Raw genomic sequence first — 71,216 nt, 5'->3', positions numbered from 1 at the left:
ATTCAAACTTCCCCCGAAAACGGACCTGGGTCCCGCAGGCACCAGCCTTTCGTTTGGGGAGAAAGAGGTACAGCGGCTAAAAACTGAGGTTTGATGGCCGAGGGTGGCGATTTGCGTCCCCCCGGGCGGAGCTTCTTAGCGCTGGGGACCTGCCCGGGATGGGGCGGGCTCCGGTTGTGCTTCTCCGGGTTTGAGGATCTCCCGGCCTCTCCTTGCACCCTTGTCCCGGCTCCCCACCTGCGAGTTAGCGGTCTTCATATGGTATCGCATTGGTTGGGTTACTTAATTCTTCTGTGTCTTGGTTTGCTGTTCTGTAAAAGGGAAGTAAAAATACTTTCCTAATCCAGCGTTGTGAGGAAAGAAATGAGATAGTACAAGTAAAAGGTTTAGAACTGCCTGGCCGGAGACTATCATTAATACTACTGCAATTATCCGAGAAGCGCCCATTTCTCAGGGAGGTTCTGTGAGTTCAGGAAGCTCAGTTGTCCTGGACTCCTGACCTCTTTTTGCAAGGAGAGAGTTGCTTCTAGCTGGTACTGGAGAATGTGATTTCTTGGGAATGGAAACACAAACCTGGTATTTCACCACCTCCTTTCCTCCCCAGCCCTGACTTCTCAAAAAAGCACTGCACGGAGGAGGAGGCATCAGAGCTCCGCGTGAGTAGGACTTGGCATTACTAAGATAGTCACATAAATTGGAGAATGTGTGGGATACGCCCTTGAGAAACGATTATAGCTGAGCCTTAGTTGCTAAGTTCCATTCTTTTTTTTTAAATAATATTTATTTTGTTATATTAGTCACCATACAGTACGTCCCCAGTTCTTGATGCAATGTTCCATGGCTAAGTTCCATTCTAAAAGCTTTACACAAATGAACACACTTCCATCACACAGTGGCTCTGTTAAGTGGTACTGCCGCTTTTCCTACTTTATTTTATCTTTTAAAAGATTTATTTTATTTAGAGAGAGAGAGCACGAGGTGGGGAGGGGCAGAAGCAGAGGGAGAGGAAGAGAATCTCAAGCAGACTCCCCACTGTGGAGTCCTACACAGGCCTGGATCCCATGACCCGGAAATCATGACCCAAGTGGAAACCAAGAGTCTGATGCTTAACTGACTGACCCACCAAGGCACCCGTTTTTCCTACTTTAAAGTAGCTTTCTGATCTATGTCATTCGTTTCAAATAATATTTATATCATAGAAGTAACCTACTAATATTTATGGAAAATACAGAAATATATAAATAAAAACGTTGATTTACCCATAACCTTGGAATGTAACGATAACATTTTAGCCTTTTTGTCTGGTTACTCTTTGTATTTCTGTTTAGTTGAGGCTGCTTTCTTTGGGCCCGATGGTACCACTGCAGTGCTGTTTAAATTGTGGTCCTCAAACCAGTGGCATTGGCATCACTCCGGTAGAAATGCTCATCCTTGAGCCCCCTCTGAGACATTCTGATTCAGACTTTCTGCTCGTGGGGCCCAGGAATCTGCATTCCAGCAAGATCATAGGGAGATTCCTGTGAACGTGAAAATTCGAGAGCCTCGGGAAGGTCTCTTGTCTGGAAACTGAGACCTAGAAAATTGACTTTGCTGGGTGTCACAGATAAAACTGAGCTGGGCATATTTTTTCCCCTCAGGGGAATCTCAGGGTCCTGGGATCAAGCCCTGCATCGGGCTCCGCACTCAGTGGGGCATCTGCTTGAGGATTCTCTCTCTCCCTCTGCCCTTTCCTCTGTGCATGCACACTTGCTCTCTTTCTCAAATCTAAAAAAAAAAAGAGTCAGATGCTTAACCAACTGAGCTACCCTAGTGCCCATTAGTTACTTATGTTTGGCCTGTTTGCTCTGTTAGTGACTATCTGCCAAAGCCCACCGGGAACATACCTGTAATCAAAGAGTTAAGTTTGTTTTAGCTTGCTGAAGCAAAGCCCACACACCCAGGTGTCTTAGAGGCTTTAGGTGGGGCTGCTTATAGGGTTTTGGCTTGCGTTAGCTGAGTTGGGGAGTTTTAAGCAGTGAGGGTTTGTTCTGGTTTGCATGCTGTCCAGAAGCCAGTTGATGACTATTGTAATAATTTTTATCTAGCAGGTGGGAGAAACAAAATGAGACTTCAGTTGTCACTTTTAATAAAGTAGTCACTCATGTTGGGTGGGTGGGGGGCAGTTCTTGGCTTTTTTTGGGGGGGGGTCATTGTGGAATGTCATTGTCTCTGTGTTACAGAGTATCTTGTCCTTTCTTTTTCATTCTTTTTTTTTTTTTAAGGATATTATTTATTTGACACAAAGAGAGAGACAGCAAGCGAGAGAGGGAACACAAGCAGGGGGAGTGGGAGAGGAAGAAGCAGGCTCCCAGCGGGTCAGGGAGCCCGATGTGGGGTTCGATCCCAGGACCCCAGGATCACGCCCTGTGCCGAAGGCAGACATTTAACGACTGAGCCACCCAGGCGCCCCTGTCTTGTCCTTTTCTTGTTCATCGCCATCACTGAGACTGAGTGGCCCTGTCAGATTCTCGCTGATGAGAGGGAAACACCAAGTTCTAGCTGTTGCTGCTGCTAGCTTCCAGAGCCGTTTTTTGGGGTCTCTTTCACAGCTTTATCATACTTGTATATTGTTTTTGTTTTTTTACTGAACCATTTGAGAGCAAGCGAGAGACTGACCAAATGGAATTAATTATAGTGATAACACACTGTTACCTAATCCATAGCCCATATTCAGTTTTTCCAGTTTCCCCAATAAAGCCTCTGAGAGCAGTTTTCTTTTTCTAGTTCGGGGTTCAGTCCTGTGATATGCATTGAGCTTAGTTTTTATTTCGTTAATCTCCTTTAATCTAGAATGATTCCGGAGCACTTGGCCGGTCCATTTGGTAGACCATGCAACTCTTGATCTCCGGGTCATGAGTTTGAGCTCCCATTGGATATAAAGATGACTTAAAACAAAACAAAACAAAAAAACAGAATGATTCCTCAGACTTTATTTATGTAGCTCATGATTTTGTGAAGAATATTGGCAAATTAGTTTGTAGAATGTCCCTCTTGTTTTGGTTTATCTGATATTTGTTTATGACTAGGCTCAGGCTATGCATTAGCAGCAGGGACACTGCAGAAGGAAGTGGTAAGGCCACCTTCTTGGTGCATGATGGGAAGCACATGTCTATTTGTGGGTTCCAGTTGCTGGTTTCAACTTTGTTTTCTTGGGTAAGGTGTCTGCCAGGTTCTTGTTTTTCCTTTTGCAGTTAATATTTGAGACTATGTGACTACCTTATTTCTTCCTGAACTTGTGCCATATTTTATTTTATTTTTTTTTTTAGCATCCATTGATGATTTTCTGACTCTCTCTCATTCTACATTTTTTTGTTTGCCTTCTGCCATCGGGGGAACTTTCTCTTCTCACCTGTTTCTTATATGTTCCTTTATTTATAACAAGTTTACAACTCGGATGCCTGTCTTTTTTATTTAACTGAGGTACGGACTGTCAGCATATTGTTTTGTTGTTGCAGAATCTTGGGTTTGCTTAGTTTTCTTTACCTCCGTGCCTACCTGTCAAGAGTGCACTTCCTGCTTAAAAAGAAACTTCACTTATTTTTAATGCCTTTTTATAAAAAGTTGGCCATGTCAATTTAGATATTGTTGTTGAGGTAACAAATTATCAGGAAGACAACCAGAGATCTTGAGAAGTCACTGAGACCCTCACACGGTAGGGCAACAGCCTGTGAACTCCGTGGATTCTAACAATATTCTCTTGGTAGAAAGCACACTTACAGCGATACTTGCAAACTATAGGATATCGTTGTGCAGACTATATTTCTGCAGTTGGAAAGAAACAGGAAACTGACAGTGCTCTGATAGCTTCCTGCCTTAACAGCAGTTGCATAAGGTCGATACCATTATTCTCCCCGACTTGCAGATGACAGAACTGAGGCAAAGAGACGCTAATCATCTGCCTGGGATGGCACTGCTAGTGAACAGCCTAGCCAGGATTTCAGTCCACACAGATTGACTCCAAAGCCTTGTCTTAACTGCCGTTGGCTCATTTATACCCTGCCCGGAAGAATTAGTACTGCAGAAACTACAGGCACACTGGGATGGGGCCATTTATGTTTTTGGGCAGGTTGTTCTTTGAACTCCTACTGAAAGGGGTCAGAGTGGGTATCTGGTATCATGCCGAGTTCTGCTCATCAGGCCATGTTCAAGGGCACCGGCCCATGGGTTAATGACGTACTTGACCAGTTTCCATTGACTTCTTTCTCCTTTCTCTGTCTTTCTAGGATTCTGTTTCCCCAGAAGGAAAGAATATGAGCATGTTCAAGGTGAGTAAGGCTTGCCTTTCCTGCTGTTAAAAATATCATTTTAGGGGCACCTGGGGGGCTCAGTCAGTTAAGCATCTGTTTGGCTCGGGTCGTGATCTGTGGGTCCTGATCTCCGGGTCCTGAGTTTTAGCCCCATGTCAGGCCCCCTGCTCAGCAGGGAGTCTGCTTCTCTCTGTCTCTCTCTTCCTCTGTCCCTCCCTGCTTGTTCTCTCTCTCTCTTCCAAATAAATAAATAAAATTTTTAAAAAATGTCATTTTAGTCTTCAGAGACTAGACACAAGTCTCAATTTTATTATGTTGTGTTAGTCACCATACAGGACCTCATTAGTTTTTGATGTAGTGTTCCATGAGTCATTGTTTGTGTATAACACCCAGTGCTCCATGCAGTTCGTGTTCTCCTTAAATCATTTTTTAATCTCACAAGTAAAAGGAGAAAAATTAATAGAAGTGAAAATATCTTGCACTTTACTACTTCCCCTCCAAATAGATGCTCTATTTCCATAATCTCTTCATCACATGTATTCATAGCTGTGTATTTGTATTCATAACACAGATACAGCTTTATTTCTTTTAAGATTTTTTAAAAAAATCTTTCATACCTTTATTTTGGTTTTTTTAACTTATTTTTTATTTTTTAATTTTGTTCCATTTTTTTACATGGAAGCGTAGTTGACATACTAGTTTTGGGCATACAACATCGTGATTTGACAATTAGATATGTTGCAAAATGCTCACCATGGTAAGTGTGGTTACAGTCTGTCACTGCACAAAGTTACTGTGAGATTATTGGTTATATTCCCTATGCTGTACTTTCCATCCCCGTGATTTATTTTATAACTGGAAGTTTGTACTTTTTTTTCCTTTTCACCTGTTTTGTCGATTCCCCGACCTCATTACATACAATTTAAATCTTTTCTTTTCATTTAATACTATGCAACAATTTTTCTTAAGGTTTTATTTATTTTTTTAAAAGTAATCTCTACACCCAACATGGGACTCAAACTTAGAACCCTGAGATCAAGAGTCACATGTTCAACTGACTGAGCCAGCCAGGTGCCCCATCACTGTGTCACAGTTTTTAATTGCTGTATCATATTCTCTTTAAATTTGTATACCTATTTTTAAAACTGTTTTCTATTCATAGACGTTTAGTTTAGGAGTTTTACTATTTTAGGAACACTACAGTGATAGTTTTCCTGATTTAACCTATTTCTCAAAAAACAGTTCTGAAAATTACTGCCCTTTTTTGTCCTTAATGTATTAGGTACTCAAAATTGAAGAGGTATGTTTTATATTTGGTGCACTGGATGTTTTTTGGTAGGATATCAAATATGATACAGTGCGTCAGGATCAGACTTCAGCGTCACAAGAAAAGGTATTGTTAGAAGCTTTCTAATTACAAGAGCTAGGTTCTGTCTCCTCCATACCTCAGTCACAAACCCTATGTGTATCTTATTTACTGTTTTTTTTCCTTTGTGCATTTTTAAAATTATTTATTTCTTAAAGATTTTCTTTATTTATTTGCAAGAGAGAGAGAGAAAGCACAAGCAGGGGGAGGGGCAGAGGGAGAGGGAGAAGCAGGCTCCCTGCTGAGCAGGGAGCCCGACACGGGGCTCGATCCCAGGACCCTGAGATCATGACCTGAGCCGAAGGCAGACACTTACCCAACTGAGCCACCCAGGCGCCCTTATCTTTATTTTAAATATAAACACAAGGGGTTGTGAAAAAGACATCTGCTTAAATTCACACAGAAAACCGGAGATCTAGAGTCAGAGTATGGTATTCAAGTGAAGACAGATACAGGAGGAGAGAGAGTTTCTCATTCAGTGACCTGCCACCCTTTGGTTTATTTCCAGATAAAACGCTACTCCTGACCTGGTTCCCACTTCATCGGGAAGGCAGGTGTTATCAAATTCTGCTGGGGCTAAAGTGTTCACTGTTTCTGGGGTAATTGGCAGGGTTAATTAAAAAGTAAAACCTTTTTAGGTTAAGATGCAGCTGTTAGAATTCTAGGGAGTTTACTTATTACAGAGAGGGCCAGGTAGATAGACAAAGCTTTCCTTTCCATAGCAGCACTTTTGATGAGACTGAGGAAAATCAGTGCGTGGCATCAGCAGGAGACAAGGAGAAGGGCTGGGAAATCTGCACATTGCTCAGGGGCCAGAGCACCTTCCCACCCATCCTCTTGCCTCTCGCAGTGGACCTTGGGTATACGATTTTGGTTGTATGTGTTTGTTGTAGGAGGCAGTGACGTTCAAGGATGTGGCGGTGGCCTTCACGGAGGAGGAGCTGGGGCTGCTGGACTCCTCCCAGAGGAAGCTGTACCAGGATGTCATGTTAGAAAACTTCAGGAACCTGGTCTCTGTGGGTGAGGACAGCCTCCCTGTGGAGGATCTTTGTCACCTTGGGGTTTTAAGCCTTTAGGGCTTTTGAAATGGTTCCCTGAGTTTGGGGATTGGACTTTGCTAATGCCGGTGGAACACAGGATGTTTCTGGTCTTTCTGAACAGGATCTTCAGGTCTTTTTCATTTGGGTTTTTGTAAAGGACTATAAATGGACTGTATACTGCTATACTCTGTCTATTTGAGTTCAGATTTCACGCCTGTCGCATTAGTGAATTATAAAACTGATTGAGTTCTGTGAGTGGTTTGGAATGAAATCAACAGGGGAGAGAATATCAGAGCTGCTTAGGACGCATTGCAGCCAAAACCTGGTTGACTGCGTGAGTACGTGAGGGCCACTGGGAGGAGATTTAGTGAAAACAGACATGGGTTAGAAATAGGTTATTGAAACTTTGTTTAGATAATACATATCTCTGTGTATGTAGTTCCATCATGAAATAAATGCTATTTCTTCAATTCGTCATGATTAAAAAAAGGTTTGAAAAAACAGACTTTTGATATCTTGAATATGCAGTTGGAACTCAGGTTTCCAGTAAATTTCAACTCTAACATGTTCATTTTGTTTATTTATTTTTTAACATACCTACTTGCAATTTTAATTAATGGTTGTAATTCAAAAACAGATTTATATACTTGTTGAGGCCCCTGTGAAACTATAAGTACAGATCTTGAGGATACATTTTTTGAAGTTGGCTTCACTTTATAGACTGATAAAGAGTCACGGGGTTGTTTTTACTCCTAATCCATCCGTATAATTAAATCAACATGGAGGAAACACCTACTTTTTTGGGTGAAAGCGAATGTTTTGTTAACAGTGCAACAAGAATATCATCTTTCATTACATTGGTATAAAAGCTGGTAAGCTCGTGTATCCCCAAAGCTTGGTTTCCATCATACGGGTCTTTAGACACTAAACACAGGATGAAGAAACCTCCAACGACGTCTGTCCATCCATTCCCCAAAGCTTTACTTACAATGAAAATACAGGAATTGTTTGTATGAAGAACATACAAAGAGAATTGGAGAAGGTTTGGCTGGAGGGAAGACAGCCTCTTCAGAGACTGTTGTTTGCAGTTCGCAGAATAGGATAATCTTCCCGAGGAAGTAGCACGTTCATTTTAACTTGTGACTTTGCATGTTCTCAGGACATCAGCCCTTTAAACGAGATAAATGGCACATAGAAAGAGAAGAGAGGCTCTGGTTGATGAAGACAGCAACCCAGATAGAGAGAAATGTGGGTAAGAACGAAGTGACTGTGCGTTGTTGCAGTTACCTGCCCATCTGTCTTGTTTTTCGCCACCCGCGTGCTGTCGCCTGTGTCCAAGTGCCGAGCCTCTTTCCTGGATTATTGCGACAGTCTTTGCAGTGGTGCCCACTCCCACCCTTCTGCAGTCTGTTCTTTAAGTAGCAGCCCAAGGGATCCTTTAAAACGTTAAGTCCGATTATGTTGGTCTTCTGTTCAAAATTCTCTTATGGCTTCTTTTACTTAGAATAAAAATCACGTAAAGCAGCTTTTAGAGAGTCCTGTGTGGTCTGCTGTTCATCCCCCGTGGCCTGTCTGAATACACCTGTCCTCCTCTTGCTCCGTCTTTTCTGCCTACATTGTTCTCAGACCTGCAGAGGAAGCTTCTGCCTCAGAGCCCTTCACCTGTTCTCTGCCTGGAACAGTCTCTTGCCTATAACCCTTCAGGCCCCTTCTTTACTTCTTTCAGGTCACTCAGTTCTAATCTCATGTGAGGGCTCTGACGACCCTGTTGAAAATGCCATTCTCTCTTGACTCTCTGTGCACTGCCTTATTTTGTGTGATCATCGCCTCACATATTTTTATTTGTTTGTTTATTTTATCTTCGTTTCCTCACTGCAGTGTCATCTTCAAGATTGGGGGAATTTTGTCTGTTTCATTTATTATTCATTATCCCCAGTGCTTAGAATAGTTCCGGGGGCGCCTGGGTGGCACAGCGGTTAAGCATCTGCCTTCGGCTCAGGGCGTGATCCCGGCGTTGTGGGATCGAGCCCCACATCAGGCTCTTCTGCTATGAGCCTGCTTCTCCCTCTCCCACTCCCCCTGCTTGTGTTCCCTCTCTCGCTCGCTGTCTCTATCTCTGTCAAATAAATAAATAAAATCTTTAAAAAAAAAAAAAAAAAGAATAGTTCTGGTACATGGCAGGGGCTCTGTAAATATTTGTTGAAGAAATGAATGAGTTAGGGACGCCTGGGTGGCTCAGTTGGTTAAGCATCTGCCTTCAGCTCAGGTCATGATCCACAGGTCCTGGGCCCACATTGGGCTCCCTGCTCAGTGGGGAGCCCGCTTCTCCCTCTCCCTCTGCTGCTTGTGCTCTTTCTCTCACTCTTTCTGTATCTCAAATAAATAAATAAAATCTTGAAAAAAAGTGAATGACTTAACAGGAAAACCTGCCCTCCACGGAAATAGCTAAGAGGTGGTGAACAGATCCATGTGAAGAAGGGATACTGCAAAATATTTTTTGTCTTTAAATGAATTCTTAACCTAATTCTAATTTCTCAGCTGCCTTTGGTATATGTGCGTGTGTTTGCCTTTCTGTACAAGTTGACCCGCACCAGCGCGTACAGAGACCTGTACAGAATGTGTAGCACTGTCGTCATAACCAAATCGAACACCCTTCTTTCCCTGTGACTTTGCCTTAGTAGCAGAGCGTATTCATTTGGGGAGGAGATTTTTTTTTATTATTTATGTATTAGAGAGAGAGAGAGACAGCCAGTGAGAGAGGGAACACAGGCAGGGGGAGTGGGAGAGGAAGACGCAGGCTCCCAGCGGAGGAGCCTGATGTGGGGCTCGATCCTAGGACTCTGGGATCATGCCCTGAGCCGAAGGCAGTCGCTTAACGACTGAGCCACCCAGGCGCCCCCCCCTTTTTTTTTGATGGAGGATTCTTCTGTCCACTTCTTCGGCAGCTCCCCCAGAGGAGGGAAAAATTCAACTTCCATATCTCTTATATCAGGGAGTGGAAGGTCTCAGAAAATACCCAGCTTGTGAGTTAGCCTTTCCCTTAAAAGATTCGCCCAGCAGCATCCCATTTGCTTCTTCCAGAATGCACGGATATAATCATAAATGGATCTTCCATCGTTACCTCAGACACAGTGTTTGCATATAGATTTAAATACATGACTTTCAAAGGCATTTCATATAATGACAGCTTTCCTGCTTGTGATGATTCCTAATAGTTTCTAGTCTGCTTCTTCTAAATATCATAGGCGATGGAATTTATTTCCCAGCTCACTAATAAATTGCATTCTGCACTTTGAACCCACCATTCTTGTTGAAGGCCAATATATCTGTATCCAGAAATTTTCCACACTATTTTCAGGGAGACAGCATTCTTCCCTGGCCTCTATATTTGACTCCTTTTGAGGCAGGGGCGGAGGGGTGAGGTGGACTGCATTTAGACAGTACAAAAGCCTCAGAAGGATCTAGTGTATAGGTCCTCATGCTTTTCTTTCTTTAGCACCCTTAATTTTCTCCTCAATACCCCCTTAGTATACTGCTGTCTCTGGTGCAGCCTTTCAGCTTCTTAGCATTTTCCCATCCTTGCCCTATTTCACATACCTTATTTGTAAAAGCTCTTTTGTTACTCTGACTTGTTTACACTTAAACTGGGATTTAGAATTCTCGATAATCTCAGACATCAGATTGGGATCCGTCTGTGCATGCATTTCTTGAACACCTACTAACTGCTAGGCACTGTTAAAAGCCGTCAACACTGCAAAATGCTTGTCTTTATTGATACTGTACTGTGGTGGGAAAGACATGTAATTTTTGAAAAATGACGTAAATCGTGTGTCAGATGGCAGTGATTTTTTTAAGATGGATTTCATTCATGCTAAGTGGTTGGTTTCAATCAGTATATAAGCCACGGTATTTCATATATGGTGAAAAAGATAAGCTGAACATCCTGAAGTTCATTCATGTCTCCTACTATGTCCTAAGTGTGAAATCTTGACTCTGCGAACAAAGTTTTCACTTGTCTGCATCTCTGAATTCTGTCCTGTAGGAGGGAACAATCAAAGTGAGCTGAGGACCGTTCAAGACAGAGGACCACATGAAGAGCTTTCCTGCTGGCAAATCTGGCAGCACATTGCCGATGACCTATCCAGGTGTCAGAACTCCATGATAAATAGTTCTCAGCTTCACAAACAAGGTGATTCCCCCTGCCAGCTTGGGGCAGGACTCGCTCTTCAAATTTCTGAAGATGAGAACTGTATACTAAATTGTAAAGTGGATGGTTCTAATAGTACTGAAAACTCAGACTTTGTAATTTTGAGAGCCCAGGACTCGTGGAAGAGAACTTCTTTGACCGAGTCACAGACTTATCGGAACAGATACCAGCAAATTTCTGTGAAAAATCACCTGTGTCAGTGTAAACAGGATGTTGATATCATCAGTTGGATTTCACAGCACCTAGATCGTGGAATACACAGAAGTGACCAGTCTTACAGCGACGATGATCATGAGAAAGACAGCGTGAAGATTTCAACACTGGACCAGGAGAGCATGACTCACTCAGGACAAAAACCTTACCGATGTAATGAATGTGAAAAAACCTTCAGTGATCTCTCCACCTTTGATCTTCATCAGCGGTTACACTCAAAAGCAAAGTCTCATACCTGTAGTGAGTGTGGAAAAGGCTTCCGTTATAGCTCAGTTCTTCGTATTCATCAGAGAGCTCACGTGGGAGAGAAAGGCCATAATTGTGGTGAGTGTGGTAAGGAATTCGGTCAGAGCTCACTTCTGCAAACCCATCAGAAAGTCCACACGGTAGAGAAGCCATTTAAATGTGAGGAGTGTGGGAAAAGCTTTGGTCGTAGATCAGCACTTACTGTTCACTGCAAAGTCCACACAGGAGAGAAACCCTACCATTGTGAGGCGTGTGGGAGGGCCTTCAGTCAGGCCTCTCATCTCCAGGACCATCAGAGGGTCCACACTGGGGAGAAACCATTCAGATGTGATGCATGTGGTAAAAGCTTCAGTCGGAATTCACATCTTCAATCCCATCAGAGAGTCCACACAGGGGAGAAGCCGTACAAATGTGAGGAGTGTGGGAAGGGCTTCATTTGTAGCTCAAATCTATACATTCATCAGAGGGTCCACACAGGAGAAAAACCCTACAAATGTGAGGAATGTGGTAAAGGCTTTAGTCGGCCTTCAAGTCTTCAGGCCCATCAGGGTGTTCACACTGGAGAGAAATCCTACATATGTAATGTGTGTGGTAAAGGCTTTACTCTGAGTTCAAATCTCCAAGCACATCAGAGAGTCCACACAGGAGAGAAGCCATACAAATGTGATGAGTGTGGGAAGAGCTTCAGGAGGAACTCCCATTATCAAGTTCATCTGGTGGTCCACACAGGGGAGAAACCCTATAAATGTGAGGTATGCGGAAAGGGCTTCAGTCAGAGTTCGTATCTTCAAATCCATCTGAAGGCACACAGCGTAGAGAAACCTTACAAGTGTGAGGAGTGTGGGCAGGGCTTCAATCAGAGTTCCCGGCTTCAGATTCACCAGCTGATCCATACAGGTGAGAAGCCATACAAATGTGAAGAGTGTGGGAAGGGATTCAGTCGTAGAGCCGATCTCAAAATTCACTGCAGAATCCACACAGGAGAGAAACCGTATAATTGTGAGGAGTGTGGGAAAGTATTCAGGCAGGCGTCAAATCTTCTGGCACACCAGAGAGTCCACAGTGGAGAGAAACCATTCAAATGTGAGGAGTGTGGGAAGAGTTTCGGTCGCAGTTCACACCTCCAAGCCCATCAGAAAGTCCACACTGGAGAAAAGCCGTACAAATGTGAGGAGTGTGGGAAGGGCTTCAAGTGGAGCTTGAATCTTGACATGCATCAGAGGGTCCACACAGGAGAGAAACCCTACAAGTGTGGGGAGTGTGGGAAGCACTTCAGTCAGGCCTCAAGTCTTCAGCTTCATCAGAGTGTCCACACTGGAGAGAAACCGTACAAATGTGATGTGTGTGGCAAGGTCTTCAGTCGCTCTTCACAGCTGCAGTCTCATCAGAGAGTTCACACGGGGGAGAAACCGTACAAGTGTGAGACGTGTGGTAAGAGCTTCAGCTGGCGATCAAATCTTACCATTCATCACAGAATCCATGCTGGTGATAAATCCTATAAAAGTAGTAGGAGTGGGAAGAACATCAGAGAGTCCACACAGGAAAAGGGTTGTATAAAATGATTTTTTAAAAGAAAACCCAAGTGTCGTGTGAATTCTTCCAATCATGAAGTTCAAAAGCAAAAAATCATTTGTTTCACGAAAGTCAAATGTTTGAGCCACAGCTTAACATATCCCAATAGCCAGGAGGCCACACAAAAGAGAACACTTGTAAGTGGCGTAGTAAGGTACAGTTTGAACTTTGACCTTTGTTAAATACTACTTAGGGGAGAGGCTTTGGAAAGGATGAGTTTTATCAGGCCTTGTATAAAAGTATGACAGACACACTAAAATTAATGCTCATTAGAATGGAAGCTCTGTAAATGCAGAGACTTGTTCTGAATCTACATAGTCTGAACATTGCCAGGTACTCGGGAGGTACTCAATATTTGCTAAATTAAGAAATGGGGGAAATGTATATTTGAAAATGGTGTTGAGATCACCTCCAGAATTTTGTAAAAATATGTATTCAGAACAGGTAGCCTAAACGTGGCCTTAATAAAATGAATTCAGGGAGAGAGTTGAAATGCCAGAAAACTACTCAGTACTGCCATCTGTCCTAGGAATTTGGCATTGCCTTGTGATGAGCTCCTATCTTTCCCAGCCTCCTAGCAAGTTGGGGCTTGGTTATCTTTTGTGACAGCACAGACTGAAGAATTGATTGCTAATCCAACAATAAGCCATTACACTGTTTATTTTTATTCTCAAGAATGTCATGGCAGGGGTTTAAGTGTCAAAGTTCTACTGATGACAAACTTTTTTTTTTTTTTAAGATTTTATTTATTTATTTATTTGACAGAGAGAGAGCCAGCAAGAGAGAGAACACAAGCAGAGGGAGTCAGAGAGGAAGAAGCAGGCTCCCAGCAGAGGAGCCTGATGCGGGGCTCGATCCCAGAACGCTGGGATCACGCCCTGAGCCAAAGGCAGACGCTTAACGACTGGGCCACCCAGGCGCCCCCAGATGACAAACATTTCTTAGTATATGTTGAATTGATCATTGGTTTCTTATTCTCCACATTGCCATCCAGACTTCAATGTGATTGCCTTCTAAATAAGGGTTTTAGCATTACTTTTATCAAAACTTCTTAGGTAGGGACGCCTGGGTGGCTCAGTCGGTTAAGCATCTGCCTTCACCTCAGGTCATGATCCTGGGGTCCTGGGATCAAGCCCCGCATCAGGCTCCTTGCTAAGTGTGGAGCCTGCTTCTCCCTCTGCCTGCCGCTCCCCGTGCTTGTGTTCTCTCTCTGACAAGTAAATGAATAAAATCTTAAAAAATAAAAACAAAACCTTCTTAGGTAGAGAGCCCATTTGAATAGATTGTTTTTGTCAAGTTCTCTACCCTATTACTCCTTCCTCTCCCCAGCCTGAGAAAGAAGAAAAAATTATTTGTTGGAATGTGCTAATTTTATCAAACACATTGATTAGTGGGGCTGGACTGACTTCCACCCTTTTTTCTAGTAGTGGATTGAATAATGGCTTTTTAGTTTTGTTTGTTTGTTGAGAGAGAGGATCCCAAGCAGGCTCCACCCTCAGTGCGAAGCCCGACACTGGGTTTGATCCCACAACCCTGAGATCATGACCAGAGCTGACATCAAGAGTTGGACGCTTAACTAACCCAGGTGCCCCGAATAATTGCTCTTTGAAGTTGGTCAGTATATATCAAAATAGAGAATGTGGAATCCCTTTGATCTGGAGATGATAGAATAAGCATTTATGATTTTCAAATAGAAAAGAAGAGGTCAGTAGCACATCAGTGCTGTTAACTCAGTTTTTAGAAGTGGAAGTAAATGTTCATCTGTAGGAATTTATATAAATATATTTTGATAAATTTATGCAATAACAGATTCATTAAAATGATGGCCAAGACTTAAGATAGAAGACTTTAACAATTTAAAGTAGTTTAGAGACATCAAATACCTTAAGTATGTGTGTGTTTATGAATGTGTTAATGCATCCAGTCATGTGAAGGGATATTTACCCTATATAAAGTGACAAGATTTTCAGGGATTTTTCAATATTTTACTCAGATTTTTTTTATTAAACATCAGTTTTATAGTAAAATACTGTTATTTTATAGCAACAGTAAACTATAATTTTAAAAATTTATAAGAACATACCCTTACAGTAAGAAATTCTATCATCATGGGGTATATAAGACCAAAACTAAGGAATGGAACTTTGGAAATCAGTCGTTAAAAAAAATTTCTATGGTCATTCAGAGACAGATATATTAGTGAATGTAACCATGTATATGTAATTAATGTATTTGAAATTTAGGCATAAATCCATGTGATTAGAAGATTCTAGTGTAATTCCAAGGGTGGAAATTTATACATCCTCATTCTTGTCAGACTTCCCTGCTGGGTGCATGGGTATCCCAGAGTGCTCACAGTCCTTTCCGGTGCTTGGTCTGATCAGAGAAGTAGCTGGGTCTTTCCAGACACCATGGCACAGAGAAGGTTGAGCTATGGGAAAAAAGGAATGATGAGAAAATTGTTTACAGAGCAACCAAGTGGGAAAATCATGAAGATGGAGTATGAAAGTACATATGTTTTGAGGTAAAATTTAACAAAGATTCCCTAAGGAAACGATATGCATAGGGGAGTATCTAGCAAGGTAGGAACAAGCTGTTGAGTGGGTTTGAATACCATTTCCTACTGAATATCATTTCACTGATACTTAACGCTTATTTGGTTAAAGGGCTCTACTCAGCAAAGGATATATATAACCTTTATATATATAATGTATATTATATATATAATAATTATTTAATGTATATATTATATAATGTGAAAGGCAGGTTTCCAAGGTTGATGTCTTGGACGACACTTCCAATGCTGTGTAAAGTCCGTGCTTCCTCAAATTGCATTAGATATGAGAAATCCTAGGCCTTCCATGTTTAATTTTGTTTAGTAGATACCAGGATAGCCCATCAACTCTCAAAGTAATTTATAGTTTAGTGTGTGAAACCAAAGGTTGACAAGCGATGTCCTGTGGGCCAAATGTGGTCCGCTGCTTTCAAAGCTTTATTGGAACATAGCAGCGCCCGTTCATTTATGTATCTATGGCTGTTTTCTCATTGCAGTGACAGAGTTTAGTAGTTGTGACAAACACTGGCCCACAAAACCCCAAATACTTTCTGGCCCTTTACAGGAAACACCTGTTGATCCCTGTGTTAAACCAAAAAGATTTGTCTCCCATAACTGGAAAGACCACAAGTAGAGCAGAACTTAAACCTGGTTCAGTCAGGATGTCAGAATGGTTTCCTTCTGATTCTTGTACCTGCCCTTCTGATGGATCTTGTTCTTTAGGTTGGCCCAAAGATGGTGGTAACTATAGGGACTACCTGTTTCTTCACAGCCAGTGGAAGAGAACTAGTCTTTCATTTGTAATATTGGGTAGTTTACCACTCTCTCCCAGTGTGCATGGCTCCTCTGACCTTGACCTCCATCTACATGAAAGATTAAACCTCTAACTCTGTATCCAGTTCCATTGGCCTTTGCAGGCTGTTCAGTTTCAACTCCCACTTGACACCGTCGCCTCACACTTTCTCTCTCAAATGCACTTTCCTAACTTCTATCACCACTGACTACTTTTCCTTCTTTTTCTTTACATAAATGGAATTATATTGTATATATTCTTTGGTGTCCTACTTGTTTCGCTCAGTATTGTGTTTGTGAGATTGAACCGTATTGCTGTTTATAAGCAGTCATTTATTGATTTTGTTACTGCAGAGCAGCGATAGGCAAACTACATCCTATGAGCCCAATATTATATATATTTTGGGATGTGTGCCTACGTAGTGTTTATTTTTCTGCTTGCTGGAAGTGGAATTCCTATGGCATGGAGGATGCGTATATTTAATTCTAGCAGACACTACCAAGCATTCTCCAAGTGACTGAACTAATTTATACTCTCACAAGCAAAGTGATAGAGTTACAGTTGCTCCATGTCCTTGTCAACACTTCGTAGTGTCAGATGTTCTAATTTTTTAATTAAGTTGTTTTAGTCACATTGGTATGGGAGAGTGGCGTCTCGTTGAGGTTTCCATGATTACTCTGATGACTAACGCAGTTGAGCAAATTGAGGACCTGTTCAAAGGCTTATTGTACATTTGTATATCCTCCTTTATGCAGTGCTTGTTCAAGTGATTTGTGGATTATTCTGTTGGGCTATCAGTCTTATGTTTAATTTACAGAATTTCTTTATATTCTGCTAAGAATCTTTCAATAGTTGTGCATATTGTGATTTTTTTTCAATGCTGTGGCTCACATTTTCACTTTCCTTATGGTACCTTTCAGTGAACAAACGTGCTTTAAGTTTTTCAATAGTTTTTTTTTTAGTGATTTTTAGAAATCTTTGCCTATCACAAACTCATGAAGATATTTTTTTATGAAGATTTTTTAGTAACTCTTTTTAAATCTTTTAAGATCCACATTCCATCTCATATTGATGTTTGTATATAGGGTGAGGTAAAGATCAAGATTATTTTTCCATATGACTATGCAAAAGACCTAGCCTCACTTCTTGAAAAGACTATCCTTTCCTTGTTATACTTGAGTGTCATCTTTGTCATGTATCGAGTGACTGGACATGTGTGAATCTGTTTCTGAATTTTCTTTTGTCTTCTGCTAGTCTATTCATATATCCTTGCATATGTATCATACTGTTTTATTATTGTAAACTCATAAATATCTTGATATCTTGTAGTATAAATCCACCCCTTTCTCTTTTCTTTTAGATGGTCTTGGTTATTATTGACTATTGCTGTTCCCTATAATTTTAGAATCATGGGCCACCTGATTGGCTCAGTCAGTAGAGTGTGTGACTCTTGACCTTGGGGTTGTGAATTCAAGCCCCACGTTGGTTGTAGCGATTACTTTAAAATTAAAAAAAATTAGAATCAGCTTGTTAGTTTACACACACACACACAATCTGCTCGGACTTTTGCTAAATAGATCATTCTGGGGAGCACTGATATCTCCACAGTATTGAGTTTTCTCATATATTAATAGCACTACATATTTTAAAATTTTCCATTGAAGTATAAATACATGTAACAAAATGTACATCATAGGTTAATTTTCAACAGTCAAATCAACAGAACCGAGATAAAGGAACCAAACAAAACCAGCACCTGTGACAGCATGAGAGTGCACTTCACAAATACCCTAATGCAAGTGGCCAAGGGCTTCCGGCTGCTGTGTTTGCACTAAGGCCAAACACCCCACGTGCCACTCCAGTCAGTAACTAAGTGCAGCAAGGATTCAAATTCAGGCCCATTCCTGGGAACGTGGGACTCCTCTGTCAAGCAGATGAGATTGTCTCTAGGACCCTTCAGTGAACTTGCCTAACTTTCCAAAGATGACCTAGATAGAAATCTAGAGCCATTCCACCCCATCTTCTTTCCCATGTCCTTTACTCAGTCTTAGACTTACATCATAGTCTGGCAGTTCTTCCAGCCGCTTCTGTTCACCTTCCATTTTCTCTCACAGTGATTTCCCCTAGTAAAATTCTTGCGCATTTGCAGACCTGCTCTAATCTATCACCTTAGAAGCTCCCCTCATGCCTCATTCAAATCACTACGCTCCCCCTCAAAGTAGCCACTATTTTGATTTATAATACCACAGCTTTGTTTTGCTGTTTTTATACTTGATACAGTATCATAAGATACGTACGGTTTTGTGTTGGCTTCATGTGCTCAACATTATGTCCATGACATTCATCCATATGCTGGGAGTGAAAGTAATTGATTCACTCTCACTGCTGCGTATTATTTTAATGTATAAATATGCCAAAATTATTTATCCATTAGATTGTAGATGAGTACTATGCAGTTTCCTGTCCTTGGCTATTACAAGTACTGCTGGTATGAGCGTAAAAGGACATGTATGTTGCTGAATATATGGATCTATTTCTTTTGGGAATATGTCTACCTAAGGGGTTACAGGGCAATCTTAGTAGTTACTTTAGTAGTAGAACGAAAGCTACTCACCTTTAGTAGTTACTGCAAAACCATATTTCAGAGTGGTTGTATCAGACTACCTTCCTATCTGTAGGATACAAGCATTTACATCTTTGTCAACCTTTCTTTTATTCTTTCTTTTTCATTTTAGCCCTTCTGGTTGGAATGTACAATTTCAAAATAGTTTAGCTTGCGTTTCTTTAATAACTAATGAAGTTGAATGTGTTTTCATATGATTATTGGGTATTTTGATATCCTCTTTCCTGAACCTCCTGTTCAATTTTGTTTTTTTTTTTTTTTTTACATTTTTCTATCTGTTTGCCTGGCTTTTTCTTATTGATTCAAGGTTGTGTCTATTCTTTATATATTCTGTATCTAAGTCTTTTGTCAGATATATGGATTACAAAGTCTCCCAAACTGAGGATTACCTTTTCACTATCTCAATGGTGCTTTGGTGAAGAAGTTCTTAATTTAAAAATAGTCCAATTTATCTATTTATTTTAGCAATGGGTGCTTTTTTGGTCTTATTTAAGAATTTTCCCCCCTCTTTTGTGGTAACAAACATGTTCTCTTAGGCTTTATTTTTAAAGGCTTCGTTGTTTTACTTCTTAAAATTAGATCTGCAGTCATTATGAAAGTTATATTTGTAGATTCTATGAAGTAGAAATAAACATACTTTTTCCCCATACAGATATCCACTTGATGGAAAAACATATATAAAAATACCCCTTTCTCACTCTCTCTATTGCAGTGTCTCCTTTTCACAAATCAAATGAGAGTTTCTGCTTTGATGTGCACTCTATTCTCCCTTATTTATCTATCTTTAAGCAAACACCACACTTTCTTAGATATTTTAGTTTTATAATATGATTTAATATGTGATAAAGTAAGCCCTCTATTTTGTTATCCTCACATTATCTTGACTATTCTTAGGCCTTTGTTTCTTTACAAAATTTTTATAATCATGCATCCAGAAAATTTCCAGACAAAAAGCTAGTGTTTATTGAGTTTGCACTGACATTGTAAATCACTATGGTAGTTGACATTTAAATTATGGAATTTTCTACCCATAAATACCACTATTCTATTTCTTTTGTATATGCAGAAGAATAAAGTGGATCCTCCCCTAATAACATATACATAGGTTGACTCCAAAAGGATCAAAGGATCTAAATATAAGGGATAAATTAGAAAGTTAATTTTTATTTAAAAATTTTAAAGAAAACATTGCAGGGGAGGGGCAGAAAGAGAGGGGGAGAATCTTTTTTTTAAAGGTATTTATTTATTTATTTATTTATTTATTTATTTATTTAAGAGAGAGAGCGTGAACAGGGGGAGGAGCAGAGGGAGGGGATAAGCAGACTCCATGCTGAGTGTGGAGCCCGAGATCACAACCTGAGCCACAATCCTGTTGGTCACTTAAATGACTGAGCCACCCAGGTGCCCAGAGAGAGAGAATCTTAAGCAGCCTCCACCCTCAGCATGGAGCCCAACACAGGGCTCGATCTCATGACCCTGAGATCATGACCTAAGCCAAAATCAAGAGCCAGACACTCAACTGACTGAACCACCCAGGTGCCCCAAGAAAGTTAATTTTTTTTTAAAGATTTTATTTATTTATTCGACAGAGATAGAGACAGCCATCGAGAGAGGGAACACAAGGCAGGGGGAGTGGGAGAGGAAGAAGCAGGCTCATAGCGGAAGAGCCTGATGTGGGGCTCGATCCCATAACGCCGGGATCACGCCCTGAGCCGAAGGCAGACGCTTAACCGCTGTGCCACCCAGGCGCCCCAAGAAAGTTAATTTTTAAGATGCAAGATAATATTGTTGAAACTTGGGAGTTTCAAAAGCACAGAAATTAAAACAAATTTTGTTAAATTAATTTCTTCATAATTAAGGATGTTTATTAAATGTAGGACACAATAAATGAATTTAAAAATCCAGTTCAGGTCTCAAGACAATTCAGTGGCAAAAGAACAGTGTCTTCAACAAATGGTGCTGAGACAACTGGATGTGCACGTGCAAAAGATGAAGTTGCAGCCCTACTTCACACAACAGACAAAAACTAGAATCCAGAACCTAAATGTAAGAACTAAAAATCAAACTTTTAGATGAAAACATAGACATCAACAGTCATGACTTTGGATTAGGCAATGGTTTCTTTCTTTTTCTTTAAAAATAAAGATTTATTTATTTTAGAGAGTGAGAGAGGGGGGAGGGGTGGAGGGAGAGAGAGTCTCAAGCAGACTCTATGCCAAGCACGGAGCCCCACACAGGGCTTGATCTCACAACTCCAAGGTCACAACCCAAGCTGAAACCAAGAGTCAAATGCTCAACCAACTGCACCACCCAGGCACCCCAGGCAATGGTTTCTTGATGTGACATGAAAGCGTAAGAACAACAATAAAAAAAACAGATTTATTGGACTTCATCAAGATTAGAAACGTTTGTGTATCAAATAATACCATCAGGAGAGTGAAAAGACATCTACAGAATGGAAAACCATATTTGTCTTCATATATGTGAAATCATATGTCTGATAAGGAAGTTGTAAGAGAATATATAAAGAACTTGAAATTCAGTAATAGAAAGACAAATAGCACAATTAAACAATGGGCCAAAGGATTTGAATAGACATTTCTTCAAAGAAGTTATAGAAATGGCCAATAAGCACATGAAAAGATGGCCAATATCATTAGTTGTTAGGAAAATGTAAATCAAAACTATAATGAGCTAGCACTTCACATTCACCAGACCGGCTATATCCAAAACAAAACAACTAGATAATAAAAGGATCGGAAGTGGAGAAATCAGAACCGTCATACGCTGTGAGTGGGAATGTACAATGGCGCGAAGTCTTTGAAAAACAGTCCAGCACTTTCTCAAAAGGTTAAACCAACTATTATTTGTAAATGTAAGCATATGAATATGCTGTGAACCAATAAATGCACTTCTTATATATGTGTCGTAAATAAATTCTCGTACATTTGTATAGGACTATGGAGACATATCACATCATTATTGCCAATGGAAAATTGAGTGTCTGTCATGGAATAGTAAATAGATAAGATGTTGTAGGTGAGTTCCATAAAATAGATCTGATGCATGCTAAAAACATGGATGAATCTTAAAGACATACTACTAAATGAGGAAAGTAAAAAATCAACTTAGTTTTATAGCACAGTACCACATATAAATTAAAAATGTGTACACAGAAAACCACACCACACATATTTTGCAGAAGAATACACACAAAAAAGAAATAGTTGACCCTAGAACAACACAGGGATTAGGGACACTGACCCACCCAATTGAAAATCTGTATATAAATTTTGACTTCTCAAAACTTAATAGTCTACCATTGACCAAAGCATTACTGATAAATGGTCAGCACATATTTTGTATGTTACATGTATTATATATTGTATTCTTACAATACGGTAAGCTAGGGAGAAGAAAATGTTATTGAGAAAATCATAAGGAAGAGAAAATATAGTACTGTACTGTATTTATTGAAAAAGAATCCATGTATGAGTGGACCTGCATGGTTCAAACCTGCGTTGTTCAAGAGTCAGTTGTACATCAAATAAATAATATCCTATGGGATAGAGGAATGAATGAAAGTATTCATGGGCAAAATAAAGGAATAAATACAAAATTATTTTACCATATTTTATCACATTTGTCCTGGATTTCAATTGTACTGAAAAGAAGTTCTGAAATTTGCTTTAAAATATTCCAGCAAGAATCTTTTTGAAAAGTGTGAATGGGCTAAAAGGAACAAGAGTTTTTGTCATAGCACAAAAGAAAGAAAAATAGATAAAAGATATAAAGATTGAAATAGAAGAAACAAAACTGTTATTATTTACCAGTGACATGGTTATGTATTTAGGAAATCTAAAATAACTTACAACTAAGTTATTGGAATTGACAAATAAGCTTGACCAGTTTGCTGGCTACCAGGCCAAGTACAATTTCATTAAAAGGGTAGTATTCAGCATTGTCTTCTGATTCCTGTCCTCAGAGATATAATTTTCAACATTTTATCACTAAATATTACATGTAATTGTGTAAATTTATTTTAGTTTTCAGGTGGATTTTTCTAGGAGTTTATAACCATTTCACATGTATTTTCAAATTTATCATTGTAATATTTCCCCTAATGTCTCAATATCTTTACTGATGTTTCCATTTTTATCACTGAAATTGGTAACGTGTCCTTTCTTTTTTTCCTTGGGTCGCTCTTATTGAACTTTGTTAATTCTATTGTTTTATTCATAGAACGGTCCTCTGGCCTTTAGAAAAATTCAGTCTATTTTGTTTTCCATTTCATGAATTTCTTATCTTCATCATTTCCTTCTATCTACTTACTGTAGTTTTTGTTTTCTGTTTGTTAAATTCCTGAGATGGATGTTTCCATTTTTATTTTCAGCTTTTCTTCTGTTTTAGTAAATCCTTTTTAAGACTCTACAGTTCTTCCTAGATATTAAAACTTCCCATTCTGATTGTGAATGTTTTTCTCCTTGTAATTCTGTCAGTTTTGGTTTTTTGCTGGGAGGGGGGGAGGGCAGAGGGAGAGGGTGAGAGAGAATCGCAAGCAGGCTCCACACACAGCTGGGAGTCCTACCTGGGTCCTGCCTGGGGCGGATCCCACAACCCCGGGGTTCATGACCTGAGCCAAAATCGAGGCAGTAGCTTAACTGACTGAGCCACCCAGGTGGCTCTTAATTTTGCTTTTTCAAGTTTGCTTTATATTATGTTGAAGCTGTTATTCTTGATAATTTGAAACTTATGAAGTGTTTCTTTGTATACCTCATAATGCTTTTATCTTCAAGGACTATTTTGTCCAGTATTAATACATTTTAAAATTATAGCAATAATTTGAAGCCTAGGATGATGCTCTCTTTCTCTAGAGAGATTTTCATTTGTTTCTCCGCTAGGTGCCTGAAGAGTGTAACAAAGAAGGTTCGCTCTTATCCAATTTCAAGTAGTGAGGTGATCTGGAGTTTGTCTTCAGTCTCTACCACCGACAGTCCACCTCCCTTCTGTTTTTACTCCTACAGGGCCGCTCTTTGGGATTACTCACCACCCTACCCCGACCTCCTCCTGAGTGGCTAAAGTGCTGCTCAGGTTTTTGTTTGTTTGTTTGTTTTATGTTCAGTTAGCCAGCATATAGTACATCACGAGTTTCTGGTAACAGATTGGGCAGGAGCCACCAAGGAAGACGCTCGCAGCCTAAAATGCCACAATTTGGTCAAGCTTCACTCTGGCATTCTAGGAGTTAATGTACACAGCTCGTGGCACCTGCAAGTATTTTCGCTTGGGGAGGGGTGGAGCTGAGGGCGTCATTTTTCTCGGGCATTCTGGGAGTTGTAGTCTGGGGGCGGGGGGGTGTCCGTGTGGCCTGGAGCACTTCCCTTTCTGGATGTCAGTGCGCGGGAATTGTGGGAAGTGGGCCAGGAGCTCCCTCTAGTCGGAAGGAGACTCGGTGTAGGAGGGCTACGCCGCTGCTTACCTTCCTGTCAAGTAGATGTGACAGCTGTGTCCCATCCCAGCGACCCTTCCAAGCCTGGAACTGCCCAAGTCTGGGCGGGGAGCCAGCGGGGCCCCTGTTCTCGGGGAAAGTAAGAGAAGCCGCGGCCATCAGAGGAGAGTGGAGTTGGGAGAGACTTGCTTTCCCCTCTGCTAAGCCTCCCTCATGGAGCACCCGGTGCTTCTCGGTTTTGGGGCGGCCCGGGTCTCGTGTCGCCTGGTCTGAAGGTCTCCTGGCACTCTAGCCAGCTTTCCTCACCTACCAGTCAGCTCTGCCACTTCCTGGCAGAGCAACGTAATGCGACTTACTTATTCTCTCTTGGTCTCGTTATTCTCATCTTTCAGGTAGTGTCATTGGTAGTGGTCCCCTATAATTATATACGAATTAATTCATGAAATGACCTCAACAGCTTTGTGAGGTAGGTAATACTATTATTATTATTTTTTTTAAGCAGAGGTAGTTGGAAGTAAAACATTGTACTAACACGGAAAGTCCTGTCTACATAATGTAGAAAAGTAAGCTATCTTATTACTGAGTACTCATATTCAGAATACAGTACTGTAGGTAATTTGGGGGAAGAGATTACAAAGAATGAAGTTTCACCCTATTTATACAGCCAAGCAGTTACAACCTTTGTATATCACACTGTATTTTTAAACACTAGATTCATGCATTCTCAAGATTAACGATATCTTGTTTTCCTGTAAGAGGACTTGACTGCACCATTTGCTACAAATTCTTTGGTAAATTTATGCTAAATTTACTTGGGAATCATGTCTTAGTTAATTGATTTTATCCAAGGGAATAATGGAATGTATCTTATCTCCCTTGCTACCAGATCTACAGTTCAGAGTAAAGCACCTTGGTTCAACTCCCACAGTGATAGGGACACTAGATTATTTTCTTGGACGTTTACATTTTGACGTTTTATTTTATTTTTTAAATTTTTTATTTAAAGCCCAGACCTTTGAAAAACACTTCTGGGGGCGCCTGGGTGGCATGGCGGTTAAGCGTCTGCCTTCGGCTCAGGGCGTGATCCCGGCGTTATGGGATCGAGCCCCATATCAGGCTCCTCCGCTATGAGCCTGCTTCTTCCTCTCCCACTCCCCCTGCTTGTGTTCCCTCTCTCGCTGGCTGTCTCTATCTCTGTCGCATAAATAAATTAAATCTTTAAAAAAAGAAAAGAAAAACACTTCTGGATTTTAAACTTGGTAAGAAGCTTATTTAGCCTCTAACAAGATTTACATGTGTCAGAGAAAAGATCCAAAAAGCACTGGGTTTTCTATGGTATTGCTCTAAGAAAAGGGGCAGGGAGAATGCATCATTTGGACAAGGAAAATTCTTTTTTTTCTTTTTCATTTACTCTTGGTGAGTTTGCATTGTTTGCCCAAAACTTACAACTAGTAAGAGACAACTGCTTTTGAACCCAAAGTGTTAGAGTCTCAAGTCTGTTTTTAATCTCAATGTTGTACAGTAAAAAAAAAATAATAATAACATAGGAAATAGTTCTGTATATGGTTTGAGGAAGTCTTTTTCTATCAGGTTTGGAAGATGGTTTGGGACTTTATATTCTCATTATAGAAAGAATGCATGTTCATTATAGAGATATTAAGACAAACAATATAAAAAAGGGCGGACACCTAGGTGGCTCAGTTGGTTAAGCATCTGCCTTTGGCTAAGGTCATGATCTCACAGTCCTGGGATTGAGCTCCGCATGAGGCTTCCTGCTCAGCAGCGAGTCTGCTTCTCACTCTCCCTCTGCTGCCCTCTGTGCTTGTGTGCTCGCTCTCTCTCTCTCTCTCTCTCTCTCTCTCTCTCTACCCAATAAGAAAATGAAATCTTGGGGCACCTGGGTGGCACAGCGGTTAAGTGTCTGCCTTCGGCTCAGGGCGTGATCCCGGCGTTATGGGATCCAGCCCCACATCAGGCTTCTCTGCTGTGAGCCTGCTTCTTCCTCTCCCACTCCCCCTGCTTGTGCTCCCTCTCTCGCTGGCTATCTCTATCTCTGTCGAATAAATAAATAAAATCTTTAAAAAAAAAAGAAAATGAAATCTTAAAAAAAAACCCACAAAAATATAAAAAGGAAGGAATAGGAATCACCCATAATCTCAGGATTTAGAGATAACCACTGTTAACATTTGTAGTGCATTTATGCATTGGTGCTGTACCATGCATGGTATTTTCCTTAAACTTTTTTTAAAGATTTTATTTTTATTTATTCGACAGAGATAGAGACAGCCAGCAAGAGAGGGAACACAAGCAGGGGGAGTGGGAGAGGAAGCAGCAGGCTCACAGCAGAGAAGCCTGATGTGGGGCTGGATCCCATAACGCCGGGATCACGCCCTGAGCCGAAGGCAGACACTTAACCACTGTGCCACCCAGGCGCCCCTTCCTTAAACTTTTATTATGGAAAAACCCAAATGTACACAAGCAGAGAAAAAAATGTAATGCACCCCCCATCAGTCATCTGCAACCCCTGTCAACGTTTTTCCCATCTTATTTCATCCATTTCACTTCTCACACAAAATACTTTTGGGGGGGTTTGGGGGAAGGAGGAGGTTACATATCTCCTTTCAGGAGGCTCCATGCCCAGCGTGGAGCCCAATTCAGGGCTTGAACTCATGACCCTGAGATCAAGGCCTGAACAAGAGTTGGACACTTAATCGACTGAGCCACGCAGGCACCTCAGAGCTGGTGTATTTTAAACCAAAACCAAGTCCCAGTCATGGCGTCAGTAGAGTTCAAACTCCGTGAACATAAATTGATTGTATATGGAGAGCAAAGGAAAGTAAATGTTAGGTTCAGGGTTTTCATTCCTGGCAACAAGTAGGATGGTAGGAAGCTAGGAGGAATAGAAGGAGGCTAGGATATACAGAAACGTTGAAGTTTGGAGAAGAATAATTATGAGTTAGGTTTCTTTAGTTGGAGTTTGACTTGACACAGTCATCTAGATCTTCATCTTTGATTTGTTTCTCCTTTGGGCACATGCTACTTTGTTGCAGGGCGTGTGTCCCATTCTTTACAGTGTGCTCCTCGCCCAGCCAGAGACTTGGCAGAAGTCCTTTAGTGTTTGTGGTCAGTGTAGCCGCCCAACATCCAGAAACACGGGTCTGCCACTCAGTTAGATTTTACTCAGAATTCCTGAAATGGATTTAGGAAATAATAAAAGGGAATGATATAGATTTTAGTGATTCTTTATCTCACTTTCCACGGGATGCAGGCTACCAGTTTTTTCCACAGCATTCAAAAATGGACATACAATTATTGATAAAATGTTNGGATTTAGGAAATAATAAAAGGGAATGATATAGATTTTAGTGATTCTTTATCTCACTTTCCACGGGATGCAGACTACCAGTTTTTTCCACAGCATTCAAAAATGGACATACAATTATTGATAAAATGTTCATAAAGCAGAGTTACTAAACCAACCATCCCTCATTCATGTTTCCCATCATCTGAGGATAATACTTACTTTTTACAGGGTGGTCATGTGTCAGGTCGAGTTTCCAGAGCCCTTACATGTATTTATCAAGATGTTCCTCATCTCAATCCTATTGTCTTCTCCATTTTTGCAAGTGAAGAAAAAAGGGACAGAGTTCACAGAGTAAGTGGCAGGATTAGTATTTTAACCTAGGCAGCCTGATTCCAAGTATGTAGTCTTTGTTTTTACGCACTGCTTTTATTAGTGTACAAGACAAAAACCCACAAGAAGTCCAGTTGGACTGGAGCAGGGGGTATTTAAGCCGTAGATGAAGACTACACCCTGGAATGAAGAGCAGCTGGGTATGACGTAATGAACAGTAGATGCAAAGAGGCGTTTTGCAGGAGCACAAGTTATTCACCATGGCTGGGCATGAATAGACAGTGGGTTTGAAGAGGAAACAAATTCGGAAGGTTCCTGTTTGTGTGACTTGCTAAAGCATTTGGAACTTCTCTTGAGGGCACTGGATGGAAATGCAGGTGAAAATACTGAATTTCCATGTCATGCTATATCTCTCTAGCATCAGGGAGGGAAGAAATGATTCAAATGAAGTATCTGTTCATGTTGATTATTCAAGATGCGGCTAATGAGTGGTTAGCACTCAGGCTCTGGTTGTCAAATGCCAAATTTTGTAACCTGGACTTAGTACTTGCTAATTTAGTAACACGGGCAAATTACTTAATCTTTCTCTACCTCGGGCTCCTAAACTGTAAAATGAAGGAAATAATAGTATTTACCTAAAAAAAAAAAAACGTTGTGACAAGAGAATTTCAGAGTCTGAAGATTGGGATAGTCCCTAGCACACACCAAGTACTTCATGAGAGAGAGTTGGATGTAACAGAAGGAATACATGTTTATTATTGAAAGTTAGATGGAGAAGGAAAGAAGCCTCAGTTGTTTTCGCTGCCACAGTTAAGAATTACAGGACAGTGAAATGAAAGTAAAGCAGAGCAAAGTTGTATTCAAGTACACCAAGGGAGGAGAAGACCAATCCATAGAGACAATGCATCCCCTGAACCCCAACAAACTCCTGGGTGTGGGCTTATATGAATTTTTTTCTTTTGGGCTTGTCCTAGGGTCACAACATTTGAGTGACAGGCCTGGATTATGTAATAATTAGTCACTACACATGTCCTTTTCCAAAATGTATTGGAAATGCCTGCACAGGGTAGGAAACGGCAACATTCTCTTCCGGAGACCAGTCAATTAAGGACAAGAGGCTGCTTTCTGCACAAGTGCAAGGAGCACAACAAATTTACCTCTGCCAGGATGTTGTAACCACAAATCTGCTACAGGATGGAACAGGGTGGTCCCTGGGCGATCCTTGTTTGGGGCTCTCCATCAGGACATCTAAGGTCCATCCTCTTGTCGCTCATGCCTAGCTTCCTGCCTAACATGTTCAGTAAGTAAGAAATGCAAACATATATTGTAGTGGCTACATGGTATTTTTAGGTATTCCTCTCTGCTCCCCATCTTTATTTCTTTGAAACACCAGTGTGTCATGTATTTGAGCAAATAATAATAGTTTTTAGTAACCATTTCATAAAAATCTAATAATAATGTATTCGTCCTTCAAATTCAAAAGCCTCTCTGAGGAATGATTACAAACGCCCCGGTTGGGAAATTGATCACACAAGTATGCTGAAGCTTCTCTTTTTACTCTGAGTATGTCTAATTGTCCTCAAAAGCCAAGTTTTGAATTATTTGTGCTACTCACAAAAGTTGACATCTACAATCAATACATTGTGCCTCCATTGCATTTGGGGGGGCTCTCATTCTTTTTTTATATCTAAAAAGTGTCTGAAACTGCAAAATAAAGGCTATCATTTTATCCTTTCTTTGCCTAGTAGTAGTGGGTACACTTTCATTAGTAAAGGATCACGTGATCTGCGTTTGTTACTAATTTTTTTTCTTTTAAGGCTCTGTTCAGATATTTGCTAAGTACGTTTTGTTTGTTTTTCAATGGGAAAAAACTCAACTTCACTGGCATCAGAGGACTGCCTTACGTCCGCCAAACGGGAAACCATAAAGCGGATTCTTGGAAGTTGCAGTCCTCAAGCTACCAATGGGGAGATTTGCTGGGGGTAAGGAGGTGTTTTAAGGGGGCGGATATAGTTCTTCCCCCTTTTGACGGTTCTGGGAAATGTAGTCCTCAACTCTGTCCGGAAACAAGGAGCCGCTGAGGCGCTTGTTCCCCCCTCGGGACTTCTGGGAAGTGTAGTTCCGGGACACCGTGTAGTCAGAGGCACTTCCGCCCCGGAAATCAAGGCCGCCACCGTGTTTTCGGTCTGGAGGTGAGTCAGCCTTGCACCCCCACGACCCCTCCGAGCCTTGTCCTGAGCGTGGGACTAGTCGCTACCTAGCCGGCCGTCTTAGGATGGAGAAGTCGCGGCCGCCGGCGGAGGCTGAGAGACGGAGGGCGGAAGTTTGGATTCCCTCAGCTCTCCTCCCCCACTTACCAAGCAGCGCTGCTCCTTCTATCGGTACAATATCTGGCGACTTGTTGTCTGCGCTCTACTTTCCTCCGCCGTCAAGTAGCGAGCGAGAGAGAAACTACTGGGTAGAACTGTGATTCGCAATAAGCGAGACAATACGTGTCCCAAGCTTTGAAAGGTGGCGACACGGGATAACGGGTTGGCTCTTGCTCTCGATGATAACAGTAGTTCTGTCCCCAGCGCCCTTTTGCCTGGACGTCCCAGTGCAGGGAGGGAGGCTCTGGGAGCAAAGGCATGTCCCCGCTATCATCCTCCCGGACAGCGAGCTCTTGCCGAGCTTCCCTTTCTCTCCTTTAGGACGCCCCGAGTCGCCCGCGCTAGCGCCTGGGGATGTCCGCTGCAGTTTATCCGCGAGGCGGACGCGGTCGTGCTGTCCCACCAAGTCCTGGTCTACACCGCCCCTGACTTTGGAAAGGGGAGGAAGGACGACTTCCCGGCTCCTCCGGGCATAGCCCCGGGTGCGTACTAACGAAAGTACTTTCTTGATATGTGGTCTCCGGTTTCAGTTCATCAGGTTTCCTTCACTCGGTAAATGACTTACTAGGGAGGGAAATGTTCCAATATTTGTTGCATCCACCTGCGAATGTGTCATCTCCGTGTTAATATGTGTGAGTGTGTATGTGAGTTTTTACCACACGCACGTGTATTTATTTTTGAATTTACCACGTTTTACATTTCTTCCTTTTGTTCTCCTTTCTTGTCTTCAGTTTGGTTTCCTTTCATTTGCTCTCAACTGGTTTGGAATAAAAACGGTCGTCTGTCTCAGATACTAAATTTAGCCAGCATGTATTCTCATTCTGAGAAACGTGGAGACTAAACATATACTTGGTGTTTGATGATGACACCTCACCACCACCACCTTTTTTAAACTGGAGGGCAGGTTATAAGCCTATATTTTGTTATAACCACCCTCAAAATTGGTCCTATCGGTCTTGGACTTTTATTTTTATTTTTTTTAAATAACAAAGACGTTACCAGCATATTCGCAAGCGTTCTCTTACCGTTGCTTATTTCTGGATTTGTATTGTTAGGATTGTTCTTTCTCTTTGTTCAACTGAATTGACCTTTTTTCTCCCTCGTGTCAATCATTCAGTTGAGCATAGAATTCAAGTTTGACAATTTTCTTTCTTCCTTTTGGAGATAACATTCAGTTGTTTGAGATCTCCATTCCCTTTCCTTGATTCTGTAAATCAAATTGTCATTTCTGTTAGGTAAACCGTATTTTTTTTTTTCTGGGAGCTTTAAGGATTTTTGTTGTTGTTTTTAGTTCTTCTTATTTACTTCCTGAGCTTCAGCATGATTTGATTAGGATGTATTTATTTTTAAAAAATTTTTAGAGGTGGAGGAGGGGCACAGGGAGTAGGAGAGAGAATCCCAAGTAGGCTCCATGCCCAGTGCAGAGCTCAAAGTGGGGCTGGGTCTCACAACCCTGAGATTGTGACCTGAGCCAAAAGGAAGAGTCCCACGCTTAACCGACTGAGCCACCCAGGCGCCCCAGGAGTGTATTTATTTTTATTTATACTGTTCAGAATTGCTGTCTATGAACTCAGCAATTATCTTTTGACATAAGACCTCTCTGCCATTTCTTCTGGTCTCTTTTCCTCATACTCCTATTGGACAGATGTTGGAGCCTCTCAATCTGTCTTCTGTGCCTTGATTTTTATTTTGTATCCTTCTTTATCTCCATGCACATAGGATAAAAGGCTTTTACCAATAAGCCTTTTGACTTCATGAGGTAAATTGACTCAAAATGATGCTTTTTTAGAAAACTAATGCCAGTGTGGATAAAATGTTATTAGGTGGGCAACAAATTATTAAGTAAGAAGAAATTTATTTATTTATTTATTTTTAGTTAGATAAGTAAGAAGAAATTTTAAGTCGGAATTAGGATTTTCAGAGAATGAAGGTGACTTTCATAGGAGAATGATAATATATGAAGTCCAGATACCTTTCAGGTCTTTTTTGCTGTTGTTGGAAAAGACCTCTCCAGATACAGTTTGTGATGCAGAGTACCGTCTGCTTTTTTGCAGCTGCAAGAAAAAGGGACTTCTGGTTCTTTGGACTTTCCATCTACTCATTTAAGCCGTGGAACAACCTTATGAGGTAGGTATGACTTCGCAATTCTTATCTTCATGTGCAGATGATCCCAGTGAGGTGCAGACAGTTTTGTCTTTAACACCCCCAATGTTATATAGATGGTAAGTATCATTTCTAGAATTTAAGCCTAGGCCCTTGACCTTAGAACCCTTTTTTTTTTAACCTACGTGTTAACAATACCCTTCATTTCCTGCATCCTCAGGATGAGAAATTCTTATAGTAGGGATACTGCATTTGGTTGTACAGGTTGTTCACTGTCCAACGGCCCCTGGCTGACAGACTTAGTAGTTGGAATCTACTCCATGCTGTGCTCACCGTGCTCTATGCGGCTATATCTGCCTAGAAGTAGGAGAGCTCTTGTATAATTTCTGCAAAGATCCGCATGGGCTCGTGGCAGCCCTGACCTGCGTCTCATGGCTTCTTTGTCCTTCCCCAGTTATGCCTTCCCAGGACTCTGACCTTCCCCAGAAGGAGCAGGAGAAAATGACCATGTTTCAGGTAAGGCATTCTTTTCTGTCTCCTCACACGTGATTTAATTTCTCAAAGATTAGGCACATCTCTCTCCTCTTCCTTGGAAAAGTTAATGGAAAATGACAGATTTCGAGTGCATGTTGTATGGCAGCCTGTGTGTGTGCGTCTGTGTTTTGTTTTTTATTTATTATTTCACAAGACAATCTTTGAAAAAATAATACGAATTTGAAATAGAACAAAAGAATTTACACTACTACTTTGCTTAGAGGCCAGCTCTTTGCGTTTTCCCATATTCTTTTTTCATTTGCATTCATAACTGTATATTTGTAATATTGGAAGTAATGGGATATATAATTGACCCTCAAACAACGCAAGGGTTAGAGACCCTGACCTCCTGCATGGTTGAAAATCCACATTTAACTTTTTTTTTTTTTTTTTAAAGATTTTATTTATTTATTTACTCGACAGAGATAGAGACAGCCAGTGAGAGAGGGAACACAAGCAGGGGGAGTGGGAGAGGAAGACTCAGGCTCATAGTGGAGGAGCCTGATGTGGGGCTCGAACCCGTAACGCCGGGATCACGCCCTGAGTCGAAGGCAGACGCTTAACCGCTGTGCCACCCAGGCGCCCCCACATTTAACTTTTGACTCCCCAGAAACTTCTCTCTTAGCCTACTGCTGATCAGAAGCCTTACCAGTACCATAAACAGTTGAATAACACATATTTTGTATGTTCTTTGTATTGTATATTGTGTCTTACAATAAAATAGATAAAAGAAAATATTATTAAGAAAATCGTAAGAGAGGATACATTAATAGTACTGTAAGAAAATCTGTGTATAAGGTGGACCCAGGCAGTTCAAACCCTTGTTGTTCAAGGGTCTCCTGTACTTAGATACATTAGAGAAAGGCTTAGTAACTCTCTTACTAAGAATAGTAAGATAAGGAAAAATGAAGTTGGAATATGAGTAAAAGACATGGAGTGTCAAGGCAAATTTATGACGAAAATAATGATCATTAATAAGTAAATGTGTGTGAATGTTAACAAAGGTCTTCTGTTTATTTGTTTCACTTAGATTGTCGAAGATTTTTTTTTTAAAGGAATTATGTCCTATTTGGCCAGAGTGTAGAGATTCAGGAACACTTGTACTCTCTTATATGAAAATGAATTGGGAAAACCTTTTGAAAGGGACATCTGCCACTGTGCTTTGAAAATTTTGAAAGTGTTTATTCTGTGACTTTGCAGTTGCCACTTTTAGCGGAGATCTCTGTAAAAGGATCTTTGCAGCATTGATTAAAATTAAACATCTGGGGGTGCCTGGGTGGCTCAGTCAGTTAATCATCTTGCCTTCAGCCCAGGTCATGATCCCAGGGTCCTGGGATCGAACCCCGCATCAGGCTCCCTGCTCAGCGGGGAGTCTGCTTTTCCCTCTCCCTCTGCCGCTCCCTCTGCTCGCTCTCACTCTCACTCTCTGTCAAATAAATAAAATCTTAAAAAAAAATCTGTAACTAATTATACATGATTTGGATTGATGAAAGATCAATCATGAGTTCTAAGGAGGATTATACTCTGTGGTCATAAAATGGAACGAGACAGTCTAACGATAATAACTGTTGAGATTTATTGGAGGAGATTGCTACACGCCAGGCACCATTCTGCATGCTTTACATATATTCACTCATGTAATGTTTTCAAACACCTTGCGGTTTAGACATCATTAAAAAGAAGAGGAAATTGAGGTAGTGGGACGTTAAGGAATTTCCCCAAGGTCCTGGAATTAAAACTTTGAACTCAGTGCCTTCACCAGCTGTGAATACTGCAGGTGGATACAGCATGTACGTTGAAAACACAGAAGCGCCGTGTGCTTGTCCTGGGAGGGCTGCCGAAGCCTGTGAACATTGCAAACGTTACAAACAGTGACAGAATCCAAGCTTTGTGGAGTAGTCAATTTTTTTGGTAATCCTCTTATCCTTCTCGATGCTGCCCTTTTTCCAGTGGAGATTATGGGATTGAGGTTGTGTGTGGTTGGTGTTGTAGGAGGCTGTGACGTTCAAGGACGTGGCGGTGGTCTTCACCGTGGAGGAGCTGGGGCTGTTGGACTCCACCCAGAGGAAGCTGTACCGAGACGTGATGGTGGAGAATTTCAAGAACCTGGTCTCTGTGGGTGAGAACAGGAGCCCCATGACACCCCTTGAGAGTCGGTGTCCTTAGTTCAAAGCTTTGGACCTTTTGAATTGGTTCTCTGACCCTGAAGACATAAGGTTTGCTAATCCCTGGGACTACAGGCATGTGTTTTCCTGGTTTTTCTGCTCAGGTAAAATTCTGTCCAGGGGTGATTTTGCCCCCAGGCAACATTTGGCAATGTCTGGCGACAGTTTTGATTGGTACAACTAGGCGGGGAGGGTGCCACTGGCTACCAGTGCCTCTAAACCCCCTACAGGGCACAGTACAGGTCCCAGGACAAAGAATTCGCCAGTCCAAAATATCAGTAGTGCCTCAGTTGAGAAACCCTGTTTAAATTAATTATAAATGGGAAACATAAAAAAATTATAAATTGGCTTTTATACTCTGTCTTTCAAATACTTTTTCAGGTTGTGGTCATGACCCTTTGGTGGGTCATGGCATTAATTTAGTACCCTGGGCTGGCATTTTTTTTTTCAATGAAATAGAATAAAATAGAATAAGGATAGAAACTATCAGAGTTCCTTATCAAGACCTGCTCGCATTGCAGCAAAAACGGACCCTTTGCGGTGAGTGGTGTGAGAGTGTGGGAAGTAGGGTGAGAACAGACCTTGGCTAAATCTGATTTTATCTCTATCTAGACATGAACCAGGTCATGACCTAAATTTACTTATTGCAGCTCATGATCAGAAAAGTCCCTAAAATATCCCTTTAGAGGTTCTGAGGATTGTAGAACTTGGACAAAAATATATTTTAGCTGTGTGTGTATCTTAGAAGCGTATATCTGCCTTTTCATAGGACATCTTCCCTTCAAGCCGGATATGGTATCCCAGTTGGAGGCAGAAGAAAACCTTTGGATGATGGAAGGAGAAACCCAAAGAAATGGGTATTCCAGTGAGGACCATGTGGCTGTTCCTTCAGGTGTCCGCTGATCTGCTTCTCACCATGTCTGTCATTACCACTCTTGTCTGAGTACTGTCCTTTCCTTCCTGGACTGGGACAGCAGCCTCCACATTGGCCTCCCTGCCTCATGCCTTGCACCCCTGTCATCTGTTCTCCACGTGGTACCAGAGTGATTCCTTAGAAAGCACGTGAGGTCATGCCATTCCCCTTCTGAAAACCCTCCAGAGACTTCCCATTTCACTCAGAGTCCTCACAGTGGCCTACAAGATCCTACCCGCTCTGGATTCCTCATCACATTCCTCTTTGATCAACCTTGCTTTTACCCTGGCTTAGATCCTTCCTGGCATCCTTGCTCCCCTGGGGTGTTCTCTCTGCTGTTTCAGGGCCTTCGACTAGCTCCCCCTCTGCCTGGGAAGAGTCCATGGCCACTCCCTAAGGTCTTTGCTTGGATTTCATCTGCATCTGCTCGGCCTTCTGTGTCTGCCGTTTAAAACACCACCCTCTCTCCATTCTCCGTCCCCTCACCCTGCCTTATTTTGTGTCTGATCACCTGACCCACTAACACATTTTTATTTACTTGTTCACCGTCTGTCTCCCCGTGAAGTAGGAATTTTGGCATTTTGTTTGTTGTGTCTACTCAAAGCCTCAGGTGGGCCTTCTGCATGGAAGGTGATATTGTGCACTTGTTAAATGAGAATAAGTTATTTAGTTGTTCTGCCCTTGTAGAAGTGAGCTAGGATACCAGCCTTTCCCGGATGGGAAGAATGCCTGGTCTGTGTCCCCTGCCTGCCGATTTCTTTCCCACCTAGTCGTTCACTGCCTGCCCCCCTTCTCCTGCCCTCTCCCTCTTCTTCATTGTTCACGTCACTTTTCCATCTCCTTTCCTTTCTCTTTAATTTACATATTCCTCAGTTCTACTCATTTAGAAATTAAAAACTCAATATTCCCAGGGCGAGTAAATTCGTACAGTCTCCCTGTGCTTGAAAAATGAAAACAGAGAAGCCTGTCTGCAAATGTGATAAATTGGGTGATGAATTCTGTGAGTAATTGATGGATGTACTTCTTTTGTCCTTTTCCCTGTTTATGTTGCTTCATGTTTGATGTGTTCAGGATGTTAGATACTTGCTTCACTTCGCTGGGTCTTATTTTCACGTGCAGACTTCACCTCAGGAACGATGACCCTAATAAGTATTGTCACGTCTCACTTTTGCATGATAGACCAAGTCTCTCTTCTAACAAATCTTGTAGCATTTTCTGCCACCTTTTCTCAAAGGTTTTTTGACCTCTTCAACGACAGCATGTTTCAGGGTTTTGCAACCATGCCCCACATTCAAAAACTCCTAAAATGTTCTTTGTAGGTCACAAGAGGACAGATTAAAGGGCTTATTTTTGTAAAGATTCTTAAAAACGAAAAGCTTACAGATATTGGAGACAAGTGGACATCACATCTCTGTTATTCCTAGAGATGGCTGATAGGTTTAGAGCACACTAGTGTGACCAGTGGATTGTTCTGGAACATTGTCTTCCAGTGAAGGTCTAACATAATTCTCATTTCTCAGACATCTTTGAATATGTAAAGATTCATACTGATTAACCTTAGGAGATAAAAAATTTCACAGTTATTGGAATGCATAACTAAACTATAAGAAATTATCAATGTCGGTGTGCCAGGCAGTTCCGTTCATCAGCTCTTATGGAACAACCTCAGGTTGGCTACCTCATTCATGCAGCCAGCTTCCCACTTACCCACCCTCCCCTCTCTCTAACACCGAAATAATAAAACCCACATATGGTTAGTCGTTGAGTAGTTTCACATTGGACATTTCTAGACGTCAAAAGACACTGATAAAATTTGTGAAGATGAGGAGAGTCCTGTTAGGAAAGAAAATTACCGACTTTCTAAGGTTTTCCAGTACAGTTGGCCTCCTGCCCATATTAACTAGCTGATGCAGCAACGTGAGAAGCCTTTGACACGCTGTGGTGAGTTCTAAGATCAAACACCTGAAGTTAGCTTCACCAAACGCCAACTTCCCAGGTTACAGGCACAGTCCTCAAGACTGCCCAATGAGACGTCCGACACCAGCCGGGCTTTCCAGGGCCACCTTCCCTTCTGACCCGACTGGCATTCACTAGAACGACAGAATTCAAGAAAGCTCTATGCTGAAAATTATAATTGTATTATAGCAAAAAGAATACAAATCAGCCATATTTTTTTGAAGATTTTATTTTTAAGTAATCTCTATACCCAACGTGGGGCTCCAACTCAACCCCAAGATGAAGAGTCACATGCTCTAGTGACTGAGCAAAAGAATACAAATTGGAACCAACAAAAGGGAGAGATGCATGGGGTGGGGCCTAGGAGAGTTCCCTCCCCCCTCCCAAGGATAAGGACCCTTGTAACTATTTTGGCCCCATCCACATAATCCAAGATAACTTTCCATTTTGGGATTTTTTTTTTTTTTGAGGGAGAGAGAGAATGCACATGCAAGCAGGGGAGGGGAGAGGGCTGGAGGGAGAGGGAGAGAGACGCTGAGTGTGAAGCATGATCTCATGACCCTGAGATCATGACCTGAGGCAAAATCAAGAGTTGGATGCTTAACCGACTGAGCCACCCAGGCACCCCATCTCAGGATCCTTAATTTAATAAAATTTAAAATCCCATTTGCCACGTACGTGAACATACAGGTTCCAGGGATTAAGGCATGGACATCTTTAGGGGCCATTTGATTAGCTTACCATACCTAGAAATGCATACATACATGTTGAGACTTTTTCAGCTTATATTATCAGAATCTAACTTTACATTTAAGCAACTTAATTATTAAGGACTTGGTACCCCCCGCCAAACATTTTAAGCCAGTGGCTTCCATTCATTTCATCCTCAATCAAATCTTCTACATCTCGACCCAGCATGAATGTAATGTGTGTGCATATGTATCTGTGTGTCTATAGCTGAAACAGGCATTTCATATAGTGGTGTCCTTACTGCTTGTGATATACTTCTCATATTCTATTTATTTTTCTGTTTTTTTTAACTATTTGTCCAATTTATGGAATTGGTTTCATAGTTCGTTAATGCATCCCAACAATTTGAAAAATTCTATTACAGTGGAGATAATGTAATGAAGAAAACAAAACGCATGTTTTCTTCATGACTGTTACACTCTAGTGTGTCTAAAAGGCAAGAAAAAGTTAGGAAGTATACAGTAAGTCACATAATATGTACTGCAGGGAAAATAAAGCAGGGTAAGCCAAATGTGGAGAATCAAAGGTGCATGGGACTGGGGAGGAGTTATTTTATATTGGGTGGTGAGGAAGGCCTTACCCAACGAGCAGGATTTGAGTGGGGATCTAAAGGGAATAAACAAAAAAGCAAGCCTTGCAGCCTCCTGGGAGAAAGCCTTCTAAGCCGAGTTTAACTCCCCTCTTCCTCCTCCTGGTTGCCTTTGAGAGTCTGCTCTGTGCTCTATTTCTTTCCTTCTCCCAGGTTCTTTCTCTGTCGTACAAGATGAGTTTTCCACTTCCATTTCTTTCTAGAGCCCTGAATTACTACCAGGGTTAGAACAGTGAATGTTAGTATTCCAACCACTTCCCAAATTTACTCTTGGAAGAAAATTCCTGCCAGGACCTAAAATACTATTCTCTGCCTACAGTCTGAGCTTTTGTAACCTAACTGGGTAGAATTCCTCTTGTCATAAGCCTACTGAGGATAAAGGTGAGTAGGCTTTTAACTGATGTTATTATAGGATAGAGTGTGGATTGTCTTTGTGGCCTGCAGCTGTTTGATTTCAAACTTACAGCTCTCAGATTAAATTATCAAATTTATGGTTCTAAATGGGTTGCATTTACGCTTAGTGGATAAGAGTCTGTTGACCCCATTCTTTGCTTCCAGTTGCGTGGAGAAACATAAAAGGATAAGTGATGTTGTACAGACATGACCCTCTCCCTGGTTTATTGAGGCCTTCGCCTATGGCCTAGATGTGAAATCCTGACATTTCTCTATCTAAGCCTTTGCTTCTCCTCATCTCTGAATATTGTTTTTTCTTATAGGCAGCAAGAATCAAAATGAGATGGAGACGCTTCAAAAAGTTGCATTGAAATACCTCTCCCATGAAGAACTATCCTGCTGGCAAATCTGGAAACAGGTTGCAAGTGATTTAACCAGGTACCTTCAGAGAAAGCGTTCCCAGTTACTACAAGGCGACTCTATTCAGGTTTCTGAAAATGAAAATCGTGTAATGAATCATAAAGGAAATGGCTCCACTTACGCTGCCAATCAGGAGTTGTCAATTTCGAGAACCCAGGACTCTTGTGGGAATACATACCTGCGTGAGTCACAGAATCAAAGTAGAGGTCAGCAAATTCACATGAGAAATAACCAGCATGTATGTGAAGCCTTCATGAAGAAATCACCACTTAGCGATCATATTAACACTGACACAGAACAGAAACCTTACAAGTTCAACAAATGTGGCAAAAGCATGAGTGATGGCCTCAATCATCATGTACCCCCAGGAGAGGAATTCCATCCGTGTCGTGAGTGCGGAAAGGGCGTCAGTTATAGCTCGGTGCTTCCACTTCATCAGAACGTTCACACGAGAGAGAAATGCTCTAGTCAGAGCTCACATCTGCAGACCCATCAGAGAATTCGCCCAAGAGAGAAACTCAATAAATGCCATGAGTCTGGTGATTGCTTTAGTAAGAGCTCTTTTCATCAGCTTAACCATACTGGGGAGAAGGCCTACAGATGTGACAGTTGTGGCAAGGGATTCAGTAGCAGCACAGGTCTTATCATTCATTATAGGACTCACACTGGAGAGAAACCTTATAAATGTGAGGAGTGCGGGAAATGCTTTAGTCAAAGTTCCAACTTTCAGTGCCACCAGAGAGTCCACACTGAAGAAAAACCATATAAATGTGAAGAGTGTGGGAAGGGCTTCGGTTGGAGTGTTAATCTTCGTGTTCATCAGAGGGTCCACAGGGGTGAGAAGCCCTACAAATGTGAGGAGTGTGGGAAGGGCTTCACTCAAGCCGCACACTATCACATACATCAGAGGGTCCACACTGGGGAGAAACCTTACAAATGCGACGTCTGCGGTAAGGGCTTCAGTCACAATTCGCCATTAATATGCCATCGGAGAGTCCACACTGGAGAGAAACCGTACAAATGTGAGGCGTGTGGGAAAGGCTTTACCCGCAATACAGATCTTCATATCCATTTCCGAGTTCACACGGGAGAGAAACCCTACAAGTGTAAGGAGTGTGGGAAGGGCTTCAGTCAGGCTTCTAATCTTCAAGTCCATCAGAACGTCCACACTGGGGAGAAACGATTCAAATGTGAAACGTGTGGGAAGGGCTTCAGTCAGTCATCAAAGCTTCAAACCCATCAGAGAGTCCACACTGGAGAGAAGCCGTACAAATGTGACGTGTGTGGTAAGGACTTCAGTTACAGTTCCAATCTTAAACTGCACCAAGTGATTCACACTGGAGAAAAACCATATAAATGTGAGGAGTGCGGGAAGGGCTTCAGTTGGCGATCAAATCTTCATGCTCATCAGAGAGTCCACTCTGGAGAGAAACCCTATAAATGTGAGGAGTGCGAGAAGAGCTTCAGTCAGGCTATAGATTTTCGGGTACATCAGAGAGTCCACACTGGAGAGAAACCATATAAATGTGGTGTATGCGGTAAGGGCTTCAGTCAGTCCTCTGGTCTTCAATCCCATCAGCGAGTCCACACTGGGGAGAAGCCATACAAATGTGATGTCTGTGGAAAGGGTTTTAGATACAGTTCGCAGTTTATATACCATCAGAGAGGCCATACTGGAGAAAAACCTTACAAATGTGAGGAGTGTGGGAAAGGCTTCGGAAGGAGTTTGAACCTTCGCCATCATCAGAGGGTCCACACAGGAGAGAAACCCCATAGATGTGAGGAATGTGGTAAGGCCTTCAGTCTCCCCTCAAATCTTAGGGTCCATTTGAGTGTTCACATTAGGGAAAAACTGTTTAAATGTGAAGAGTGTGGGAAGGGCTTCAGTCAGAGTTCACGTCTTCAAGCCCATCGGAGAGTTCACACTGGAGAAAAACCGTATAAATGTGACGTCTGTTGTAAGGACTTCAGTCACCGTTCACGTCTTATATACCATCAGAAAGTTCACACAGGCAGGAATCGTTAAAGGTGAAGAATGTGTTAATGGCTTCAGCCAGGATGCACACCACGTGTTTGGAGAGTCTGTGCTGGTAATAAACTATCAAGCATTGAGCGTGGAAAGGGGTTCCTTCAGATAGAATCTTTCTAAACAAATCCATTAAAATGATGGCTTGGAACCGTAATAACAGGAATAGAACTAATATTCAGGGGTGGAATGGCTTGCAACCATCTTGGCAAGATCCAAGTGATATAAATGGTCTCTAAGAGTGAATATATACCTAAAGATACTGTGTGAAAAGAATATTTGCCATATACTAGCTAGTTTTGGGGGGTCAGGGAAGTTTTTGGATAATTTTCCCTTTAACTTCCATTTTATACTTACGACAGTGACTATTATTTTTATGGAAGCTGTAAAGCTATGAAAAATGAATAAAATTACTAAAATTTCCTGTAAGCAAGAACTCATAATATGATTGCCTTATTTCATATGGTATATTTTGGATGAAAGTTAAGGAATAGATGCCCAGTGATGAATCCTTGATCTTCAGAAGTAAATTTGTATCTGCTGCTGATGTATATAAAAGAACGGTCATTGCATCATTGTTTATAATAGCAAACATGCAATCAGGTGGGTTACCAAAGTATTTTATGATTTTTTAATCCAATGGAACACTACGCAGACGTCAAACGGGAAAATGTAAGTTTGTAGTTAAGGATGTTGGAAGATGTCCAGAATATATTAACCTGAAAAAAAAAGCGTGGGATTTTTGTGTGATCTCATTTTAAAAAAAGTATAGATGAAAAGGTATTTAGTTCTAGTTATCACTGAATGGTGAGATTTTGCTTCATATATATTTTTACATTTCTTTAAACTTACTGTTTTGAAATAATCTAAAATTTCACAAAAATTTTAAAAATTATGTAAAATCTCTTGTAGACCCTTTACTCAGATTCACCAGTTAGCATTGTTGACTCATTCTGTCCGTGTGTGTATGTCTGTATATACACACATACTGGTATCTGTGTAGACAGAATTTTTAACCATGAGGTTGTTACGGACCTCTTGCCCTTTGCATCTAAATACATTAAGTGTGTGTACTAAGAAAAGGATATTGAATTTACTTACACAGCTTTATACAAAATATAGCATTCAGGAAAATTTAATATTGATACACAACACTAACTTACAGACCCTCTTCAAATTTTATCAGTTGTCCTGATAATATATTTCTCACATTCTTTCTGGTCTAGAATCCAGTCAAGGATCAAACACTGCATTTCAACTTCTTTATTCAGTATCACTACTACCTCATTGTTCTTAATGACCTTGATATTTTTGAGTGTCTCTTAAGTTGGATTTGTCAGAGGTTTTCTCGTTATTGTATTTAAGTTTTGCATTTTTTGGCACAAGGATTCCCTAAGTGATGTGTCCTTGATGCATCACATAAGGAAACATGTTTGTCCTATTATAGGTGAGGTTAACTTGGTTAACTCGATTAAGGTAGGTGTGAGTTGGGTTTTTCCACTGTGAAGTTACCATTTTTACCTTTGTAATTAGTAATTTGTAGGGAGGTACATTCTGGTTCTGTAAATAGCTTGTTTTTCAACAAAATTTCCTCTGCTAGTTTTAGCATCCACTGCTAAATGTGGCCTAAATCAACTGTTACCAATGGTTGCAAAAGTGGTTTTCTGCCGTCGTCATTCCCCCCAACATTTGTTAGCAAACATCTGTCCTGTTTGCTCATTTACTTTTCATAAATTTGAGCACATCCTTACTCTGGCGCAATACAATGTCCCATACTTACCCTGTACTCCCCCACCCCAGCCATGGAATCTGCTGTTTCTTCAGAAGCCCGGGTTCTTCACATAGGGAATGGTTTTTAGAAATCAAGACATGGGAAATAGATATGCTACTGAGGGGACGGAGATGATAAATAGGTAGATAGGGCGGTGGGTAGGGAGGTACATAGGTAGAATGAATTGTGAGTTTATACTTCCACCACCAATTTTTTGAAGTATTTTATTTATAGAGAGAGCATGAGTGGGGGGAGGGGCAGAGGGAGAAGAAAATCTCAAGCAGACTCTTTGCTGAACATGGAGCCCGACATGGGGCTCGATCTCACGGTCATGAGATCATGACCTGAGCCGAAATCAAGAGGCAGACACTTAGCTGACTTAGCCATGTAGGCGCTCCTCTACCGCCAAGTTTTTTTTTTTTTAAGATTTTATTTATTTATTTGACAGAGAGACAGCCAGTGAGAGAGGGAACACAGGCAGGGGGAGTGGGGGAGGAAGAAGTAGTCTCCTATCAGAGGAGCCTGATGTGGGGCTCGAGCCCAGAACGCCGGGATCACACCCTGAGCCAAAGGCAGATGCTTAACGACTGCGCCACCCAGGTGCCCCTCTACCACCAATTCTTAATTCAACATCATAGCGTCTTTTCTAGCCTTCCCCCCTTATAAATTGCATCTTTGTTCTCCAAGAATAAAAAATTTGGCACCCAGGATCATCCACTTATTTACTGGAGAGTGTAAACATGCACCCAGCTACAACTTGAGGGTTCTGTTCATGGAAAAAGAATGGGGTATTGGACAACTAGTGCCAGAGATGATTTGAATGGCATAGTCTTTCCACCATAACTTTTCCCATTCTCAGGGCAAACATCATTGACTCTAAACCAAATGAAGTCTCATAGGACCCAATAGAAGAAAAGTACCCAATAGAAAAATAAATCCAAAGATGGGCATATCCAAATGAGAACCCACCAGTTAGTGATTCCTTGCCGATGCTAGTACAGCTAATGTGAAGGAATGGTTCCTTCTGAAGGGCCGGTTGGGGCGCAGTTCTGGCCATTGACCAGCCCTGATTTACACCATCTGCTATTCACCCCTCATCTACCCCTTTACTTCTCAGAGTGAGTTTGACAATTCTCAGGCCATCAAGGACCACATCCCTCCATCACTTCTTGAGATGACTGAAGTATTTTAGGAGAAACTGATGTTAAAAAGACCAAACCAGAATATTGGTTACAAAGCAGTATATTGTAATTAAAAAGCAGACTCTGGAACTAGACTTGTTTGGTTCAGCCATTTGTCAGTTGAGTAACCGCAAACAAGATGCTTAACCTCTCTGTTCCTCAATTTGCTTGTGTGTTCAGATGATATCTGTTCTGTTGTGAGGGTTGAAACTTTATGGCTGGCATATAGTAAGAGCCTTCAATAGATAAATTTATTACTATGTATATTATTATGGAATTCTAAGCCAGGGAACAGTAAACTATAGGTTGTTGGCCAAATCCCGCCTCTATCCTATTTTTGTACGGCCTGAGAGCTGGAATTTCACTTTTGTAAAGAATTTTAAGGAGAAAAAAAAGTATTAAAAAAAGTAAGGAGAAAGCAAAGAATATGCTACACATAATGTATATGGCCTGCAAAGCCTAAAACACTGTCTAGCCCTTAAAAAAAAAAAAAAGATTCGTTTATTCATTTTAGAGAGCGTGCACACATGGTGGGGGAGGAGGGGTAGAGGGAGAGGGAGCCACAGTCCCACGCTGACTCTGCTTTGAGTGCAGAACCCGATGTTGGGCTTGATCTCAAGACCCTGAGATCAGGGCCTGAGCCAAAACCAAGAGTCAGATGCTTGAACCCACTGCGCCACCCAGGCGCCCCACAAAAAAAAAAAAAAGTTAAATAAGGAAAGAAGGAAAAGAAACAGAAAACATGCCCTAATACCCCCCGAGAACGCACCGAATTGCAACAGTTTATACATTTAAGGGGGGAAAAAGGGGCAACCTAGCGTAAGCGCTGCCTTGCTGAGGATTCTGGGAAATGTAGTCCGCGAGCGCCCCGCAGGCACAGCCACTTCCGCTACCGCGGGGAGGCGCTGTCAGCGCTTGTTCCGCCAGGGGTTCTGGGAAAGGTGGGCCGGGAGGGGCGTCGGGTCCAGGCCCTTGAGCTGCAGCAGGGCGAAGTCCCGGTCATTGGTACCTACCTCCTGGGAGGTGAGTGAGTGCCGGGCCCTTGCGTCTCTGCAGATTTCGCCTGGGCGTGGGACCCGCAGGTGCCGCCCTCGCCCTCAGGGAACAGGAGCCGCGGAGGGCAGGGGCGGGGGGGCGTCACCTGGGTTTTAGGGCGGGTCGCGCGTCCCAGAGTTCGGGGCGAACGCGGGTCGCGACCTCGGTTTCCCTCGCCTTCCCCACTTCACGCTCTGCCGCCTTCTAGCGATATGTTCGTAGACTTGCTAAATTTCTCCGTTTCTCCCTCGTAAAGTGGAATTAAGGATAGTTTCTCCATAGGAGGCGTGTAGTGGGGTTTACGTGAATTAAATAGATGTAAAGACGCTCGGAAGCGGTGCTGGCACGGGAACGGTGCCCGGTGGTTGCCAATCTGCGATTTTTTTCCGAGAAGCGCTCAGTCCTTGAAAACTTCTGTGAGCCGGAGGTGGGTTCAGAGGTGCAGGGCTGCTTAGGATTCCTCATGACTCCCCACGACCCCACCCCTATTTATTTATTTATTTATTATTTATTTTAGATTTTATTTATTTATTCGACAGCGATAGAGACAGCCAGCGAGAGAGGGAACACAAGCAGGGGGAGTGGGAGAGGAAGAAGCAGGCTCATAGCGGAGGAGCCCAGGCACCCCCCACCCCTCCTTTTTTAAAGGAAGGATTGTTCTCACCCCAGCTGGTGCCTGGGATTGTCCACCGTGATTTATTCTGGGCCAGACGGAAAAAATTGTCACATCTCCCAGCCTCCTTTCCCTTCTCCGCCCCGGAGTTCTCAGAGGGTGCAGAGAGGAGGAGGGAGTGACCCCCTGCCTCCTGGTAACAGTGCCCCACCGTGAGAGAAGTTAACATGCTGTCCCATTTTTTTAAAAAAAGATTTTATTTATTTATGTGAGAGAGAGAGCAGGAGCGGTGGGGAGGGGCAGAGGGAGAGGGAGAAAACTCCCCGCTGAGCAGATTTCCTTCACCTGTAAGCAGATATTTTTCTACTGGGCACTCGTTCAAATGTTTATAGAATTAATAGGAGGTCAGATGAGATGATGTGTTGATGAACGAGTAATAACAATTTGGTAACATGCTGAGTGCCAGATAGTCCTCTATAGGCTTTCTATGCATTAGTTGGCTTAATTTTCGTCACACACAAAGATACTGTGATTATCTGTATTTTACAGATGACAGCGTTGATAGGTGAAGAACTTAAGTTTTTTATTTTCCCAAAGTCAAAAGGGAAGAGACAGAACTGTGAATTTGAGCACAGGCAGTCTGGGTTCTTAACCTTTATGCCATACACTTTTTCAGCCCTAAAATGGTAATTGTGGGACGTCCCAATGGGGTGGGGTCCAGCAGCCCAGGGGTGAGAGAATTCATCTAAGGCAGAACAGAAGAGATAGAAGTTTATCGAATACCCCGCAAGGAAGGAGCAGGCAGGACAGCAAAGGAGAAACTGTTTGCCCCTGGGCGGGTGATGAAGGGCCACAGTTATAGGGCCAAATGACGGAGTATGGGGATGTATGGAATTTTCCCTTTTCTGGTAATCTTAGGAACTGTGCCTGGTTGTAAGTAGCCCACTGGTTATTTAGGGACTGTGGCCATTTTGAGGTGGGTCACTTAATGAATCTGTTTGCATTAGCTTGGCGGTCACTGTGCTCCTTTTTTTTTTTTTTTTTNGATTTTATTTATTTACTTGACAGAGATAGAGACAGCCAGCGAGAGGGAACACAAGCAGGGGGAGTGGGAGAGGAAGAAGCAGGCTCCCAGCGGAGGGGCCTGATGTGGGGCTCGATCCCAGAATGCTGGGATCACACCCTGAGCCAAAGGCAGATGCTTAACGCCTGAGCCACCCAGGCGCCCCACTGTGGGCCCTTTTGCCTTGCTCAAGGTTCCATTGCTCAAGCCTGCTTCCAAAACTTGGCCTCTACAGTAATCCTTATGACTGAAGGAGGGAGGCCAGTTGGTGATTATTTGGGACCTGATAGCTGTGCTCATTTAATTACTTTCTTATTTTCTGTGACATTATGTTTGTTCTCTGATTATGGTGGTAGTTTGTGCTTATCTTTGAGAATTAGAGAAATTGATGAAGAAGCCAAAAATGATCCATAATCCCAGGATGTGGAAAGACCTGTGAACATGTTAATGTATTTGTTTTTAGTTGTTTCTGTGTATATTGCATTTTTCTATGCTTGTCGGGAGTTGTATCATACTTGTACTTTTACATTTGGTAAGTTGTGATTGTGAACATTTTCAAAAACAGATACAAAGTACTATAATGAATTCTTACATCCATCAACCTTGGTTAGCCTTCAACGTTAGTCCAAGTTTTGTCCATTTTTTTTTGTTTGTTTCCTGCCCGTTCCATTGTTTATTTATTTTTGATATGAATTAGATGTTTTATTATAATAATATTTTTTATTATATTATGTTAGTCACCATACAGTACATCCCTGGTTTTTGATGTAAAGTTGGATGATTCATTAGTTGCGTATAACACCCAGTGCACCGTGCAATACGTGCCCTCCTTACTACCCTTGTTATATAATCCTCCCACCGTTTTTTTTTGCTTGAATATTTTAATGCAAAAAATCCAGACATTGAGGCAAAAGGATTTATACTAGATTATCATAAGCATATGGAGGTCAAGGGAGAGACGACATAAACAATTCCAAAGTTTTTATGTGGTGATTAGGAGAATGGTGGTTAGTGAGAAAGCTAGGGGCCCTGTAAGAGCTGCAGTTAGAGGGGGGCGCCTGGGTGGCTCAGTCCGTTCCACGTCCAACTCTTGATTTTGGCTCAGATCGTGATCTCAGGGTCATGAGACTGAGCCCTGTGTCAGGCTCCAAGCTCAGTGTGGAGTCTGCTTTGGATTCTCTCTCTCCCTCTCCCCCATCCCTCTCACGTGTGTGAGTGTTCTCTCTCTTTCTCAAATAAATAAATAAAATCTTTTTTTTAAAAGTTGCAATTAAAGAAAGAACGTGACAAATTTAGTTTGTGCCTTTGGAATCTAATTTGCTCTTGGTTTCCTGAAGTCAAATTAAGTGACAAAACAGTAACAATGATTCATAAAGAGATTTTTTTGTCCTTCGTCTCACTGTGTGGCTGTATACAGAAGCCACATAGTGGCTGAATACAGAGTATTCAAAAATGGATAGACATTTACTGATAATACTTCCATGTCCTAGAACAAACTCACTTAGGAACAGACCAGCACTAAGGCATCATTTCTGCATTTATCACCACCTCATGATAATGGAGGTGGTGAAAACAATAGCTAGCATTTATTGGGAGCTTATGAAGATTCAGGCAGAGTTTCCAGTGCTTTTTGTGTATTAATTCATTAATTCCTCAGAAGAACCCTGTTACAGCTGAGGTACAAGAGGATAAGTGGTCCCCAGAAGATCACTCAGCCAGTAACCACGCCACTGAACTGAACCCATCAGGTCTTAACATGGCACCGCCAGCCCCATCACCCCTTCTCCCCGCCGCCATGTTTTCCTTCACAGTATCAATCACTGGCTGACACATGCTACGCTTATCTGTTGGTTGGTGAATTATTGATCTTCTCAACTATGATATCAGCTTCATGAGAGCAGGGACTTTGTTCACTGCTGTATCTTTAATATATGGAATTGTGCCTGGCACGTAGCAGATGCTTAGTGAGTGTTGGTTGCACGTGTGAATGAATGTGCTTGGTGAGTAGTAATGAGGCTCTCAGCTAATATAATACAGATGTGTCTTCATGAACTGTTCATTGGGTCATTCATATATATATGTATATATATATTTTTTTTTTTTAACAAATCTGTTTTAAGTGCCTGCTACTGGAGAAAGAGTAGTGACCAAAATAATGCAGCTTACCTTCTAAAAAGTTGGATAGATATAAGCAAGATGAATAACTAAAACATACATTAATACATTAGAGAGTTTCTGACACCGAGTATTAAAGGGGAGTGAATGGGAGGAAAAGGGAAGTGGTGGGGTGGGGGTTTCAGTTACCTAAATATGTCCTTGGAATAATGTTTGAGTAAGGAACTGATGGTGCTATATAAATAAATAAACAAATAAGTAACTTTAAAAATTAAATAAATACCTAAATAGGGTTTGCTTTATCCACAGCCCATGATTGACCCTTTTACGATTATTTTACTTTTAAGGATGACTGTGATTTTGCTTGAACAAAGCCAATAAAGAAACCCAGAGGAAGAAATTGGAAGATAGAGTTTGTCCTCTCCTTCTCCCAATTAGGAACAGCCTCAGAATTTTACAGCTCAGAGGAACCTCAGAGATTGAGGGGTCCAATCCTTGCCCGACAGAGTGTTTTTTCAGTCATTTTTTGATTCCTTGTGTTTCGAGTACCCAGTATGTTCCGGGTGCTGGAGAGGAAAAGGTGTGTTAATCATCTCATAGGCAAAACAGATGCTTAACCTCTAATTATCGCCTCGGTTGCCCCCAGGGGATGGAAGGCTTCTCAGAGTCCAGAAGCGGAGAGCTGAGCCAGGAACCCCAGACCTCGCTTGCTTTCTCCCACTAAACACTGTGAAATGTCAGGTCTCCCTGCCAAACCCTGTAACTGAGCAGAGCAGTCGGGGGAAGCAGAAAGAAGGCCAGGACCAGGGAGTTGGTGTTACGAACTGAGATTTCTTCTCGGCTTTGAGAAGTGGATCCGTTGCTCTCATCTCTACGAGTACTTCTGTCTGGAGTAGGAGACCCGAACATGAGTGGCTGTCGCCTTTTGGACACTTACTTTTGTGTCTTGCGTTCACGGAAACCTCCTAACAGCTCTAGGTGCTAGAAACTGTTATGAGCCCATATTACAGATGTGCAAGTAGGCACAAAGAGCTAGGAAGTCAGAAGAGTCGATGGTGGAATCCGGACGAACGGGCTCTAGTATCTCCCAGCAGGTCAGTTTCCGCAGACCTGTGCCCTCGGGCTCCCTTCTCTGTCATCCCCAAGGACAGACAGCCTTCCTACCTACGTCCTCTTCGTGTTTGTGGTTAGAAACATGGAGACCAGATAAAAACTCAAGCTCTGGAGTGACAGCCGGATTCAGGTTCATTGTTATCTCTCTCCAAGCTGTGACCTTCAGTGACTTAATCTTGCTAATCCCCTGCTTCCTCATCCATTAAATGGGAACAGTAATCATCATACCATCACTTACTGAAAGTTTATGTAATGTGCCAGGCACTGAGCCAAGGCTTTTTTCTTTTTTTTCTTTTCTTTCTTTTTTTTTTAACTCTAGGTATCATTCACATATCCTACCATGCACCCTTTTAAAGTATACAGTTCCCTGGTTTTTAGTATATTCACAGGGTTTTTTAACCACCACCACTATCTAGTTCCAGAACATTTTCATCACCCCAAAAAGAAACCCCACACCCCTTCACCGTCACCCCTCACTCCCCTCTATCTGAGCCCCCGGCAGCCACTAATTCCCTTTCTGTCTATGGGTTTGCTTGGCAGGGCTGCCAGACCTGCTCACGTAATCCCCAGAGCCATGTTGTAAGTTAGGATCTGTGAATATTATTCATTTAAATGAGAGACTGCCAAGTTTGTGTTCCAGATGAAAACATCTAGAAGTCATAATTTTAATTAGTTTTTCTTTACTACGGTGAGCATAGGAGGGGGGCAGGTACCGCTGAGACTCCTCGCCGCGCGAGGAAAACTCAAGTATTCATACCTTTTACAAAACCAGATACTGATGTCAAGTAAACATCAAGTAACATCATTTCAAGACAACAGATTATTAAGTAATATAGCCCATCAGAATGATGGGCTCTTCAGTGATAAAAGTGAATTTCTAAAGACTAGGAATTGTAAGGGGCGCCTGGCTGCTCTCAGGGTCGTGAGTTCGAGCCCCACCTTGGGGGTAGAGTTTACTTAAATAATAGATAGATGGATAAATAGCAGAAAGAAAGACTTGGACAGGCTCTGGATGTCTGATAAAAGATCCCTTTACTGGAAATGATGTCAGAAGACATTTGCAAAGACACATTTATAAATTTGTTAAGTCGCCTGCTTTTTTTTGCAGTTGCAGGGGAGTCAGCCATGAGTTTCTCCCCCTACTCACATGTTGACCCTCACAGCAATCACACAAGGGAAGCGCTATTATTCGCTTTCGCCGGTGACAAATTTGAGGCACAAATTTGTTTGAAATTCACACAGAGCAGCCATCTGGGGCGGGCCCGCGTCTCATGGCCCCTTTTTTTGCCAGTTCTGCCTTTCCAGGACCCTGCCCTCTCCCAGAAGCAGCAGGAGAGAATGACCAAGTTTCAGGTGAGTTGAGTTTTGATTTTTTATCAAAATTACATGCCTTTTTCTCAAAGATGAGACGCATCTTTTTTCTGTTCTCTGGGAAGGATAAAGGAGGAAAACGGGCATTTGTTATGTGCCCGTTACTTATTTTTTTTTGTTGGTTCTCTTTTCTGTTTCTGTCCTTCACTTTTGTTTTGGTTTTAGCTTTGGTTTTATTTTAGCATCATCTTCATTTTGCAAATGATAGCTCAGAAGTTTATAGATATCAGAAAATTAAAAAAAAAAACCCACGTTACCAGACTGCATATGTCAGCTGTTTTCCCCATGCTATATTTATTTTATTTATTTTTTGAGATTTTATTTATTTATTTGACAGAGAGACAACCAGCGAGAGAGGGAACACAAGCAGGGGGAGTGGGAGAGGAAGAAGCAGTCTCCCACGGAGCAGGGAGCCTGATGCAGGGCTGGATCCCAGGACCTTGGGATCACACCCTGGGCCGAAGGCAGAAGTTTAATGACTGAGCCACCCAGCTGCTCCCCCCGCCATATTTACAAAATTATAATTGCACTATATGTACGGTTTCCGATTTTATTTTTTCTCTAATTGTTATCACTTGAGTTTTTTATGATTCAAAATTCTTTTATGTGTTCATCTGGAAAGGGCTTCTGGGGGCGCCTGGGAGGCTCAGTCAGTTAAGCGTCTGCCTTCGGCTCAGGTCATGATCCCAGGGTCCTGGGATCGAGCCCCACGTTGGGCTCCCTGCTCAGTGGGGAGTCTGCTTCTCCCTCTGCCTCAGCTGCTCCCCCTGTGTGTACTTGCTCCATCTCTCTCAAATAAATAAAAATAAAATCTTAAAAAAGTCATTTTTTGAGTTACAGTTTACCTATGATTTACATATAATAAAGCATTTGATCAGTTTTGACAAATATGCATACCCACATGACCACCGCCGCAAATCAGATGTAAACCTTTCTGTCACCACTCAAAGTTCCGGTTCCCTCATGTCCCTTCCCAGTTAATCCCAGTCCCACACACCTGGCTGTAGACAATGACCGGTTTACTTTACGTCACCACAGATTAGATTAATCTTCAGTTACTTGAGTTTCATAGGTTGGTCCTCAACCCCCTGGGGAGCTTCCCAGGTGTAATCTGAAGTGGGCCCCCATACATGGGAGGGAGGGAGAGAGGGAAGAAAGGGGCGGGCCACTCCAGGTTGGTAGGTGGCAGTTTTACTAAGCAAAGGGAACTTAGCTATGAGGCTTGTCTTGAGCGGCAGCAAGACGAACGGATCCCCTCAGCTCCCCTCCAATTCCCCAAAGTTTATAAAGAAGCCCTAACTGTCCTCAGTCTGTATACTGTGCAGGTGTTTTCAACACCGTGTCGTCATCTCAAGGCTGTGTCCATGGAGCAGCCCCCGGGAGCGGGAAAGACCAGCAGAACCCACATTCCAAGGATGGGGTGGGGGGCGGCGAGGAGCCTCCAAGGGCCAGGGTCCAGCTGCCGGCTCATTTGGAAATCATGTCTTTTTGATGGCGTTCCCCACATCATGTAAATGAGGTTATACAGTATGTACTCATTTTATGTCGGGCTCCATTTGTTCATCACATGTCTTTGGACACAAATCCACAGTTCTTTTTATTGCTGCGTAGTATTTCATGGTTGGGTGTACCACGATTTGGTTATCCATTCACTCACTGATGGACATTTGGGTTGCTCCTTGTTTTTGGCTGTTGTAAATAAACTCCTGTAAACATTTGTACACTTGATTTTTGGGTGAACATAGGCTTTCTCTCTCTCTTTGATAAATAACTAGGAGGAGAACCTAATCTCTGGGTTATATGCTTAACTTTTTAAGAAATTGTCAAATCACTTTCCATTGTGGTTGCATATTTTATATTCCCTCCAGCAACATGTTCGAGTTCCAGTTGGTTCCACATTTTTTTCTAACATTTAATATTTTCAGTCTTAAATTTTAGGCATCCTAATGACAGTTGTGTTGTGATATATCATGGTGGCTTTCATTTGCATTTTCCTGATGTTTGAGATGTCGAATGTCTTTTTTCTGCTTTTGGTCCTCTGCAGATCTTCTTTTTGAAAGGTTTGTTCTATTCTTTTGCTTATTTTTAAACTAAGTTGTTTATATTTGAATTGAATTTTAATAGGTCTTTTAATATTCTCAATACAAGTCCTTTTCACCCAGGAGCATTTAGATCTTCTTTCATTTATTTGGGTCTTATTTCTTCCCCTCAGTCATGTTTTATAGCTTTCAACATGTGAATTTATTATATGTATCTTGTTAAATTTATCCCTGAGTGATTTATGTTTTGGGGCGCTATTCGGAATGTTGTTGTTTTTTGAAATTCAATTTCTTTGTTGCTAGAATATAAAAATATAATTGACTTTTGTATCTTGACTTTGCTAAATTTGCATATTAAATCAAGAAACATTTTTCTAACCTGTCAGGATTTTCTGCACAGTCATCAGTAAATGAAGAGTCGTATTTTTTTCCATTCCTGTCCCCATTGTGTAGACTTCTTTTTCTTCTCTTATTGCACTGGCTAAAACTGTTAGAACAATTTTGCCATATGTATCCTTTCCTTGTTCTTACTCTTAGGGAGAAAGCTTTCAGTCTTCCATCACCTAGTGGGCTTTTTGTAGATGTCCATCACTGGGGTTGAGGAAGTTCCCTTCTAGTCCTACTTTACTCAGAGTTTTTTATTATGAACGAGCATCGACTTTGCAAGTGCAATTTTCTTCTAATAATCAGATAGTCGTAAGTTCCTTTGGTTCAGTTAGATTCTTTGGAACCTTGTTTTCTTTTTTTTATAATAATTTTTTATTATGTTATGTTAGTCACCATACAGTACATCCCTAGTTTTTGATGTAGTGTTCCATGATTCATTACTTGCGTATAACACCCAGTGCTCCATGCAATACGAGCCCTCTTTAGTACCCATCACCGGCCTATCCCAATCTCCCACCCCCCTCCCCTCTGAAGCCCTCAGTTTGTTTCCCAGAGTCCATAGTCTCTCGTGGTTCATTCCCCCTTCTGTTTACCAGCCCCCTTCATTCTTCCCTTTCTTTTCCTACCGATCTTCCTATTTCTTATGTTCCATAAATGAGTGAAACCATATGATAATTGTCTTGGAACCTTGTTTTCTAAACTTGGTTAGGGTGGGTCTAGAGTGATCTTTATTCCAGAGCAGTGCCTCTCAGGAGCAGTTATGCCCCCACCCTGGGACATTTGGCAGTGTCTGGCCATTTTGGATTGTCAGGACTAGAGGGTGGGTACCACTGACAACTACTGGGCAGAGGCCAAGGATGCTGTTAAATGACCTAGAGTGCACAGGAGAGCCCCCAGCATAAAGAATTGCCTGGTGTAAAATGTCAACTGTCGAGAAGCTCTGTTCTAGCGATAGTTTAGCCCTTCTACTAAAGCGTGGCCCTTCAGTGGCTGCCATATGTCCCTAACGGTCAGTGAAGGCTTTCCATTTTGGCTCTTCGGAATTCAGACACCTCTAAGTCCTAGTGAGCTCTGGGAACCATTCAGCCCATCACTCCCCAGATACTTCTTGCCTGACCTGTGGAGTTTCCTCCTCTATGTGCAGTTTGGTTCTTAGCAGCAGACTCAAAGGATTACTGTGCAGCTTTCCAGTGCTTCTCCTATGCATAATTCTCTTCTCTCTGAAACTCTGCTCTGCATTTTCTACCTGTCCGGTCTCCCCATTCTGGTTTTCCCGTCTCTTCAATGCAAGGCTCTGTTTGGGTTCCCCCTTCTTGCACTTGCAGCTCAAAAGTTATCCACAGGCAAATATGTAGGGTGCTCATAGGGCTCACCTCATTTGTGTCCTTCCTTTCAGAGATCGAAGTATTGTGCTTTCAGAGCCTGAAAGCAGTTTGTTTCATATTTTTTTCTATTTTACTACTTATGATAGGAGGGCGTGTTTAGTACCAGTTATTCTGTTATAGCCAGAAACAGAGGTTTCTGTCACCTGCATTTTTGACGACTGCATCATATTTCAATAAATTGATGTTCCTTAAAAAAAAAATTCCCTAATCCTAAACATTTAGGCAGTTTCAGATATTTTTTAAAAGATTTATTTATTTGAGAGAGAGAGAGCCTGGGACAGGGAGGAGCAGAGGGAGAGGGAGAGAATCTCAAGCAGACTCCGTGTGACGCATGGGCTCGATCTCACAACCCTGAGGTCGTGACCTAAGCTGAAATCAAGAGTCAGATGCTTAAATGACTAAGCCACCCAGGCATCCCTAAGATTTTTAAAAAATGTTTACAGAACATTGCTGTAACAGTTTTCCTACATAAAAGCTCTGTTCTCAAAAAGCAATTCTGGAGACTGCCACTTCTGGAAAGATGGAGGAGATGTTCTTTTCCTTATTCTTCTCACTAAGTACAGCTAAAAATCCTGGATGTTGTATGTAAAACAAACATGAAAGATGGTGAGAAGGCAGACTGGCTAGGGACCTAAGACTTGAAGAGTGACATGACAGTGAGTGACTTGGGTTTTCTTTTTGTCTCATGTATCCCAGACTTAGTGCTAGAGAAGATGGCAGCATGGAAATACCAATGAGTTCAGACCAAAAAAGCCCAAGAAAGCCTTCTCTGTTTGGTCAGAGGGTGAGGAAAGGGTAGCTTAGCAAGATAGAAAACTTTTAGGTAGTAGCTGCTCTTTTTCAACCACAAAAAACCCTGCAGCCCCACACCCACCCCTGCCAGGCTATAACAAGGAGACTAGACTTCCTGCCTTGCCAGGCTGTAATGAGCCACCCCAGCCTCCCTGTCAGGGAGTAATGAGTACCCACCCGCCACTGTGGTGTCAGTGGAGACAATGTGGGAGCCTGGACTTCCACACTACCTAGCAGTAACGAGCTGCCTCTCCTTTTCCTGGCATGGGTGGTGTCCGAGGAGGCCTAGTGGACAGTCAGGATTTGACTATTACCCAGTGGAGTTGAGGCAAACCCCCACCATTCCTCATGTCTGTAGAAGCCAATGGGGAACAGTAACAACCCAACTCTGCCCCTTTCAGCCAGGGTATTGTATTATCTGCATAGACCAAGTAAGGGGCCAGAAGTCTTAGCCCAGAAGTAGTGACCTTCTCACCCCACCAGGTGTCAACAGAGGCCAAGTGGAGAATCTGGGCTTATCTTCCCTAGCTGGCAGTAACAAAGCTCTGCCTCCCTTCCCCTTTGAGAGATGTGTCAGAGGAGACCTAGTAAAACAGAAGACTTAAATGAAATCCTGAGTCTCATAACATAATACTCAAAATGTTCAAGTTTCAGTGGAAAATCATTTGGTATACAAGAACCAGTGAAATCTTAACTTGTACGAAAGACGATCAACAGACACAGTAAAGTGATGCTCACTGATGTTAGTTCTCAGTTATAAGTGATATAAAATGTTAGGTATCTGACAAAGACTTTTTTTATTGTGGTAAAATATACCTAATATATATTATTTTAAGTGGTTTTCAGTGTACCACTCAATGACATTAAGTACATTCACAGTGTTGTGCAACCATTTCCACCACACATCTCCAGAACTTTTTTCATCTTCAAACTGAAACTCTGTACCCATTAAACAATAACTCCTATTTCCACCCCTACCCCAGTCTCTGGAAACCACCATTTTACTTTCTGTCTCTATGTATTTGACTATTCTAGATACCTCACATAGGTAGAATCATATACACAATCCTTTTTATGACTGGCTTATTAGTCACTTAGCATAATGTCTTCTAGATTCATCCATTTGATAAAGTTTTTAAAGCAGCTATCATAGAAATATTTTAATAAGCAATTACAGACATGCTGGAAAAATGAAAAAAAAAAAGCCATAATCTTAGCAAAGAAATAGAAGATATAGGGGCGCCTGGGTGGCACAGCTGTTAAGCGTCTGCCTTCGGCTCAGGGCGTGATCCCAGTGCTCTGGGATCGAGCCCCACATCAGACTCCTCCGCTGGGAGCCTGCTTCTTCCTCTCCCACTCCCCCTGCTTGTGTTCCCTCTCTCGCTGGCTGTCTCTCTCTGTCAAATAACTAAATAAAATCTTAAAAAAAAAAAAAGAAATAGAAGATATAAAGGAGAACCAAATGGAGATTTGAGAACTGAAAAATACAGTAAAAGAAACTTAAAAATTCAATGGATGGGCTCGATAGCAGAATGAAGGGACAGAGGAAAGAACTTGAAAATAGAATGATAGAAATTATTTAATATGAATAAAAGAGAGAAAATAGACTGAAAAAAATAGCAGTCTCAGGGACCCAGGGGACTGTAACAAATAAATAACATTCATGTCATTGGGGTCCCAGGAGGAGAGGAGGAAGAGGGTGGGACCGAAGAAGTATTTGAAGAAATATGGCTGAAAATTTCCCAAATTTGACAAAAGACAAACCGACAGATTCAAGAAACTGAGTGAATTCCAAGCAGGGTAAACCCAAAGAAATACACCAACACATTTACTGTCTTTTTTAACTTTAAAAACTCAATTTTGGGGGAAGAAAAGTATTGTCTTGGTTTTGATTTTTGTAAAAGTAATTTGACTTCGTTTAAACTAGATGTTTTGTTAAGCTCAGGATAATGAGGAAGATAAACACACAGACTGTTCTGGGGTCTTCCCCCCTTTTCATTGTTGTCATTAATAACATTAGTAGCAATAATGAAGACAGTAATAATAGGTAAAAAGAATTGCATGGTGCACTGGGTGTTATACGCAAATAATGAATCTTGGAACACTACATTAGAAACTAAGGATATACTGTATGGTGACTAACATAACATAACATAACATAATAAAAAATTATTAAAAAAAAAGACTAAGACTGTATGATTCCCTTTATATCAAGTATGGAGAGTAGTCAAAGTCATAGAGACAGAAAGCAGAATGGAGGTTGCCAGGGACTGGGGGGAGCAGGGAATATGGAGTCAGTATTTAATGGGGATAGTTTTAGTTGGGGAAGATGAGAACATTCTGGAGGGGATAGTGTGAATGTATTTAACACCACTGAACTGAACACTTAAAAATGGTTAAAATGGTGAACTTTATGGTGTATTTTACCATAATAAAAAGTACTGCATTAAAATATTAAAAAAAAGAAAAAAAGAAGTACACCAAGACATGGTCTAGTAAAACTTCTGAAAACTAACAACAAAGAAAAAAATTTTGAAGGCAATCAGAGAGACATGACTTCTTAGCCATAAGGGAAAAAAACATTCAAAGACAGTGGATTTCTCATCAGAAACTGTGGTGGCCAGAAGAAAGGGGCACACTATTTTTAAAGTGCTGAATGAAAAGAACTGTCAACTCAGAATTCTATACCCAGTAAGAATATCCTTTGAGAATGAAGGGAAAATCAAGACATTCTCTAATGAAGGAAATTAGTGCATTTGTTGCCAGTTATACTGGAAATAAATAAAAATTAAAAACAAATACGACCCAGGGCCCCTGGGTGGCTCAGTCAGTTAAGCATCCGACTCTTGATTTGGGGTCAGGTCATGATCTCAAGGTCATGAGATCAAGCCCTGCATCGGGTTCTGCACTCACCACGGAGTCTGCTTGATATTCTCTCTCTCTCCCTCTGCCCCCCATCTCTCTCTGTAAAATAATAAATCTTAAAAAAAAATAGGACCCAACTATATGCAGTCTATAAGAAACAGCTCAGGGGGCTCCCTTCTACTTGCTAGATGGGCTGCTACCTTATTCATGAATCACTTTATAAAACTAATTAGATGTTCAAATTAAAAGAAAACTCACTTCAGATATCATGGTATCAGCAGGTTGAAAAGTAAAAGGATGGAAAAAGATAAACTATGCAAACATTAATCAAAAGAAAGCAGGGGTGACTAAATCAATGTGAAAGTGTACTCAGATACTTACCATATCAATTATAATTATATTAATAAAAATTAGCATCTATCGAGGACCTACTCTGTGGCAAGTTTATATGTTGCAGGGAAACTTCTGCGACGATGGAGATCATCTATATTGTACTGTCCGATAACGGTAGTCTCCAGCCACACGTGGTTCTTGAGCACTTGAAATGTGGCTAGTGCAATGGAGGGAGTGAAGTTTTAATTTTACGTAATTTAAAATTTACATTTACATGGTCACATGTGAGTCACGTAGCTACTGAATTGGGCACTACAGTTATAAGAACGTTATGTATATTCATTTACATAACTAGGAATCTTCCAGTATGGATACCATCACACAGGGGAGGAAATAGATTAAGGATTTTTCTGTTGAAGATCTTACAACTTGTGAAGGCCACAGCTTGGGAATTTAAATAGAGTATGAAAAACTGAACACTTTACCTCTTTGAATGCTGTCTTGGAGAGGTGGCATGTGCCTTTACAATGCAGAGGGTCTTTTGCATAGCTCCCCAGGACGTGTGACCTGCTGGTTTGTCAAATTGTAACAAAGTGACAGTCCCTTGACTTAGGACGGTGTGAAACAGAAAGGAAAGACAAAAATTATTTGACCCTGTTTGGCCTAAATTGACCTAACATCTCTGGGACTGTTTGGTAGTATCAGTCAAATTCTAAAATATATATACCCCATGATTCTAGAGTTACTGTTCTAGGGCAGTTAGTATAGGAATACTCACAAATGACACCAAGTTAAATATACAGGGATTATTTGTAATTGGTTGTTTTCCTTTTTTTATTATGTGCAATTAGCCAACATATGGTACATCATTAGTTTTTGATGTCATGTTCAACGATTCATTAATTGCATATAACACCCAGTGCTCATCATAACACGTGCCCTCCTTAATGCCCATCATCCGGTTACCCATCCCATCCATCCCCTCCCTTCTGCAGCCCTCAGTTTTCAAATTGCAATTAAATTTTAAAATTTAACTTAAATTTGAAATTATTTTTAATTATTTTTATTTTTTTTAAATTATTTTTAATTTTTAAATTAGTTTTTAATTTTTTAATCGTATTTTCCATGTGACTGTGGCAAGTTCGTGGAATTGTCATGTAGGATGGAGAAAAGAGGAGGAAACTACTTCGGTGGATCCAAGGCCCTCAGAATCCGGAACAACTTCTCACCCATCCTCTCCACCTTCTTAGTGCTGCCTTTCCCCACTGGCCATTGGTTATGAGATTGAGGTCACGTGTGCTTGGTGTTGTAGGAGGCGGTGACGTTCAAGGACGTGGCAGTGGTCTTCACCAGAGAGGAGCTGGGGCTGCTGGATCCCATCCAGAGGAAGCTGTACTGGGATGTGATGCTGGAGAACTTCAGGAACCTGGTCTCTGTGGGTGAGGACAGGGGCTCTCTCTGCCTCAACGTCAGCCCCCTGGAATGTCTTGGCTTCCAATATTTAAGACTTTGGGACTCTTACAATGCTTCCCGAAACTTGGGGGGGGGGTCTCAGTTTCCTCATTCCTGCAGGGCATCTTGTCTGTACCTTGTCTGTTTTTTTGTCAGATTACAGTTGCAACATCTTGGGAGGTTAAAATCAGTTGATGAGTTAACGTCATTATTGTGTTGAATGAGATCGGTCAGAAATAGCGTAGCTCCTTGTCACAAGTATGTGCACCAGAGATTGTGGGCGGAAGCAGCAAAGGAAATGTGACAGAAGTAGGCAGTGGTTAGGCTGAGGTCGACACATCTCCATGCTTGTGTACTGGATCACAGCGTACAAGGTATTTCGTACGGCAGGCCGCGGTCGGAATTTGGGAAAATACGACTTAAAGAGCATAGGGATTGTAATTCTGGAATTCAAATTTTTCCCTTCAATTTATTCATGTTGTACTTGTGCTATTTCTTTTTCATAGGATACGAACCGTTCAGATTAGATACATTACTGTTGGGGAGAGAAGAGAAGCTTTGGATGATGGAGACCGAAACCCAAGGGGATGGGACTTCAGGTGAGAGGCGTGCAGCTCCAAGTCCTCACCACCTCCCCGCTGGCCTCTGTGCCCGAGCCCCCGCCAGTCATTACCCCTCCTCATCGCAGCAGCTTTCCCAGTGGCTCCCTGCTCCCGTGGGCCGGTCTGTTCTGCAGACACGCAAGGTCATGGAAGTCAGCCCGTGTCACTCCATTTGTTCAGCCTTCCGTGACTCCTGTCTTGGTACAACCCATAACCCTCATGGTGGCCATTTGAACAGGAGTGAGAAGGCCTCCTCTGGGCTTGTCCTAACCTGTGGTCTCTGCTTTACCCTTGGTGAGCGCTGCCTCCCCCCTTTACGGAGTTATATCCTCCCTGCTCTGGCCTCGCCTCTCTCCTCTCTTCCTTCCCTTCATTGCCCCCTTTTCTTTGCTCCCTCCTTCTTTATCTTTCGTTTGCATATCCCCCAGGCAAACCCAGCCTAAATTAACAGTGATCATAGTCATTCCTACTGGATATAAGCACCAAAAGCCAAAACCAAATCAAACAAACAAAAAGCCAGAAAAATCTGTCTGCTAATCGGATGGTGTAAGTAGTGAGGGGGGGGTCTTCCTGGTCCTTCGATTGTTTCTCTTCGTGTATCCTCTGCTGCATGAAGGTTTCATGCAGGCAGTCAGGCATGTTGGGGGCTTGCTCTGCCTGACTCGCTCCCTTGTTTTTATGTATAAACCTGACCTTGGGAGGTAGGAGCCCATTTATTACCGTTGTCTCTTTGCTTCTTAATACGTAGCTTCCCAGTTGCTTTGCCTCCATGTACGAATCTGTATTTTTATTTTTTTGATTTTGGGCTGACTTTTTATTGAAACATATCTTAGTTACAGAAAACTGCACAAATTATAAACGTACAGCCCGATGAGTTTTCCGCATGGAAAGTGACTTATTTGTCTTACAGGTCTTTTTACTGAGGTACAACTTAAATTTACACATCTTCAGTATGCAGTTTGATGAGTTTTGACAAATGGATACTGTTTTGTAACCCATTCCTCAGAATGCTGAGCAGATCTTACGGCCTATTCTACCCCCATCTTCCTTATCAAAAGTTCTTTTGGGGCGCCTAGATAGCTCAGTCAGTTGGGCATCTGCCTTCGGCTCAGGTCATGATCCCAGGGTCCTGGAATCAAGTCCCGCATGAGGCTCCCTGCTCAGTGGGGAGCCCGCTTCTCCCTCTGCCCCTCCTCCTGCTTGTGCTTGCTCTCTCTCTCTCTCTCTGTCAAAAAAATAAATAAATCTTTTAAAAAATTCTTTTGGCAAATATGAGAATACCCCAGGGTTCTGCATTTTGTCTATCCATCTAGGTGCCCTTCTCCATCTATGAAGAATATTCTTGAGGTCTGTTTTCACCACACAGAAACACAAACTAACAGGTTTCTTCTCCCTTAATGATCCTTGGAAACAAAAGCTCACAGAGAACGGTGCTAAGTGGATCCCACTGTCTTCGCTCTTCCCGGAGACAGTTGACATGAGCAGAATAAGCTAGCATGATCAAAGGATTATTTCAGAACATTGTTAATGTCTACCCTAATTAGAAATTCTATGGCATTGTATTAACTATTTATTGCTATGTAACAAATTACTTGTAAACTTATTGGCTTAAAACCACAAACATATTTTACGGTTTCTGTGAGCCCAGGAATCTTGGGGCAAGTTTCTGGGTGATTCAGGTTCAGGATCTCATGAAGTCACTGTCAAGGAGATGCCAGAGCTGCAGTCCTCTGAAGGCTTGATGGGGCCGAAGGGTCTCCTTCCAAGATGGGCTCACTCACATTGTTGTTGGCACAATACCTCAGTTCCTTGCTTGCTGTTTGGGGGTCTCAGTTCCTTGCCATGTGGGCCTCTCCCTACAGCTGCCTGAGTGTCCTCAAAACATGGCACCTGGTTTCCCCAAGAGCTAGAGATCTAAGAGAGTGGAAGGCAGAAGCCACCATGTCTTCTATGACCTAACTCTCGAAGTGACATAGCATCACTTCCGCCATATTCTGTTGGTTTCATAGACTGATCCTGGTACGTTGTGGGAGGGGACCTCTCTAGGTATGGATACCAGGAAGCAGGGACCACTGGGGACCATCTTGTGTGCTGATCACCACAGCACCTTTTGTACAGATATGAACCCACAAAATCTAAAAGATGACATTAACTGTCCAGGTTTATTAGAAAATCCAGCCAAATTAAGTGGCCATGATGGTCATAGGATTTTTACCCCCATGGGCTGTGTCCACTGTGGGATTACATTTTCCAGGTTTTTTTTTTCTAGTTATAATATTCATCAGTTGAATATTATGTATTAGAACTTCATTGAAATAAAGGGGAATCCTCTCAAATCTAGCTTGTTTGATATGTGTTTACTGGCTAAATTAAGGTACCATTTCAAGGATTCATTATTAGGACGGAGGAAGTATTTCCTTTTGCAAATCCATTCTTCTCACTTTTTGAGGATGTCCTCTCTTTTTTCCTGTGGGAACTCTTGGCATCACGTGATAATCCATCTGTAAACACTAAAGGACAGATTCAGCCTTTTCTAGCCATTTTTAGCTTGTCTTACACAAATATGCAGGTGGTGTAATGTAACCATGATTTTAAGGCTTATAAATATGCAGGATTTTGTAGTTCTTATACACTTGCTGCAGAAAAGGCCAGGATTATTTAAACTGATTATTGTTATGGACAAGGAAGTAAAGTTTCTCCTCTGTAAAATCTTCCTGGGACACTTTTTGTTGCTCCATAGCCTTGTATTTCTAATTTGACCTCAGACATTAGTCTGGGTACAGATGGAAATGAGTTTCCTTGGCCCTTAGTGGGCAGGGGCCTACTCATCACCTCTTCGTTTCCATAGGCATGAAAAAGCCAGTGGTAAAGTCAAGCTGAAGTCTTCAGTGGTTGAATAAGGTCTCTTAGGGTGATTGACCTGTGAAATATTTCACTTGTTCACATTTTCACCTCTGAATCCTCTTTATCCTTCCAGGACTCAGGAATCAAAACGAGATAGAAACTTTCCAAAAAGTAGGATTCAGATACCTTTTACATGAAGATGTTATATGCTGGCAGATATGGGAACAATTTACAAGTAAATTAACCAGAAATCAAGACTCAATAATAAATCTGCAAAGCAAGAAGTCCAGGTTGCCAAAACAAGGTGATTCCTTCTGTCAGATGTGGGCAGGAGCGTCTCCTCAGGTTTCTGAAGATGAAACACATGTAGTGAAGCTTCAAGGGGAGAGTTCCAATAATATCAGAAGACAAGAGTTTCCAATTAAGACCACTGGGAAGTTCTGGAAGAAAATCTATCTGAGAGAGACACACAATCATCAGAGTAGCTGTCAGCAAGTTGACGTAAAAAATAAACACTGTAATTGTGACCATTGTGTTATGACAAGGATCTCACAGCATCATGATGATCAGGAAATACACAAAAGCAAGCAGGCTTATAGCCACGATAATTGTGGAAAAGACTTCATGAGGAAATCATGCCAACATAGTATAACCCACTCAGGAGAGAGGCACCACATATGTAGTAAGTGTGGGGAGGACATCGGTGACAGCTCAGTGTTTTGCATTTGCCAGAACATTCATGCAGGGGAGAAATGTGGTAGGAATGACAAGTGTGGTGGGGGTTTTAGTCAGAGCTCACACCTGCAAAATCATCAGGGAGTCAACACAGGAGAAAAGCCCTATAGATGTCAGGTTTGTGCTAAGAGCTTCAATCAGAACTCCTGTCTTCCCACCCGTGAGACCCTCCACCCAGGAGGGGATCTGTATAAGTGTGACATATGTGGGAAGGGCTCCAGTCATAGCCTAGATCTCAACATTTGCTGTGTAGACGACACTGGAGAGAAATCCTCTAAATGTGAGATACGTGATAAAGGCTTCAATCAGACATCACAACTTCAAACCCATCAGAGAGCCCACCCTCGAGACAAAACCTACAAATGGGAGGCATGTGACAGGCTAGTTAATCAGAATCCTGGTCCTCCTCAGAGGGTTCACACGGGAGAGAAACCATATAAATGCGAGGTATGTGGGAAGGACTTCAGTAAGGCCTCAAATCTTCAAGCCCATCAGAGAATCCACACCGGAGAGAAGCCATATAAATGTGATGTGTGCGATAAGAACTTCAGCCGGAATTCCCATCTTCAGGCCCATCAGAGAGTCCACACAGGAGAGAAACCGTACAAGTGTGAGACATGTGGTAAGTACTTCACTCAGATTTCCCATCTTCAGGTCCATCAGCGAGTCCACACAGGAGAGAAGCCATACAAGTGTGAGACATGTGGGAAGGGCTTTTGCCAGAGTTCACATCTTCAAGACCATCAGAGAGTCCACACTGGAGAGAAACCCTACAAGTGTGATGTGTGTGGGAAGGGTTTCAGTTGGAGCTCCCATCTTCAAGCCCATCAGAGAGTCCATACGGGGGAGAAACCCTACAAATGTGAGGAGTGTGGGAAAGGCTTCATCTGGAACTCATATCTTCACGTTCATCAGAGGATCCACACGGGAGAGAAACCCTATAAGTGCGGCATGTGCGGTAAGAGCTTCAATCAGACCTCACATCTTCAAGCCCACTGGAGAATCCACACGGGAGATAAACCCTACAAATGTTTTGACTGTGGTAAGGGCTTTAGTAAAAGTTCACGTCTTCAAGTTCATCAGAGAGTCCATAGTGGTGATAAATCCAATACACGTGATGAGTGTGATAAAAGTGTTCTTCAGAATGCGGACTTATCATTTTCATCAGAAAATCCACACAGCAGAGAATATTTATAAAATATTGTATTTTAATAATTCAGAGGTGAGCTGAATTTTTTTTTTTATAGTCATCTGAATTCCACTGGAGGAAACCTATTTGTTGTGTGAATGTAGCCGGTCTTTCCAGCAGAGCTCAAAATTTCACAGTCCTCAAGACATAGAAACCCTGTCAGAGTGGTACAGTAAGTTTCAGTTAGAACCTTCACATTCAATCTAATCTACACGGAGGGAGGCCTTAAACAGGATAAGTAAGGTCAGGATGTTAGCAAAAGTGTACTGATGGACATGACAAAGTCCATGTCCACTAGAAAAGAAGCTCCGTTGGGACAGGAAGTTTGTTTACTGCTGAATGACTGTGACCTCAAACCAGTGCTTAACAAACAGTAGATGCCCTGGAAATGTCTAACTTGGTGGAGAGGAAAACCTACTATAAATAAGTACTTAAAAATTTTAAGGAGCTTAACCCCAGTTAGTCATAATCAGTTGTACCAGGAAGAGGATTAATTATTATTATTAATTTATTTGAGAGAGTACGAGCAGTGGGGGAAGAGGCAGAGGGAGAAGCAGACACCCCTGCTAAACAGGGAGCCCAACACGGGGCTTGATCCCAGGACCCCGGGATCATGACCTGAGCCGAAGGCAGATGCTTAACCAACTGAGCCACCCAGGCACCCCAGGAAAAGGATTCTTGTAAGAAGTTTTAAAACAATTCGAGGAAAAAAATAAATAAAACAACTCAAGGAAATGACCAGTTCATAAAAATACATAAAATCATGCAATCTGCAATTTGAGTGTAAGATTTTTTTGCAGTTGGCTCCTGTTCTCTGCACGTCTTCACTTTTCCAGCAGTAATAAGTTTAAGTTTTCATCTTACCATTTAAGACTTTCTCTGTACATCATCAGTTGTGTAAGGCCTGTATCTCCCTATCTCTTTTGGGTCTCTTGTGACAGGAACAGACTGAATGAAAAAAAAAGAGAAACTTGTTTTTATTTTTTATTTTATTTTTTTTAAAGATTTTATTTATTTATTCGACAGAGATAGAGACAGCCAGTGAGAGAGGGAACACAAGCAGGGAGAGTGGGAGAGGAAGAAGCAGGCTCATAGTGGAGGAGCCTGATGTGGGGCTCGATCCCATAACGCTGGGATCACGCCCTGAGCCGAAGGCAGACGCTTAACTGCTGTGCCACCCAGGCGCCCCGAGAAACTTGTTTTTAATTCTATTAAAGATCATGAGGAAGGGGTATGGAAAAGGAGGGAACATATTTTAGTATGCATTTTGGACATTGAACTAAGCCATTAAGGCACAGAGCATTCTGGATACCACCCCACACTTCCTAGCTGTTTCAGTAGCTTTCAAATTTGCTTGGTTGAACAGTTTACTTCAGTGTATATTTACTGGAGAGAGACGTTTCCCACAATTTTTTTCCCCCTGGACCTTACCTTCCAGGAGATTGGATACTTAAGTTCCATGTTACCATCAGAAATCCAGCGCCTGTAACACTGGTTTGTTGGGACACCTGGGTGGCTCAGTTGGTTAAGCATCTGCTTTTGGCTCAGGTCATGATCCCAGAGTCCTGGGATCAAGTCCCACATTGGGCTCCTTGCTTAGCAGGGAGTCAGCTTGTCCCTCTCTCTCCGCCTGCCACTCCCCCTCCTTTTGTGTTCTCTCTCACTCTCTGTCTCCCTGACAAATAAATAAAATCTTTAAAAAACAAAAACAAAACAAAACACTGTGCTTTGTCATTACCAGATCCTAGGGTGGGCTGCTGGATCTTCTGGCTCTTTATATCAGGATGTTTTCAGTTATAAGAAATAGAAAACCCAGCTCAAACTAGCTGAGACAAAAGGAGAATTTATTGGTGTGCATAATTAAAAAGAATACGGGTAGGACAGGACATAGGCCCAGTTGAAAATGGCTCCGGATCAATTTTGTGATTTCTCACCCCTGCCCTTCTTGTTGACTTGGTTCTCACATTCGTTCTTTTCCAATCCACTCTTAGGAAATTTATTTAAAGAACTGATGCTCTGTTAACTCTTCTAGCACCCCCACTTCTATATACTTCTAAAGCATTTGTTCTCTGAGCCGCTTGTCCCTGTTAGTCAATCTAGAGGCTTGGCATTTTCCTAAATATACCATATCTAAATGCAAATATTTATAGGGTTACTCTGAGTTACGATTTGCCATTTATCGTGCATCTGTGTTCTGGAGGATCTTTTTCTTTTGCCCCGTGTAAAACTAGATTTTTTTTCCCAAAAAATAATGCCTGAAAATTTTTAGATATGCAGAATAAGGGAGAAAAGGCACTACTGTAACACTGCTGACATACGTAAACAATACTGAACACTTTGGGGTATCTGTGCTATAGTTAACAGATCTTTTTGGTCTTACAAAACTAGGATAACATGCATACTATGTTGTAACTTGATTTTCTCCCCTCACGAATATGTTGGAAACATTTTTCTGTCAGTATTGCTCTATAACATTTTAATTGTGTGGTATTCCGGTTACGCAGACATACCACATTTTAACCAATTTCCTACTAATGAATGTTCAGTTTGTATCTTCCAAGCAGTTCCATGAAAAATTAGAACAGTGACATCCATCTTTATGCTCTTGTGAAGAAATTTCTAGAACCAGTGCTGTATCCAAGAATAATCACTTTTGGATTTGGTGTACCCTGGGCAGTTATCTTCGAAAAGTACCCAAGACTGCTCATTTCCCTAACCCTCATGAGTAAAGGCTATACAATCTTGATGGGATAAAAATAGCCTCCTGGTATTTGTCTTGCTTATCAGAAGAAAAGGAATCGTCTGTGGATAAAGATACCAGACAGAGCCTCCACATATTTTTATAAACAATGTCTGGCATTAAAACCTAGATTAATTCTTTTCAGGAAAAATAAAGATTAAATGACCCAAAACAAAGAAAAAGGTGATTGAAACGACCTGCAGTGATCCAGAAGCTGGAGTTACCAAACATGGATTTTAAAATAACTTCTATTATGTTCATGAAAATACGGAGAATTTCATGAGAGAACTGCAATCTATTAAAAAAAAAAACATCGAACAGTCCTGGATTTGATAAATACAGCAACTCATTAAGAATTTAGTAGATGGCTGTCTCTATCTCTGTCGAATAAATAAATAAAATCTTTAAAAAAAAAAAGAATTTAGTAGATGGACTTAAAAGCAAATTAGATGTGGCTGATGCTGTTTGATCTCTAGCCTGAAAGCTCCGTGGACAGAGGAACTCCAGGGCAGACATCACGTTTTATTGTGTGATGTCTGTGCAGTGAACGTTTATAGAAACAATGAGGCTTCAGAGGATAGGATCCTTGCTGGAGAGAATGAGTTTTTGGAGCCCTTTGGGCAACAGATCTCAGGCAGACATGAACAAGCCTTGCTTTTGAAAGTCAAACCAGACAACTCTGCCAATAAAAATCCTTCCAGAGATTTCTTTCCAAATCAGTAATTCTGGAACTTTCTGTCCTTGGTAATTAGGGCCTAGGTAGTGCGGCTGCACTTGGGAGACTTGGAAAAGAAAGAAAAAACATGGAGGATTTGTTTCAGAAGCACAAGAGAGGTGAGAATGACAAGGGTCTCAGGTGGGGGCAGTCTTTGCAGGTAAGAAGAAAGGTGAAGATGTCTTCAAGGAAAAGGGTGTATGAGATATTTCAGGCAGGAAGGAGCCAGTTGTCACAGCTGGTTAAATGGTGCACTTCCCACCAGGTTATGCCGGGACCGCGTAGTCAGGAGGGCCGGGCAGACCTGGTTTTATGGATTCTTTTCCGTCATTTGCCTTCTCCTGTTCCAGAAGAAGACAGTTCAGCGAATTCCAGGGAAGTGAGAGGTCTTTTCTTCATTCCATACCTTGTCCAGTCTCAGAGATGGGTATTTCTGTCCAATGAAGGAAGCTTAACATCCCCGGGGAGTTGGGGGAGGGGTACTGCAGGGACACCATCCTTACGTATTGGAGCCTCAGTGAGGTAAGTGATGGTAATCCTCGTTGTAGCGTAAGAAAATAGGCTTGGGGAGGTTAAAACCATTGCCCTAGTTCACACAAGTAGCAGGATTTCCACAGGTTGTCAAAATTCAAGATTTAAATTCTTAATTATGAAAAATTTCAAAAAGAAAATATAGTG

General features: G+C 41.7%; 3 protein-coding genes across 11 annotated transcripts in view; all 3 read left to right on the top strand.

Annotated features, from left to right (window-relative positions):
* The window catches only part of ZNF226 (zinc finger protein 226), a 13,019-nt gene extending 84 nt beyond the window's left edge, over window positions 1-12,935 (top strand). The window contains exons 1-6 of one of the 4 annotated variants that reach the window (XM_002929693.4): window positions 1-67; window positions 605-656; window positions 4,263-4,304; window positions 6,546-6,672; window positions 7,852-7,944; window positions 10,735-12,935. The exon at window positions 1-67 is cut by the window's left edge and continues 84 nt beyond it. In XM_002929693.4, the coding sequence (XP_002929739.2) occupies window positions 4,290-4,304; window positions 6,546-6,672; window positions 7,852-7,944; window positions 10,735-12,920 (2,421 nt within the window). In that variant the 5' untranslated portion in view covers window positions 1-67; window positions 605-656; window positions 4,263-4,289 and the 3' untranslated portion in view covers window positions 12,921-12,935. Of the gene's footprint in view, window positions 68-604; window positions 657-4,262; window positions 4,305-6,545; window positions 6,673-7,851; window positions 7,945-10,734 lie in introns of those variants that run through there. The other 3 variants (XM_019810403.2, XM_034638499.1, XM_034638500.1) reach the window with 3 other exon arrangements.
* Window positions 12,936-30,097: 17,162 nt separating this feature from the next.
* Window positions 30,098-42,641, top strand: ZNF227 (zinc finger protein 227). Of its 6 annotated transcripts, none has more exons than XM_011237746.3 (7): window positions 30,098-30,172; window positions 30,671-30,831; window positions 32,404-32,476; window positions 32,907-32,968; window positions 34,979-35,105; window positions 35,921-36,043; window positions 40,076-42,641. In XM_011237746.3, the coding sequence occupies exons 4-7, from the start codon at window positions 32,909-32,911 to the stop codon at window positions 42,196-42,198; spliced, it is 2,433 nt and encodes an 810-aa protein (XP_011236048.2). In that variant the 5' UTR covers window positions 30,098-30,172; window positions 30,671-30,831; window positions 32,404-32,476; window positions 32,907-32,908; the 3' UTR covers window positions 42,199-42,641. The 6 variants fall into 6 exon arrangements, with proteins under 6 accessions (XP_011236048.2, XP_034528778.1, XP_034528775.1 ...); XM_034672887.1 differs by having other exon boundaries at window positions 34,764-35,105; XM_034672884.1 differs by lacking the exon at window positions 30,098-30,172 and adding an exon at window positions 30,179-30,361.
* A 3,428-nt stretch (window positions 42,642-46,069) lies between these two features.
* Window positions 46,070-67,136, top strand: ZNF233 (zinc finger protein 233). The gene is given in 6 exon segments (XM_034672888.1): window positions 46,070-46,173; window positions 52,198-52,442; window positions 61,574-61,700; window positions 62,220-62,312; window positions 65,293-66,957; window positions 66,960-67,136. Coding segments are annotated over 5 exon segments (2,142 nt in total). The 5' UTR covers window positions 46,070-46,173; window positions 52,198-52,214; the 3' UTR covers window positions 66,989-67,136.
* The last annotated feature ends 4,080 nt before the right edge of the window (window positions 67,137-71,216 follow it).

The sequence above is a fragment of the Ailuropoda melanoleuca genome, chromosome 12 (assembly GCF_002007445.2).
Source record: "Ailuropoda melanoleuca isolate Jingjing chromosome 12, ASM200744v2, whole genome shotgun sequence".
NCBI classification, from domain to species: Eukaryota; Metazoa; Chordata; class Mammalia; order Carnivora; family Ursidae; genus Ailuropoda; species Ailuropoda melanoleuca.
This window is presented reverse-complemented; position numbering and strand designations above follow the sequence as displayed.

What these genes read in the sequence shown, in the direction of transcription:
- ZNF227 (XM_011237746.3), top strand. Translation starts at nt 32,909, where the DNA reads ATGCCTTCCCAGGACTCTGACCTTCCCCAGAAGGAGCAGGAGAAAATG. An exon ending in AGAAAATGACCATGTTTCAG is followed by an intron (nt 32,969 to 34,978) that starts GTAAGGCATTCT and finishes TTGGTGTTGTAG; the next exon opens with GAGGCTGTGACGTTCAAGGA. An exon ending in CCATGTGGCTGTTCCTTCAG is followed by an intron (nt 36,044 to 40,075) that starts GTGTCCGCTGAT and finishes TTTTTCTTATAG; the next exon opens with GCAGCAAGAATCAAAATGAG.